Source organism: Sinohyriopsis cumingii, chromosome 15 (assembly GCF_028554795.1).
Source record: "Sinohyriopsis cumingii isolate HCF-2022 chromosome 15, ASM2855479v2, whole genome shotgun sequence".
Classification (NCBI taxonomy): Eukaryota; Metazoa; Mollusca; class Bivalvia; order Unionida; family Unionidae; genus Sinohyriopsis; species Sinohyriopsis cumingii.
This window is the reverse complement of record NC_142975.1, coordinates 34,988,050-35,046,715: the sequence shown is the minus strand read 5'-3', so window position 1 is coordinate 35,046,715 and position 58,666 is coordinate 34,988,050. Positions and strand designations below refer to the sequence as shown.

Genomic DNA, 58,666 nt, shown 5'->3' with positions numbered 1-58,666 from the left:
GCACTTTTTGCGAGGAACGACACAGATTAACACTGGAATAAAACAACAGATTTTTTTTTCATAACCTAATATATTGCACGTTCCTATCGCCAAAATTCTGAATTGAAAATAAATTAACGGAAAATAACATAAAATATATTAAAATAGATTCTAAATCCAAAAAATTGAAATAAGACAACTGGGGAAAAAAATCTTGATTTATACTTGCTGTCTCAAACATACAGAAAATATACCATACACACAATATAGCGCTAATACACATAGCAAGCACTGAGACTTAAGCGACCTCTAGCAAAGGTCACAAAATTTTCAAGGGAAGGGAACTGGAGCAAGGTGAATAAAACCAGGCTCGGACGAACGACCCTATAGATAACACTAGGGAAAAATAAATACCCCATCAAAAATTTTAATTTAAATTTTTGATACAAAATTCTGTTTAAATAGAACATACAACATATCTGAGGGGAAACACACACATAAAATACTTTTTAAATATTTTTGGGGAAATTGGGGGGGAGGGCATCTGTCTGGTCTCCCATCCCCCCCCCCAAAAAAAAGTGCTAGTGCTTCTATAAATATGAGCTTATTAGATTTATGAGGCGTTGTTTCTTTACGTTTGTTTGCAAAATTGTTGCTCATCTTTGGTTTGCTATTGAATATCATCGTCTTTATGTCTATCAGCACTCATTTATTTACGTAATTATTTTGTACCGTAGTATTTCAAGTATCGGGGCCCCGAGTGGCCGAGTGGTCTAAAGCGCTCTCCGTTACGGATCACTGCCATCTCACCTCTGTCTGCGTGGGTTCGAGTCTAGGATTCGGCCAATGTGGGTATGTGAGAAAGCTTGCCAGTAGCTTCTCGTGGGTCGGTGGTTCTTCCCGGGTTCTTCCTCCACCATTAATACTGGCCGCCATGCATAGCCTATCGTGTGCTGAAAAATGGCGTTAAACCCAACAACAACAACAACAACAAATTTCAAGTATCATTAGGTAATTGACGTTAACTGGGAACAATGAAATCAGAATAATCAACAGGTTGCCTTCTTTAAAATCCCCCTTTTGCGGATAAAACCACTGCTATTGTAAGCATAAGTAACACCGAGAGCTGAATTTAACGATGCATGGCAAATAGTGTTGATCATGTAAATGTAAACAACGTCTTGAACTTTCAAATTATTCGTTTACAGCATTCCCGGAAACGAATTTACCTGCTCCTTAATTAATTTTTCTATTTCGAGGTTGCCTGTCAGAAATAACAGTTGTAAAAATGAGTTCGCTTTGAATGCCCTGAACACATAATCATAAGCAAAAAAAAAAAACAATTACAGAAACCGTAAAGTGATACATTTTAGTTACGTTAATTAGATATCTTCTTTCACGCACTTAGCTTTATCTTGCTATTGTTGTGACTTTCTAATTTGGCTGTTTAAAATTATTGTGACCTTTTCCACGCTAAGTTCACGTTCAAATATATCTATATCTTTATTTTTTGTGAAGTTTCCATCTTTAGAAACTTACCAACTTAATAAATTATAGTCAGTCTTCTCTCATCAACATATCTCATAGACATTAAAATCATCTAGAACTGAATTTTTATTATTGACAGATTATTTCATAAAATGATAATTGTGACCTATTTCAAGTAGAAGGGTATATAATTTTGTTTATCTAAAGATTACTAATCCTTGCTTTTATATCTTGAAGCAGAATGAGTCTTATTGTTATGTCCCTTTCTTCTGTTGTATAGATTCATTTATTGAAATTATTATTAACTGGAATTACAAAGTGTTCAATAATATTCTTGAACAGAAACATTAATTTGGAATTATAGTACATTCAGACAAGGACTTTTTGGAACAAATTATTTTGATACATCTAAAGACTATTAGCACATCGTCACACTCCAGGTTACTGGCACACAGGCACATCAACACAACCAGTATTGGGGAAAAAAATCTGGAATACCACTGGAATTCAGTTGGAATTTCATAAATTTGGACTTGTGATAGAACCTTTAGTACTAACTGGGATTTTGCTCACAATGCTGCAAGTTCTTTTCTTTTAAAAAAATCATTTTTGTATACCAGGGAAATACATTTTTTTCTGCTTTTGTTAAATGCTGGTTTTTGCATCATTTTTTTGTTATAATTGGTATGAACATAAACTCTTTTCACAGTCATGTTGATAGATGTCAGTGGTATAGTTTTAGTAGTAACAAATTCATTGCAAACATGTATTGCAAAAAAATGAATAACAAGACATGTTCTTATGCGACGAAGTTAAAGAAATAATTCAACAAGAAATGAATATAGCACATCTAAGAATACTATATAAAGATGCAGGAGGAAACTAGAGAGCATGAAAATAAATACACAAAACAGTACAAGAAACCTCAGTGACACAAATTCTAATTAATTCGCAATATCAAAGAGAAGATGTACAGGCATTACGTCAAAACATAGAGTCAGAAACAACGTGGCAAATATTTGATGTCCAATCTCCTGAATGCTGTATATCACAACACCTGAAGGTGTTGATAAAATAATACAGATCATTTTTAGTTTGCCTCTTTTGGTTTTCTGATATAAAAAAACAAGATGAATAAAATGAATAGTTTGTTTCCGCTGTTCAATCACTAGAGACAAAAACTGGTAATCACAGCTTTAAAAAAAGATATATTGCCATACAAAAGACAAGTACAAGAGCCCAAGAAAATGTTGACACTTTTAAAACTGATAACAGCATCAATAAAGATTTTGAAACAACATTTATGTTGCATCATTTTTATTTTGTTTTAATAACCGATGTAGCTCTTTGTCGTACTGACTCTCTCGCAATAGCAAATTGTGTACAGCCAATAGAAGAAATCAATCAATAATAAAATATTCATTACACACTTATTTAGCATTATTTTAGCACACCGCTTTGCATCGTTTTCCGCCTTTGGTCATCTTCTGTATTAGTTATTTAAAATTAATATATTGTACTATTATTAAGCAAGCACTCAATGCTGAAACTCCATCCTTTTACGATAACAAAATCTTCTCTGAACAAAAATGTATATAGTTCATTCAAATTATGAACTGAAACAAATTTAATCATGGTAGTGGTAGATGTTGAGATTGTTCCAAACATCAATTGTTTGCTATATTTAAAAGCGGTATGAAACTTCACGCAACTATTTATTTCAGTTACCTAAATAAAAGCAATAGCTGCACTGCCTGGTATCATTGTCATTGTTATAAGCTGGTTTTTCAATGAGATTGAAATGAAATTTCTCTATTGACTGATAATGACATTTTTCTAATTCTTGCATTATTTATCTAGTTCTTTACAACCTTACTAAAAGATATATAGTTGGTAATCAAAGAAAAATGCAAGGTAAGTGTAAACTATTAAGTTTCCCGCAGACAAGACGCATACTTATTGGTATTTATGATTTTTAACACCTGATAGTTGACTGTATCTAATTTTTGTACTTTGTATTCCTGGCTTTCCTCTCCAAGAAATTACACTACGGCTATTCCAACATTACAGAACAAACTGCGTGATCAGCCACCAGTTATGCTGAATATAATTCTCAACAGACTAAAGCCTCAAGCAGAGAACATTATTGCCGAAGAGCAGGCAAGCTTCCGAGCAGGAAGGAGCACCACAGAACAAATTTTCAATCGCAGACTCCTTTACGAGAAATACCTTCAATTTAAGCAAAATCACTACCATGTCTTTATAGATTTCAAGAAAAACGTTGACAGGGTATGGCATACAAGATTATGGGCAAACTTGAGGGATTACAACTTCAGTTCAAACCTGGTGCGGGTTGTTGAGCAACTCTTTGACAATGCCGCCAGTGATGTTCTCATCAATGACATTAGAGGCGACTGGTTCCGAGCAACGGTTGAAGTCAGACAGGGATGTATACTGCCACCTACACTCTTCAACACTTTCCTGGAAAGGATATGGGAGGATGCCTTGGAATACCACGAGGGCACTGTCAGCATTGGTGGAAGAATAATCACCAACATTCCCTTCCATGATAATGTTGATGGCTTAACATGAGATGAAAAAGAACAGGCTGGTTTGGTTGAAGGTCTCGACACAGCCTCCGCAACATACGGTATGGAGATTAGTTCCGAACAATACAAACTGATGACAAGCACCACTAATGGCATCAGTGCAGAAATGAAGGGCAGTGGACAGAATCTGGAAAAAGTCACAAGCTTCAAGTATTTAGGATCAACTATCACATATGAAGGCTCTCTAAAAGAACTAATTTACAGGATTGCACAGGCAACAGCAGCAATAGCAAGGTTGAAACCAATATAGAATGACGCCAAAATTGCGCTTGGTTCAATAATAAACCTGATGAGCTCTATTATCGTGTCCATTTTTCTGTATCCTTGCGAAACGTGGATGCTCACACTAGATCTACAAAGCAGGATTCAAACCTTCGAAATGAGATGCTACCTCAGGATCTAGGGCATCTCATACATTGACCATGTAACCAACTAAGTGGTCCATAACAGGATAGAGCGAGCCATCGGACCCTATGATAACCTCTTGACTGCTGCTAAAAAACGCAAACTGAAGTGATATGGTCATATTTCAAGATCATCTGAAGAACAAAATGAATATTCCAAGGCACAGTGAGACATTACAGAAGAAGAGGCAGACAGAACAAGAGGCGAGAAGACAACATTAAAGAAAGGACATGTATGGGGTTTGGAGATTCCCAAACGGCAGTAGAGAGCAGAGATAGATCGAATGAATAGGTTTGCGAAGTCATCTGTGGTGCCACAAACGATATATAGGGTTACGGGATTGATGATGATGATGATGATGTAAATTGTAGCGATTGCCTTTAGTTAGATTCTGCATACGTGAGGGTCTGTTTTAGGTATATTAAGAGCATAAAATTACATAGGATCTATAAATAGGTGGTGATGTGTTGACAATTACTACTAATAATAATCTTAATTGCTTACTGACGACTTCCAGTTGATTTTTCATTGTTTGGTGGTTTGGGCAGTTCTAAAAGAATTAAGCAATTTCTCAGTTGGATGGGCTAAATTAAAGGAATAGGTATTTTTGAACTCTTTAATTCATAAATATTGTTAGGTGGGGTATGTTGTGATATATAGCCGTAATAGAAGGTGTATATAAGGAGAGAAATTAGCAATATTTCATTCCTAGTTTTGAGTCATTCTTACACGTGTTCTTGTTGTAGCATCAAGTCTGCAGGTGTGTATTTAGATATTATTTGAGAGGAAAAATGTTTTCTTAGACTGTTTGGTGGAGATAAGAAGTGCTAATATTATCATGAAACTATTGTGATTTATACAAAGGAGTTCTGGACAACGTTATTGTGACAACGTCACAATTCTTGGCGGATCAGCACATTTCCGATTCTGAAGTTTATATTTATACCGGACTTACCATTTTGTGGACTCTAATAGAACTCTTTCAGGATTATTTTTTTGGGAGATTCACTTCAGAATACTGTTTCTCTCACATTTAACTTATAATTTAGATAATTAAAGTATTTGTAAAGTTGCACAAAACTTGTTGGTTTGGCTTTGTTTTTTTTTCTTCAGTTACTTAGTTTATGACCATAAAAACATTAAAAACACTTATTTATATGGCTCATGATATTTATTTTAATAATTTAGGACTGCAACACTTTTGCCATTTTTATCCTTTCTGTCTACTTTGGGACCTAAGTTGGCAGATTGGTCTAAGAAGCTCTCCTTTACAGATGACTGACATATCGCCTATGTCAGCCTGGGTTCGAGTCTAGGGCTCAGCTAACGAGGCTTGCCAGTTTTTCTCCTGTGTATCGGTGGTTCTTCCAGGGGTTTTCTGGGGCTATTCTTTACATAAAATATATTGTCAGCCTATTATGTGCTGAAAAATGGCATAATACCCATATAAACCAACCACACAACTTGTCAACATAACAACTACTCATGATCTGATCTCTTTGTTTTATTTCCTTATCTTGGTATTTGTGTATATATATATATATATATATATATATATATATATATATATATATATATATATATATATATATATATATATATGTGTATATATATATATATATATATATATATATATATATATATATATATATATAATTTGGCAATTCTTCAATGTATATTCTGTACAATATTTAGTACGATACATCTGCTGCCAATACAAAAAAATTCTCCTGCTACAGAAAATATTCTCTGACACAATGTGTAGTGAAAATAACCTTATTTCTGTAGCACTGCAATATTTTCTGTAGTACAGTTATAATCAATGACTGAAAACTTTTATGAATTAATAATCAATGGGTGTGGTCCCTTTTTACTAGCATAAATAAAAGTCATTGGGTATAGGAGCTATGAATTAATAATCAATGGGTGTGGTCCCTTTTTGCTAGAAGAAATAAAAGTCATGGGGTATAGGTGCTATGAATTAATAATCAATGGGCGTGGTCCCTTTTTGCTAGAATAAATAAAAGTCATGAGGTATAGGGGGCTATGAATTAATAATCAATGGATGTGGTCCTTTTTTGCCAGCATAAATAAAAGTCATGAGGTATAGGGGGCTATGAATTAATAATCAATGGGTGTGGTCCTTTTTTGCTAGCATAAATAAAAGTCATGGGGTATAGGGGCCATGAACTAGAAAAGTAAGAAAAATATAAAACCACCTTAATAAAAGCACTCAAGGCAACAAAGCTAAACAACTGAGAAGCAAGTCCTTGAGTCTGTTGTGAACTTATCATTTTCAAATTGGCACTCAAGAGATTTCCTCATGGATGTGAAGAAGTTTCACTATTACTTGTAATGAAACCATGAAATCAATGTACTACTAACTGAACAATAAAAATATAAACTTTCGATGTCTAAGGTTATTTCACAAATTAAATGTCCAATATAAAAAAGGGAATATTGTTTTGCTGTGTGCAAACAAAGAGCAGTGATGTAATACACAATCTTTTCATGTACACTTGATGATCGTTGCTGAAACCTCCTGAAGTATGCTGAGAGGCTGGGTATCTTGAAAATAGACAATTTGTATAACAAAGTGAAAAACTTCATTAGAACAAGCTCTTTATTGGCAATTTTTCCCAACATGATTAAAAAACAGTCAGCCATGAAACAAAATGTTTGGAGGTCTCTCAGTAACTCACACTCTCACTTATAGTACAGTCTACGATTCTGTACCCAATTGTGAATAATTTATCATAGGAAAACTACTATATTTGCTTCCTTCATAATTTGGTAAGTACAAACTGGAATTCTAGGCAGAGACATTTTTGTGTCAAACAATTGTTCAAACTCTGGATTTTGTTACAAAAGTCTTATACCAAATCTGGTCTCAACTAACCAAGGCATTTAGTCATTAAATGGACACTAAATTCATAACGCAATGCCAAACTTCTAATTAAGACGAACTGGACAGGAATAGGTGAAAACCAAACACCAGGTTGATCTTCTAAATATAATTCTCTTTACTAAATTTGGGTTTTAGTCAATGTAGTAATTCAAAAAGTATGAAGCAGGAAAAGACATAAAGATGCAAGAAGCGACTTCATTTTTTTCGTCATTTTAACAATACTCATACACAAAATAGATTTTTAAATATAAGACCTAACATGAAATCTAATTTAAATTTGTGAAGCCATGCAAACGCTATTTAATGGAAAAGGAATTTAGGATGAAATGAAAAACTTCCCAGTCAAACTGAGCTGTTAGTCTGTCAAACGTTCATGGAAACTGGTAAAATTCCAACCGGACCTAGAGCCACCTTGTATAAAACTCAACATAAAAATGAGCAAACACAAATTTTGTGATGGATATGAAGTGACACAACAGACAAACTATATTCCTCCTCCAAAGAATGGGATTGGTTTTCATGACTGTATCCATGAACCTTGTCTCAACTGAGTCATTCAGTTATTCAGAGGAAACTAAATTGATAATGCAATAGCAAACTTCTAAGCAAACCTGGTATAACGATTTAACAGAAATAGGTGAAAGTTGATCTTCTAAATATAAAGCTATATATCACATTCCAGTTTTAGTTCATGTAGCCCTTCAAAAAGTAGAAACTGGAACTGGACTCAGAGATGCAAGCAGCTATTTCTAAGCAAAACAGGGGTGATAACATGATCATTTTAACAAAACTCAAACACAAAGATTTTTTCAAATATAAAAGCTAACAAAAAATCTGGTTTCAGCCCATGAAATTCTTCAAAACACATTGACTGAAAGGTGAATCTATGATGTAAGAGTAAACTTCAGTGAAACGGGGAATCTTACTCTAAACTTTTCATCGAAATTGGTAAAATTCCAACCTGACCCTGAGCTACTAACTATAAAACTGTAAAAGAAATTGTTTATTTCATGAAGACCTTTAAAAGCGATTGGGTTAATGTGAAGTTTGTAACGGATTCCAAATGAGATGACAGATGAACATAGGAAATAGTATATTCCAGCTCCAAAGAATGTCATGGGGATGGTTTGATGTTTTGTGGCACCGCAACACAAGTACATCACTTAGTTCTGAGGCAATCTGAGCAAACTGATATACACAAGGACGTGTCCTAGTTGAAAATCTAGACTGATCTAATGGTAGGATTCAAACTCACACCGTTTCTCACACAAGTCTCACATGCTAATCATTGAACATATGTGGCTTCTGAACAGAAAGGGAAAACAAAAAGCACACACTGCATTCTACGGACAAATGTACTCTATAAAAAATACTGCATATTTTGAAATTTATCTAAGAAATTTTGATAGTTATGCCAGTTATTGCCCATCTTGAGTGACATCTATGACATGAATCAGAAGTTATTTTAAATGAACTGAGAATTTACAAGGAATTCAATTACCAAACAAGAATTATGCAGAATGTTATGCTCCGCCATAGTATAATACAAGAACCCTGCAAAGTCATTGCAGAATGAAAAGATGATCACTGTGACCTTAAAAGTTGATCACTAATTGCATTCCTAATATCAATACACCCATTATATTTCATGACTGTATAGAAACCATACTGTCCAAAGAATTGAATTAAATAAAAAGAGCTTAACCTTACAGGAGCATGAAAAACACATCACTCTGACCTACTTTCTCCTTAATAGGCAGCACATTCAATATTTTACTTTTACTGGTTTTACTGGCACTTCTAACATATTATTGCTTTTATCATGTCAAAGACAGGAGAGTTATGTGCCTTTACCAAGGTGTCAGTGGCAGCTGGCCAGGGCTTGTAACTTCCTCCTACAAGATGAATTTGCCCATTGAGTTTCATGACTGCACATATAACAATGTCAAAACTAATCTACATGCTAAAACTGACTGTAAAAAATTGGATTTTAAAAGTAGGTCATCATAACCTATTTTTTCCCTAGTGGGCTGTAAGATCCAAGATGAATATACCTTAAAGTTTCCTGACTGTACATACAAGGATGTTATAGAAACTTGACTAAAAGCAAAACTTCAACACAATTACTGGAGCAAGAAATGTTGGTCAATATTTTCCTAATTTTGCTTATATGTAGCATAGTTCAAGATAAATACACCAGTCAAGTTTCATTATTGTACATAAAATGGTGTTAGAGAAATGGAGCTGAATACAAAAGCTTTATGTTGACAGATATAAGAGCTCCTTCAGTAAAGTGATTATCTATGCTTTTAATGTAAGAGACAACTAGTAAGGCTAGCAACTCTTCAAATTCAATCTAAAATGAGAACTGAGTAATATTTTTATCCGTTATATCAATTTGGCATGTCATGTAGTATTTTTTTATGAAAAAGTCACAATGAAACCCAACATCATCATCTCCATCTGCGTATTTAATCCTACAACAACAATGTGCCTTCAGTCTGTACATACAGATTTGCAGCACTCATAAACGTACAAGACTTCTTTTTATTGTAATATTAAAGAATGAAATAAAACTGTATACCTTCTGTCATTACATCACATACATAACTTTTCCTTTGCAGTTTTTTTTATTATTAAGTGTATAATAAACTTCCAGCCCTGTGAATTTTGCAATCCTTTATGAAATGTACACTGCTCTTTAGCTTAAATTGCTTTCACCTGTGTTTGTGGACTGGACATCAAGACAGCTTTATCTAGTGATAATAAAGTTCTGATCCTTAGAGTTGTTAGAATACTCTCCCTTTGAATCAGTAATACATGTGCTTTGCAGTGGATTACTTCCCCTTACTTCCTAGATAATGCGACTCTTAAAAAGTTCAATCTGCTAAACATATGCAGAAGAATTATTTTCAATTTAACCTTGCTTTCAAAGCAATTGATAAAAACAAGGAAAATATAAATGTAATGCTTCAGCTAACAGCTCACATGCTGCAACAGTAAATTTATCTATCATTTTGTCAAAAAAAATTTGCTGCAATAATAGAAATGATGATTCAACAGCAGCTAAGCATATGTTCAAACAGTTTGTACAGGTAGTGGCATTGTTTATGATACTAATAGGGGAGTGATTTGTCAGTCCTCTTCATCCTCCTCTTCATGTCTTGCTACAGCCTCTCCAGCACTGACAACTTGTGCCAAATCCTCACTACTTGCTTTCAACCTCTCTCCTGTAGATTTCAAAACAATACTCATAAGATATAAAATACCTAAGTGAAAATCAAACTGTCAAAGTAAATAAAAATAACCTAAAACATTTCTAGGCTACTGACTTCTTCAAGTCACCTTCCAACATAATGATTTGTAACCAACTTCAAGTTAGATGAATTTATGTCTTATTAAGGACAATTTACACAAAACGTTTCATTAAGTTTATCTATTTATATAACTACATCTTCTGTGCTTGTTGAAGAGGTTTTATGTTTTATTTCAGAGACAAAATCCTGTATAACATTTTGAAGAGGATGATTTGCAACATTACTAAGGCAACACAAAATAAAAGGGGCCCATATTCAGATAGCCCGACGCTTGCTGCATATAAAAATTTTAATTATGGGCTTGTCAATTATTATTTTATTTGCCTGAAAGAAACCTCTAATATCAACAAAATGCAGCATTTTCATTCAAGACAATGGTAAATTGTTAACACTGAACTGCAGCTCTATTATATGTCGCACAACTTCATGAAGATCATCTGCTTAATTGTATTGAAAGCTAAAAACTACAAGTACAATGTGAATTACATGACTGATGAACTGAGAAAAGTGTTAATTCTATTCTGCACATTTCTGAACCCAAAACCTCCCACATCCAAGGTGGAAGTTCTAACCACTCAGGCCACTGGAACAATGCAATGAATCTCTGGTTAAATATAAAGAGTAGTACCCTTTTGACTGCTCAACAATTACTCAGGCTAGGGAACCAGTGACTTATGAAAGCCATCAATAAAATGTTTTTCACTCAGAAAAGAGAGAACTGCATTGCATTTTAATCCATTTGGCCCAAAACATTGGTAGCTGCTGGTCCCATTGTTATAAGAAATAAACATCCTCTGCAACTGTGACATGTCAACAGTATTCTGACATGAACTAATTGCAATGTTTGAACCATGTGTTGATTCTGCTTGATATAAAAAAAAATGTCTTTCTAACTTATTTACATTCTCAACTTTCCTCAAGAAAACATGTAGAGATATTTTCATTATTCAAAACTTGAAACTACATTGGTTCACATCAAAACCATATTTTATTGAAATCAGATCAAATCAAAATTGTAGTATATTTTTGAAAGAACACAATTGAGAGATCAATACAAACAAAAAATAGTCAATTTAAAGCATTTTATAATATTTTTGATTTATACATATCAGTTTCAATATTGCGTCAAAGTAATAGCACAAAAATATGGTCCTTTTGGGCAAGTGGATTTTGATTCAGGGCAAGTGAGGGTTTTGTTTTAAGTTACTTGCCCATTGCCAGTGTCCAAAAAGAGTACTTACATCTAATAAAGTCATCTTGAAACGCAATTAATTTCAAAAGGTCAAGATAGACAACTTGGATTCTGGGAGTTCAGACCCCCAGTCCCCAACAATATGGGGTCTTAACAGTGAAACTGAGAGTGTGAGTGAAAAGGGGACTCAACTGGCAAATCAAAATTCATTACATGCAAGTAAAAGCAATACAATTTTATCACAGTAGGTCTTACGAACTAAAATTATTTTTTACCATCTGATTCAAATTTTCACTCACTTCAATGCTTTTTGAATATTATGATTCGTTATTTTGGTTCATATTATTATCTTTCATGCAAGGATGAAATAATTCATCCATATAGAGGTGTTTCAAAAACTTTGTCATATCGATACAAGCGGCAAAGAATCATACAAAACAATACTTTATCCTATACAAGACCGCTCCACTGGCCTAAGTGGTTACAGCCTCTGCCTCAGATGCAGGTGGTCACGGGTTTGAACCCAGCTGAATCACAGCAAAGACTCATAATAATGGTAGTAACAGTTGCCTTGCTTGGTGCTCAGCATTAAGATGTTAGTGTTAGGACTGGTTGTCCTGGTGTCAGAATAATGTGAATGGGTGGGACATTATTATGCCCCAATGCTAGATGTCACTATAAGCTGCCGCAATGCAGATACTGTAGCAATATGACTGAAAAATTGTTAAAACCACTTTAAAAATCCACATCACACATGCACTTATCCTATACAAGTTACTTTAATCTTCATCATTCATGCATGATTATTAGTTGTTTGCCTTTTAATTCTTCATACACTGCTCCCTCAATAACTCACATCCAGTTGACAAATGAACACACTTATAATGTGGGGACAGGCATGGATCCCATTTTTTTATAATGCCAAAAGAACGGACTCTTATTTATCAAATATGTATAAAAATTTATATCAAACTTGGTGAAGAAAACTTGGTACATTGCTTGTTTTGTCATCAAAAATGGTAATTAATGTCTGGAAACATGAATCAACATCATGAAATTCTCAATTATAATAAGAAATCCTACATATCGTTAAATTTTCTTTACAAAAAAAGTCCTCATATACTGTAAATAACAATCTTTGATACAATTTTGATGACTGAACATTTCACTAATGCCTGGTGTCAACACTAAGAGAAATAAAGAGCAATGAAATAAGTTATGTCAAGTGAAATTTATGTCTTAGTAGCATATTTTAATTTGGTTTCAGTGAAATCATCATAAAAGCGACATGCCCTCTTGTATTCAAATGTGGAAAACGTCAATCTATTGTCACATTTATGCTTGAGGCCATGTCTGTGATAACCTAATTAACTGCCAACTGTGTTTTGATCTCAGATTTTGGGGATGTATTGGTTGTATTACTACACTCAAGCAAAAGCAGACCTGCTTTCTATTCTCATGTTAATTATGTATTTTGTATCAAATCAAATAATGGAAATAGAATAAATAAACAAAGTTAAAAGGTGTGTAAATCCCACCTGCATAAGAGCCTGTAGTCAAGTTATGTGTCAAGTCAACTAATTTCAAGTGACCACTTGAATACTGTTACAAATATTATGAAAGTAACAAATAAACTACCTTAAATAATCCTAATGACTCAAAACTGTGATAAAAGATGGCAAGGCATCCATGTGAAAGGTTTACACAGTGAAATGAAAGCTTTTTTTGATAGATATGTTTCATTATGGAGAGGCGAGTTTGAAAGTTTGTAATGAAGTTAAAATTACTAAATTGGCACTCAGTGATTTGCTCAAAGTTTTCCAATTACTTGCAATTAAATCATGGCATCAATATTTCACTACTAAAGCAATTTTAAAACATTGAGGGGCTCCAGCAAATAAAGCAGTCTAGAGTGCTCGCTTTTACTGATCCTTCCATCTCACCTCTGTCCACATGGGTTTGAGTCTCTGGCCTGCACAATGCAGTTATGTCAGAATGCTGGCAGTAGCCTCCGGTGGGTTGGTGGTTCTTATTGGGGGTTTTCCCAGGTTTTTCCTCCACCAGTTATACTGGTCATTATGTATAGCCTCTCTTGTGATGAGAAATGGCATGAAACTAATGTCACTGCTATTCCACACCTGTTCCTTTATCATCACAATCATCATTGTCAAGCTGGGATAGCAACCCCTTCTTCATTTTCCAGAGGGTAACATGCATCCTTGCTTACAGTACGGTCAACTATTTGGACCCCAATGTGCGTGAGTTATTTAGGGAAAGGAGTACTGAGAATTTATCAAAGACTGCTGTCAAAATGACAGGCACTTGTTTCTCTAAGCAAAAAAGAAAAACTACTGACCATACCCAAAGCTTTGCTACAAATTAATACAAGGTGACAAACTCACATGGCTTGAAAATGTGCATTCCCATCTTGCCAAATCTGTGCTGAACTTTTCATTCTGCATGCATAATTTAAATACTTTACAAATCATTTAAAAGCCACTTTTGCACAAAGTATCTGTTGCTTTATTTTTTGTTTATTTGGATTAAAAAAATTGGAGGCCCATGGTTCCAGTGAAATACGCTACAATCAATTCTGATTTGTGGTTATTACTTGTTCCAACTGAGGGCAAATTACAACCACCAATAAAAACTGAATGTAGTTTATTCATTGCATGACACACCAGAAGTTGAGGCATCCAAACCAGATTGATGTACCACATTTCTTGTCAACGTTTTGTACAAGAATAAAGTAGTATTTGTTTTCAAACTATGAAATTAATTCAAATTTATTATCATTTTGAAGAAGTAATATGTGAAAGGACATGACAGTAAGGACTCAAAACAATAATCATCAGTATTTAAGTTATGTACATTGCAAATGATTATACTAAAATTTGCAACACAGTAGAACCTGTCTTGAAAGACCACCCCTTCTGCCAAAAAAGTATTGTCTCTCAAGACAGGCCATAATACTATATAATCAATAAATCTATGCATTAAGAATAAGGTCTCTCAAGACAGGTGGTTTCACATAACATTGGTCTTTCAAGACAGGTTTTACCGTAATACAATATATTGCTTACATAAATGAGTAATCAAAGAGACAAGTCAAAAATGGGTAAATATAACACATAGATTTTCCATCATCAGTTTTATTCTTTTGATCTTAATAAAATATGCCCTATTATAAGAAAGAGAGAGAGTGTGCACGAGAGAGAGAGAGAGATTCTATATCTATATAAACTCCATTTAGTTTAACCCAGAACAATATGGCCAATGATTTAGGAAAATAAGGCAACCAGATTTTAAGACAACCATCATGGCAACAATATTGGATGTATGACTGACACTATTTTCATTTAGGACCAACAAGGTATCATAAATCTACTGGTGAAAGGGGGCCATATATGGCCAAATAGTCACAGCTGCTCGCCTTACAGATTTGCATGTGTAGGCTCTGGGAATGTGGGTATGTGAGAAAGCTTGCCAGTAGCTCCCCATCATTAGGTGGGTCTCCCAGGTTTTCCGGGGTTCTTCAACCACATAACATACTGGCTGCCATGTATAGCATATCGTATGTTAAAAAACTGCATTAACCCTGTAATAATAATAACTACTGGTGAAAACCTGATGTTGAAATAACCATCCATTGGAAGCGATAACAGTTTCAAGATGGCAACCATGGTGGCCATACTAGTCATTATCAGAAGTCTACTAGTGAGAACAGCGACAAGATTTTCAAGATGACTGCCATCATGGTGGCCCTATGGAAATTTCTATCAGTCCCACTTTATTCAGGAATAACTAGGCATTCAATTAAATTACCATGCTGTTTATGACCAGCTACCCCATGGGGCAAATGTCTGTGTAAGTCAATGACTCTGTTTTGTCGTGATCAGAGAAAACATTAGATGTGGTCAAATGATGATGTAAATCCTCAATAGGCTGAAACATGCATTGAGTTAATGCAACTGAGTTAATTTAAGTTGTTTGTCATAATTAAACTAATCTCTTTGGATCTGTGGCTGGAAGAAGGAACTATGAAGCAAAAAGCAGGCTCTTCTCATGCTGTAACTGTAGCTGAAACTTAAGGAGCAAAATTATCAGGACACTTCAAAGAAAGGATGGACAATTGCAGCCTTTTGTTGCCAGAGAATCAGGAAGGGAAGTACGCTGTCCAAGTTGAAGCAATGCGCAACCAAATTCACCAAATTAACAGCAGGTGGTATGAATGGAAAGTATGCTGAAAATTACTTGTCTTTTGGATTTACAATCATTGAAATAAAGATGTTCCTGATGTGCAGCAAGTGGTGTGCACCAAAATGCTATCCATCAGTTCTCTGGTCACTGCTAAACTTGAAAAGATTTTGGTCCATCAGCTCTTTGGGCCCAGATAACTTCAAAGGCACTGGATGCTGCACAAGGTAAGATGGTTGAGCTTTCCCAAAACATTCCTAATATTAAGTGGATTTGAGTGCAAAAGAAGCAAAACAATCTTCTCATTTAAAAAAATGTCAATATGTGTATTTCCCATAAAAAATTGACCAATGCTTTTGGTTTCTTACTTTTATTTTCAGTAGTTTTCTGAAATAAAAACAAATTTATAAAATTAAAAATCAAAACATACTTCCATATCTAGTTTTGTGTTTAGTTTTCAAAGATTTAGGGAAGTACATTTCTTTTTTTAAACCAAATTGTCCTCTCCACTTCTGTAAACAGGAGAGACACTAACCAACCTCCTTTCAACTATTACACTGATGTTTTCTGATGGTTTTGTACTTTTAAATTAAAAATCAAACGTATTTTTCAGAATTGTGGTCAGCAAACAAAATTTGGGAATAAAAATAAGCATAATTTCCTCAGTTTTGTGCCAAAATTTCCCTGACCTCCCTTTATCCATGACCTATTCCAGACCCAATGTACCAGCATTTATCATTTATGGATTCCGTCAATCTATTTCAAGCCCAAAAGTCTTCTGTGGCCAAATTAGTTTGGGAAATGCTATGCTGGCAGAAGAATTGGCAAAAATCCATCCATAATCTTTTCTGGCCCATTACCAGTAGAATAAAAATTAATCATGACTTTAATGGATCAGTTGTGCATGATGAATTAAAGGGTACATAAAATTGGGTCTAAGAAATTACCCTCCGGTATATTACCCTCCGCAACTATCCCCCCACCCAGTATATTACCCCCCTGCCATTACCCCCCCACCCATATAATTGTTATATCCCAAGAGTAAATAATAAATTAAAATAAATTTCAAAAGAATTTATTTTAAATTTTTATTTTAGTAAATGAATCTCAGCCTTGAAAACATATACTTGTCCTGGAATATTCAATAGTAATATCATCATATCATGTTATACTACCATAAAATATGTTATATTTATAAGATTACAGCTGAATGTTATGTGCAATCCCTCGCAAGTATTCTAAGTGCTCTCTATTAGCAAAGTCATTAACAATGTTCATAATCCAAGCATTGCAGTCACGATATTTCTTTCAAGTTGGTTCCGCTGGATGTCCTCCAAGTTGCTGAGAAATTATCATGTTCAGGAATGATTGCTCTCTTTGAAGGATTGTCAAAAAGCACCAAATGTTTGGATGGTCAGCAGCAACGGCAGCTTGCATTTTTCGATGCCAACCTTCAACGCTGTTGTGCTAATAATGATGACATTTTATCAGTCTCAAAGATTAAAATTCTGTTTATATCTCCTACACCGCTATCAAATAAAAAGAAATTCTCACCATTTGGAAGTTTCTTGTATACCTCAGGCAGTTCAGTGGTTGCTCGATCAGTTGGAAGAGGCTGTGGAGCATGAATAACTTGTCGCTTTTGTCAAACCTGACGACGAAGATGTTGTATAGTAACCATTTGTACTGATGCTCCTTCACTTAGATTCTGCATTTCCCGGCCAAGAATCTGTTGAGGTGTTTCTTCTGTTTCCACTGTTCTTTTTGTAATGTTTTGTCTAACTTGCAGAACTTCACATCATGCTGAATCTGGTGCATGTGTATGTTTATGCAGAGATCCTACTACAACATCATTTATAACTTTGATCTTTGCTTTACATTCAGATACTCCTAATAAATTTCCTCGTCGCTTTTCACATTCGTAACTGATTACACCTGCCGCTAAATCTTTCTGCTTTACATAGACATATCCATTGTGCATAATTTTTTGCTTTCCACATATACTCTGAACTTTATCCATGGTAAAAATATTTCTGGTGATATATATTTTTAAGAATGTATATATATATATATATATATATATATATATATATATATATATATATATATATATATATATATATATATAGTTTTTCTGGAACATGCGCATAGAAATAATTTTTGCTTGAAATATATTCAATGAGGTGAAGCCAATACCCTTATCAGATTGTATTTGTGTACACTTAATTAGAAACCATTTCTGCTCGAAGTATATTCAGTGAGGTGAAGCCAACACAATTGTATAGATGGACCACAGATTAAACTGCTAAAATCATTTTTATTGTTGTGAAGCCAATACTCTAATCAGATTGTGTTTGTGTACACTTAATTAGAAACCATTTCTGCTCGAATTTTATTCAGCTGAAGACAAAACAATAGTACAGCTTGAGCACGGATTATCAGATTGTGTTTGTGTACACATTAATTAAATTCGTCGTATTTGCTTTAGTATCTGTATGTCTAAATGATGCTAATGGCAGGGGGTAATATGCAGGGGGGGGGGGTAACTGATAGGGGGGTAATGGCAGGGGGGGTAGTTGCAGGGGGGTAATTGACAGGGGGTAATGTCCTGCTCCCACAATATGAAAGATACAACAACAAAAAAAAACGGTGAAACTCTGCACCAAAGTGAAATGATCAGTAAAGTACTTAAATCTAATATTGGGAGCAAGTTCGGAAAGTCTCCTTTCTAATGACACATGCTGTCAGCAACTGAACATGCAAACAGAATAAAACAATGAGGACAGAATCAGCAAGGCGGCAGATAACAAACAAGTTAGTCACCTTGTCATAATTTACAGAAAGGGAAAGGATATCTTGTCAATAGCTTACCTTTATCACTAATAAAACCTAGAGCATGTGGACACAACAGCTGTTTTGCATCTGCTGAGGTACAGTGTGAACGACTTGGTTGTTACAATCAACCCTGCACCTACACCCAGACCTACTCAAGATATTTTCCTTGTAGCAGGAAACTGCACTATTTCTTCTGTCTTGAAGATAAAACCATAATGCCTTCCAAATTTAAGCAAAGACATGAAACTGGTAATAAGACATGTTTTTAAAGCATGCATGCAATGCAAACAAAGGGCATGGTGAACAAGATGAAACCTGCATCCAATCAAATGGTACAAAATGAAATGGCGAAAGAGGCTGAATTAGTTTCACTGGTGACTATTGGTAGTCAGTATAGAAGTAATTGTGTTGTCAAGGATAAAAGGGATATTTTAACTAAAGACAAATATGGGCCTCCCTCTAATCTGCATACTGAAAATATGGCCATCATGTTAATGCGTATGAAGCCCTTCCAGTAACGATTCTTCTGACAAGAAATTCAAGTTTATACATGTATCAATAATGTATTGTACCATACTATGTACTGACATATGTTACATGTGTATCATTTTATCCATACTTTTTCCAAACAAGGGTTTTCTTTATAAGCTCTCAAGGAAAATGTACATCCACATAATTCACAATTTCTGAAAACTGAAGGTCCAGGGTTAATAGTTATTAAGGGTCCACAGGATGTAATTTTAGAACAAGGAGAGTCCTAGAATAGCATTTGTTTATGTGCAGAAATATTTTTTTTCTTCTTTTGACCAATAACCTTCTTCCTTATTCCATGTGCAAACTGGAATAGTTTTGTCAAGAAGAAGTAACATTATTGTTCAGAAACAATTTTTAAATTTGTTTAATTAGTGATATTGACGTTTACCTCCTGACTCCAAAATAAACAGGTTCTTTCTTACACTATTTGCTCCATAGAGTCTGTTAACCACATAGGATGGAGAACACAAGTTATTATGCATAAACCATTTTTCTTCTTTTAGTCGAGATAATCTTAAACTTTGGTATTTTAAACCTGAAGTACATAAGGTTTGTTATTACACCAATTTAAGTCATCCACGAAGTACAGAAACTATAGATAATCAAAACTAACACTAACAGACACCTATTTGGTAACTGATGGACAGAAGGAAGCACAGAAGAACATCATAACATATTACACTCCACGCTATATTGGGTGTAGTAAAAGAAAACAGTAAATCAAATTTAAAAAAGGAAAAGCATTTTTCCTGTAAATCTATTGTCTTTAAGTGATATTTTAATCTAGCCGTTCTACATACGTATAAGTTCTGCAATAGCTCTTTGTGTTCTCCTCTCCAACTTTTCCAGCTTTTTTGCTACATCTCTCTTCAGATCCCAATCAGGCTTTCTGGGAGCTAAATTTACCAAATCCTGAAATATAACATTATTTTCTCCTGAAATAAATGCATTCACCAAACACGGACATCTCCTAATATAGGTGTTTAAATTTACATGTATTAGTAAATGAATATTGGGACCAGGTCATAAACAAAACATGAAGTATTTAAAAACTGAAACGTGGCCAGACCTAGTCTTGAAGTGAATAAGTATATGAAACAGACTTATCTCATCATCACATTCAAAATCATAAGTATATTTGCATCACATGAGCCTTAGTGAATACCACTTTACTTTATACAGTATTAAAGTATAAAATGAATATTCTGACAGAGAAAGAAACAATCACAATGTCAAGAATATTTTGGGAGCTGGAAGGTGTGTGCTGTGGGGGGTGGTGAATTTTTAATGTAGTTGTAAAAATTTTCAGTCATATCGCTACAATGTCTGCAGTGCGGCAGTTTATAGTGATGTCTAGCACTGGAACATCATGCCTCATATGTAGCACGATATGCCACCCAGTCACATTATCCTGACACCAGGCTGACCAGTCCTAACACTACCCTCTTAATGCTGAGCAACTAGTGAGGCAGTTGTTAGTACTATTTTTATAAGTTTTTGGTATGACTCGACCAGGGTTCAAACCCACAACCTCCTACATCCAAGTCAGACACTCTAACCAATAAACCACTGGAATGGTCAGATCTGAAGGTGATCTAATCTAATGAGCAATATTTCTTACCACTTCATCCAAAATCTGCTCTGATTTACTGGCTTCTAAGTGGGACTGAATCTTGTCTGAAACTGTAAAGAGATCATAGATTCAATACATTATAAAAAGATGGAATGTTAATAAATATTTTTTTATTATACATTATCTATTTGGGTCCTTCTGAGCTAAAGGGTAATTTGTAACCTTACATAATCTTAAGATGTTTTATAATAAAATGCTTTAATTTTATTCAGTTACTATGAGTCAAACTAGAAAGTTTATACCATAAATTTACATGAAAACATTATTACTGGGAAATATTATACTGTTGTTCAATTATTATATGTAATCACTCTACGTTTTTTGTACCATTTTGGGAGATGAGAAAGACCTCAATTATGTAGAATGATTTCAAAATAAGACATTTGGATGTCATGGTGTCTGTTAAAAAATTAGGTTAATTGTTAAGTCATGAATTTATTTAATTTTTGCACTTTCTGGCACAAAAAAACGTTTTCCTGATCACTCCATATTTGGGTTATCTTCAATATATTGGGCTTGAAATGTGTCATAAATACAGTAGGTTAAAAGGTTTGGTATTTCATTGGATTAATAATCTGTCAGTCAAACTCAAAATTCGATCATACATGACACGAGCATGCAATTTATAAATAATATCATTTCAGTGGACTCAGTGGGCAATACTGGCTAACCAAGAGCCAAGTTGTAGTTGTTGTAGTGTTTAACGCCATTTTTCAGCACATGATAGGCTATACATGGTGGCCAGTATTAATGGTGGAGGAAGAACCCGGGAAAACCCCGGGAAGAACCACCGATCCGCAAAAAGCTACCGCTAAGCTTTCTCACATACCCATATTGGCCAAATTTTAGACTCAAACTCACGCAGACAGAGGTGAGATGACATTGATGCCTAACGGAGAGCACTTAAGACCACCTGGGGCCCCCAAAGAGCCAAGTAACTGTCAGTAAAGAGAAAATTCCTTGTAACACTGCCTCTACACAAAGGATTGGCAGTATAGGTAGATGATATATACAAACTAGTTTGAAATATTTATTTCTAATCAGCAATGATTAAAAAAGTGTATTTGCTTCTTTTAAAGGCATGTAAAGCTCACAAACTGCTATATTTCAATGAATACATTAAGGATGTCAATTTCTGAGCTTTTTTCCATGTCAGATAGTATTAACTGATGTGACAGCTATAATAAATTCCAAGTAAAAAATCAGTTTCATTTATGGAGAAAAAAGAATGTTCAATACAAAATTAATACCTTTCATATGACAAAACTTAGTTTTAATTCTATGCAAACATTCAAATTTATGATATTTTTAAATTTCGAAGAAAAGTTTTATGTGTTGTGATAGATGTTTTTTGTGGAACCCTAAAGCAGTGTTTGGCACATTTCATTCAGTCCAACTGGTATAATGAAATCCAGACTTGTCTTAAATTAATTCATTTTTACATCCTTTTCTAAACAAGGTCTTCTTTGCCAGTATCCATTTTGTTAATGAAAACAATCCACTTGACAGAAGGAATATAAATATATAATGTAGAAAATTGCAATGTCAAACTGTACACCAAATCCCTAAGTATCTGGGTGTTGTATTTATCCTCTCCATCTAAATCTGCACATTCTTCTTTGACTACTACCATGTAATAACGAACTGCTTTATTTAATGCAAAGTTTTATTCTGAAGCAGTAAAAAAGAAAATTTAAAACAAGTTTGATTGTCAAAAAATATTTATATTCTTTGGTGCCAAGAGATTATCATCAAATTAAGTTGACCACACCTTTATTTTTTTTTGTTATTTATATTAATTATTATGATTGAAATTTGTCATAAAGTCTGCATAGTTATGTATGTCAATACATCACACATCTGTACATATATGTATCAATGTTTTTGAGGGTTTCATCATCTTTTCAAAATTATATAATACCAGAAATATGTTTTGTGAGGGATACACTGCACAATCTATGATTTGAAAGGTGTGTTTAACTTGATATGTATTTATTTGGATAAAAAGCAAAGTTTATCTTTCATAACATCTTAAGCAGATGTTGTGATATTAATTTTTCATTTTGGGGGTTCCTAATAGCTTTAACACAATCTTAAAATTCAGAATAAGTTGCTTTAACATTTCCATCTAATCATAATAACACTCAATTGATGTCCTATTAGCATTTCTATTACAATTGTGGTTGCCATTTATTTATCATAATAACACTTAATTGATGCCTTATTAGAATTTCTATTACAGTTGTGATTGTCATTTATTTATCATAACACTCAACTGATGCCTTATTAGCATTTCTATTACAGTTGTAATTGCCATTTATTTATCATAATAACACTCAATTGATGCCTTATTAGCATTTCTATTACAGTTGTGATTGCCATTTATTTATCATAATAACACTCAATTGATGTCTTATTAGCATTTCTATTACAGTTGTGATTGCCATTTATTTATCATAATAACACTCAATTGATGCCTTATTAGCATTTATATTACAGTTGTGATTGCCATTTATCTGTTTACTGCTCATTCTTAATTCTGTATGTGTCTCCTACAATAGCTGCATGAGGGTACTGGGAAGAAGGTTTCATACATGATCATAGGGATGCCTGTTTGATTACTATAGAAATTTATGGACAAGCTCAACAACTTAATTAATTAATTAAAACAAAATATTTGAGATATCCTTTTGCTCTTTCTACACTAATTCAGGTGCCATGCCTAGACTGTAAACATCGCATGCAAGCGCTAACATTCCATTTCTGAGTATGACCTTTGACATGGGAACATGTGTTACAGTGAACTTAGATCTAACTAATGAAACAATCCCAATTTGGTGCATCCAATCAAATAAATGACTTAATGATTTATATCTCACTGTCTTTGAATTTAAGATAAGAAACAATAAAAATGAAGTAACTGTATACTTCATGGATTTTAAATAATATATATAATGAAAAATTCAACAAAAAGAGTTTTCATTTGTTAGCTGGTCCACTTTTGTCAGATTCATATTGAGGATGGTTTACACCAAAGAAATGGGTTTCAATCAAATAAAAACTTCACCAGAACCCAAATAAAAAAGGGCTAATCAAAGAGCCATTTATTACCAGCGAGTGTGGAAAAACAAATTTTGTCTAGTAAAATATGTTTCTTTCATTATGCTTACCCAATCAAAACACATTAGAAGAACTACTACAGATGTCCAAATACAGCATTCCCCGATTAATAATTTTTAGCTTAAAGCTAAAAGTTATCTGCCCACCTAGGTGGAAGCTAGAGCAAGTAATCTCCCCTTGATATTAGGATTAGTATCAAATACCATGAATTCATCAGTTACTACTGAAGTGGAAGGCATGTCTCTCTTTATGGATGTAACCACAGGGAGGATGGGAGTGTGTATTTGTATTTTGATTGGGTAAATATTACTGAAGAAACATATTGTACTAGAAAATATTGGTTAATTCTTCAAACATGTTACCTAATCATAATACCATAGGGGATTAGGTAAGAAGTGGAGGGAGGTACATCTCCTTAACCCTGAGAAATCATCTCCTGTTCCCTAAGGTATGTGAAACATCTAATAGATAACCCGACTGGAAAACTGACTCCATACGTTGGGAAATGGCTTTGAAAGGAACAAATTTTCCCTTCCAAAAATCCAGTGGAGTCATGAAGCCACCATGGGTAAGGGTCCCACCAGATTTACGCGAGCCTTTTAGGATGAAACATCTCTAAAACCTGGAGAAGTGTACTCAGACCTCTATCCCATGGCATGGATAACAGTTTTATTCATATGCAATGTTTCTGGCAACTGTCCTAACTTCATGAGCCTGGATGTGAATTATATTCATTAATGTTGGGTTATTTCCAATATGCAGAACAGATAGCCCACTTTGTCCAGGATAACAGCATCTGTTGATATATTGTCCTTTTCCTCATTTGAGGGAAAAAAGAGGTATGATCTTCTTTAATGCAAGAGTTCAGTCTTCTTCAATTACCACTTCAGAACTCACACTGGGTAATGTCAATGACCTTGAGATGAACTGTCCCAGGTAGAAAGGAATTATTACCAAATTCTGATTAACTATAAATGGAAGCCTGTTATTGGCAATGAAAGAAAGGGGCATCATGAGTGATACTGACCCATCTTATCGGAACTACAAGTAGATGGTTCAACCAATAGGATATGTACTCACTGAATCTGCCTGCCATTCGCCAATGTGGTGAGAAGGCAGGTCACATATAGGAGGTGAATCAATAAAACTCCTGACAGCAGTTCTAATGGTGTATTGTTCAGCTAGGTCAGTAAGAAGGTAGATTCTACTTGTGCAAAGATCCAGTGTCTTTGGATAGGTGAAATCCATGAACTGAAGATCAGACTGGTTTGTCTGATATCCTCTTTTCCATGATAATGCAGTCAGCCAGTAGTTATGGAATGGTAAGTTAAAATTCTGATTGGTGCTAACTGTTTCTCATCAAAAAGCCGTATAACATTTGCAACTGAGGTATGGATGCCTGTAGTCGTATAAAGTGTCCTTGTGAGCTCCATTAAGAATACATTCCACTGCCTTCATATGCCTTTAAGGTGAATGGACCATCTCACATATTTGGGAAAGCCTGCCAGTAGCTTCTCATGGGTTGGTGGTTCTTCCCTGGGTTTTCCAGGGTTCTTCCTCCACCAGTTATACTGGCCGCCATGTATAGCCTATCTTGTGCTAAAAAATGTCGTTAAACCCTAGAAAAACAACAACAACCATCTCACATAAGGGATTCTCCACCACTTAATGTGAGAACTGCTTGTTTTTAAGAGCGTATTTTAATAAAATCCAGACATGCAGGTTCAGTAAGTCTAGCCTGGGATGAAACACCTACCATCATGGCTATTTAGAAAAAGTATGCCAAAAAAGTATGGTCTTTCATAACAGGTAACAATACTATATAACCAATAAATTTGTGCATTGAGAATGTGGTCTCAAAAAAGGTGGTCTCACATAGCACTGGTCTTTCAAGACAGGTTTTTACCGTATTTTGATTCCTGGAGAGCATGTTGTGAGATTAATGAAGTTGATTCAAGATCTCCCATTTGACTTGAATGGTCAAAATGAGACAGACTTTTGCTTCCTGCATCACCTACGGAACAGGGGTTGTTGGGAGGAGTGTATACATATGGCTGTTCCATTCTACAGAAAGAGCATCAATTATCCAGGCCTTTTGAATCCAGGACTGGTGAGAAAAAGGATGGGATTTGGGCATTGCACCTTGTTGCCAATAGGTCATTAGTTGATCCCATCAGGCACCTAATGAGTGACACCAAGGCATGAAGAGATCATTCCATTTGTATTAATTCTTTTTTGTGGGACAACAAGTCTGTCACAGATATGTCTAACTTGAATGTGGATTTATCACTGAGAACATCATGATAGAAAATACCAAACAATAATACAAAGGTCTGGGTACTTGGTTCCACTTTATTAAAAGATAAGTCATCAAAGTGGAGTTTTCTGACAGGATGAAACTCTATTTCTATTCATGTTCTCCAGCACTGCAATGCAAAGTTTTAAAAACAGTTTTCATCTTAAGAATACTGATGTGTAAACATTTGTCCTCACAGGGTCACACTCCTCAGTCATTCCAAAATGATAGGAGATTTGATCCTCCAAGTCCTCTGCATTTGCACCCATACCAATTATGCTTGCCAGAGATTGTACTTACAAAGGTATTCCCGACATGAGTCCAGATAGGTTTCCCTGCTGTTGATGTGCAACCTCATTGTGCAAATTGTGACAGCTGTTCCTTTGGTCAAATGCTTGGCCTCCATTTGAACCACAGAAATAATAAAATGGGAGCCCAAGACAACCTAGGATTAACATGTCTCCTGCTGCATTAGGCAAAACCCAGAAGGTGAAGAAATTCTCAGGCATATAAACAAGGAATCTACCATTGTACTAAATCAATTCTTGTTCCTGAGGAAGACATATTCTATTTACTTGAAAGTTGAATTCCAGATCAAAATGACTAAAATCTTAAAAGGGTATGAGGTCAGAGATGTCCATGTCAACAAGGACACAGAAAATGAGGAGGATGATATCATATCTTGCTCTAAAATATAACCTGCACTTTTGCAACCTGTTGCAATTATAGGCAAATCACAGGACTTCTGGAAGCTGTCAGTGGGGTCATGAAGGAACATTACTTGCAAGTCTAGACCGATTAGGAAGTGTGCTAAACATTATACCAAGTCCCCCAGATACCACCTGTCAGGTTCATATGTTGTCATGGCAAATCTTCCCCATCCAGCAATGAAAAATTGGAGCCTTCCCCCTACCATTTTCTGTGGTATGGGTGAGGGCATGAAAGTGTGTCATTTGAGATAGTGAGTTCCCATGGAAATGATGACAAAAATAATAATCCTTCCTTTGCTTCCTTGCCACTGGAAGAACTGTGGTTCTCAACAGGTGTAAATTCAGTAGGACTGCTTCCCAGTGGCTTGCGCTCATTGGTTGCCTTGCAAATGCCTCTGCTTTAGCTGAGACTGTGAGGCTGGAAAGATTTCTGTCAACCTGGTCATTAAAGAGATATGATTAAGGTTTGCAAGCATAGCGTGGCCTATGATGGTCTTTAAGGAAGGTGGAGGCAGAGAGAGCTGCATCTTGTTCCATCTGTTGTTAAGTCCATCACTGCTATTATGGAAATGGCCATAGTATGCTGGGCCTCTGTGTTATGAAATGGACCATTCTATAAACATGCTCCCATGCATTTCTTGTCAGATTCAGGATGGGAGAGGATAAGCTCAGTTCCACCTATTGAAGATCATAATAGATATTAGATGTAATGTTGATTGCACAATACTACGAATCAACTCATGGGTATCCAAATAGAAAACTGATGTATGAGGCTTGTAGAACCACCAACAACAATTCAAGAGAAGGCATATGCAAGAAATAACATCAACAGACACTTGGGATATATAACTGAAAATGAAAGCAGCCCAAATGTCAGTAACTTGTCAGGCTGTGGAAGTAATTGAAAGTAGATTCTTCTTTAGTCAACGATCACCTGATGTCAGAACTTTAGATCAGGAAGGTGATGTAGAAATGAGGACATAACTTAGATGGGAGTGGGTTGAAAACTTCAGCTCAAACCCCAAAGGATGACTTTCACTCATCATAGTAAAATCTCATAATGATGAGGGAACTTGAGAGCCAGTTTTCATAATTTTTGGATTATGGTAGTGAAAGCCAATGTCTTTTGTGCTACCTGCAAAGAAGTTGGAGAAAATGTTGAGGATGGTAGCTCATTACACTTACAGTATGTTATGAGATATAACAGTTCCAACTGAACAACCCCAGGTGGGTGGAGGGAGGTGTAGGGAAAATTGTATTCAGAACAAACAAAACCAGCTGTGATTGATGCGTTATGTAAAAGGTGTACTTTCTGTTAGGCTTAAAAGAAAACTGCACCTCTTGGCAACATGTGAGATTATGTTAATTCATATCTAGATCATATTTTGTATCTTTTATGATTTTTTCAAAATGTGGTACACATGGCTGAAACTGTGTCTGTTGGGACTAGATAACTCTTACCCCTGTCAAGTTCCAGCAGAGTTATCTCTTAAATGCAATGGAATACTTGGTTTTGTCATTGTCAAACTGACAATCTAACATTGTTCTTTATGACAGTGTGTGACATGTATGCTGAGGTAGGATAGAAAGTATATTTATTTTACAAAACATTAGCATTGAGGTATATAGAAAAACAATTGGTACCATGATACCTACAGGGAATAAAAGCAACACAGTGTATCCATAGAAATGCACACACGTGGTCGGCGTAGTTTGCCGTAGGAAAACAAATGGATGCGGAACATTTCTGGTCAAATACTGACAGTCTTTTAACACATTAACCCATAGGGACGACTTTACGGGGCAGGAGGTAGTAGCCTACTGCCGAGCTCTGTAGCATCATGGTCATGCATGATACACTAAAGTGGGTAGTATTATAGAAAGGTAGACAGATGTAGCTCTATAATGATACCAAATGATATGGAATATCTAGTTGCACTACAAAATATAGATAAAAAACCCTCATATTTTGGACCCGACTTTTTACTACCCAAACTTTGCCCGTGGTCGGAATCCAATTTTGTGTCCGGATTTTAGACTTTTTGGTCTCAGATCTAAGGCAAACCGGTATGAACTGCAAACAGACAGATAAGCCTTTGCAAAAAGTAGGATAAGATGGGCATTTGGAATAAAGAGTGGTCTCCATACAAAAATAATGGCTCTGTTTAGCAACAAAAAAAAAATATATAAAAAATCCAACTTTTACCCTTCTGCTCATGCGTGAGTCAAATAGCCAATGAAAAACGATGTTTCTAACACAACTAGGCAGTATGTTATTGAACGAGGACTGGGGGTTTGATGTTTTGGAGTCTATTCAGAAACAGCTTTCAAAATGTGTTTCCTACGAAAATGTCGAAAAGCTCCAGCAGTTAATGTGTTAAGAACAAAATGTATGAATGATAACTATAGCTATGACAAACATAGACTTATATTGCCTAATGGCATTATGTCATTGTAGTCAGCTCCAAGATTGGAATGCATGCAACATTTATGTAAACATAATGTAGTGGATTGTGGCTAAATATTGACTATTTTACCCGCAAAAAAGAAAAATCATGTAATAAAAAAAACTATCTTGTTCTTGTAAGGCATGTCAGAAACCAGGATAAAGAACACTCTAGGTACACTTGTAGATAGATCACTTGTGTCATGTAGGACATTCTGGTATTAGTAATTATAGGTAATTTATTATTCCTTCCCACTTTGATTTTAATTGTCCTGCTCTAATTGTCCATTTGTGTACACTTTCCTGCCTTGAAATTGTTCATGCAATTTATTTAGATAAGTTCTCTTGCATTCCCTTTTGTTGAAGTAGCATGGAATACAAACAAACAAGAGCAGTTTCTTTAAGTTAACATTACCCATTGACACTTGTATAAGCCCAATTATAGCCTACTATTGACTTTCAATTAATTCTATTTATTTCTGTCCAGCTGTTCTTGTGGAATTTCCATATTATGTCAAACATTACTGAGTGATAACCATTTTAGTCACATATTGCCCATTCCTTCCTTCAAGTCCACATTGTTCTTCAAAATTTGCATCCCTTCACAAGAATACAAATTGGCATGGGATCGTATATGCATGTTAATAGCAGGCTACACTCTGCATACCAGCATTGTACAGACATCAAAATGACATCACTCTTGAGGTCTCCAATACATATAGAAGCCTGAATTTTAGGTTCTCACTTTAACAATAATGTATTTTTGCACTTAAGTTAATACATGTGTTCATGAACTCATCTAAATTACATGGATAATATATAGGAGGAAATAAAAATACCACACCTTATGTATATCATTCAGTTATCTCAATTACACCAGACATAGCATTTGAAGAAATAAAAACTCACATTCTCAGTGATTGGTTATGAAAATAAAGAGAAGATTTGTGAAGTATCACATCTAACAGGGGCTTTTCCTAGAAGGTGACGCTACAAAAACCAGCTCAAAATGGCTGATGTTTACAGAATGAATCAAAAGGCACTTCCATAAGAATGGCGTAGAGGCATCAAAAGGCACTTTATGCAAATTTGGAAGAGGCATCCAAAGACGCTTCCATGAGAATGGAGTAGAGGTGTTCAAAGGTGCTTGTATGCGAATTTGGCAGAGGCATCCAAAGGTGCTTCCATGCAAATGGAGTAGAAGTGTCCTAAGGCGCTTGCATGAAGTAAAGGGTTATTTATGCCAACAAGGCTGTTGCTTACATGTTCAAACATGAGTCAAACAAAATTCAGAAACTGTTTTAATGGCCAGAAAATATAAGATCATTTGCACATGCATACTAATGTGTCAGCAAAGATATTTTGCCTATGCTTAGTGGTCTGTAGTGAAATCTTGCTCACAAGATTCCCAGATGGACATATGGAGGAATCAGCATGACCAAATCATTCATATTGTACAACTCTGAGAGTTGTATGACTTTGGGATCCAAAGAAATTGTCTATAATCAAATAAACAACAAATTCCACAGAACACTATTACCCCATTGCTCTGTTGTACTATAATCCAAACAAAAACCTGGATAAAAAAATTGCTAGTGCATGAAAATTCAGCCAATATGAAGTACTTTGCCTATGGTGATTACACCAATCAAATTTCCCAGTTGTACCTACAAAAGTCAAAACAGAAAAGCTAAATCTGAATACAAACATAAATACCAGAACATATAAAATAGGGCACTGTCACCTACTTTGCCAGTGATATGGAGTACCTCCTAGATGCATGCAACCATCAAGTTTCAACTTTGTAAAAGTGAGCCAGAGTAATAGAACTGGATGCAAAAACTTAGCAACGGGAACATAAAAAGGTCATTGTAACCTACTTTGCCTGTGGCAATTACTATCTTCCAAGATGAATACACTCACCTACTTTCATGACTGTATGTAAAACTGTGTCAGAAAAACACAAAAACTTAATGTGGACACTAAATCCATCACAAGACTGTTACTTATGTCTTTGCTGGCAAGACAAAAAAAATGATTTTTTTTTAAAAAACTGTTTACCAAACTTTAAACATGTCGTGATAGCAGAAGGACATGCAATAAATGTAACAGCGTAATGGTAATGACCCTTTAGTTTAATTAATTATCACTTTAAAGTAAGACATGAATGGTACCATCTGCTGGTTTTGCTTCTGGCAGAACTCCCTCTTTAAGGCTTTCATCCTGCGGTCTGTAGCTCCTAAATACAGGTCTGAAATCACAAAATAGACAGAAATTATACCAAATGACTAAAATATGGCTAAACTCTATCAAGGCAACAGTTTTTATGACGCTATAAAAATGAAATATGAATTACCCGTTACCATAGCCAATGAATATTTTAATTTAATACTGTATCCCAGTATTATAACATTGACTAACCATTCCAATGGATGTAAATGAATATTAAGACTTGAGAATCCTGAATATATCAATTCACTAATTCCCTCCTTTATATATTATGTAATTATGAAGAACTGAAATAATCTCAAGTATTCTTCAGACAGTAAAACACAAAAAATCTGGTAACAAAAATGTTTTCTTTTATGTGTCAAGTTCAATAAAAAATCATTGTCCTGGCCTATGACCTTGAACCTGATATCTTGGATAAAATAGTCAATGAACTTATCTTGAACATACTTATTAGTTACCCATATACAATGTATTAAATTTAATTTCTAAGAATAATAAACAGTTATTTAACTGGTATCATTCAAGATATTCTTCAGAAATATCCACAAACTGGGCTTGATAAAAAAATCCATCTACACTTGTTTGTTATCACACAAGTAATACACCATATAACAATCCAAGTCAAAACCTCTGACCTTGAAATCTGTATCATAGCAGACATGTTAGTGGACATATCTGCACCAGTTTCATTCTGGACCAATTAAATATTACAATATTTGTTTTTGTGATCAATCCCTTAACAAAGCCATAATTCTTTCCAGAGGACAGGCATTTTTAGATCTTTACAGTAGTCACCATGCTGGTGGTCAGATCACCCCCGTTTTCACTAAGGATTTTAGATGGTTACTGTAGTTGCCATGTTGGAGGTCAGATCAGCCACATTTTCATCCAGGAGTCATGAAATAAATATTAAACTGACCAGTTTGATAAGCAAAATAATGTAATGGCTGTACTAAGATGAACAGACGAAGAGATTTCTTACCAGGCATGTCTCACCACATGTATGGATTTCAATAGCAATAACACCGATTAAGCAATAATTAATACAAACTTTTACAATAAATATACAATCAACTGATCCAGAAAAATCAAATAACTTTATTACAGAACAAGAAAATGATCTTACTCATCTCAGTCATTATGTATTATAACTCCACAGATAAATGATTTAAGGTAATGCCACCATGTGAGACGAGGGAGAAGATCTCTCATTATGACATTATCAACACTTTGCTGGTTTTAAAAACATATAAACAATACCAGTCTCTAAACTGAACCATTCGTGTCCATGACTGCTCATCCTTTAAAGCTAAATTGTTTTAATTATGATGTTGGATTGTGACAAGCAGATGAATTTGTTTTATAGTCTTCAGAACATGAATGCACTTTATAAATCGAAAACAAGAGTCCCTTGAATGGACTGATGCTCTAGTGGCCAAAAAGAATTTGAAGGAATTCAAGATCAAACCTTTTGAAGCCACCTCTGATATTCTTATGCAATAACAAGATTCTCAAATTAGCTGCTCTGTAGACATAATGGATGTCAGATTGGCACCATTTTCATTCAGGACCAACACAACCTCATTTATGACGAACAAAGCATCATAAGAAATCTTCTGGCAGATATCAGATTTGCACACTTTCCATTACGGTAATAAGCAACCAAACATCATCAGAAGTCATTTGGTGAAAAGCAAAAATTTTTTTTATTCATAAGATCACCCATTAAGGACCAGAGGCATTAGCAAGATTTTCAAAATGGCCACTGTAGCAGCCATACTGGATGTCAGATCAGCATCATTTCATCTACAATCAATGGAATATCATAAGATTTATTTTAGTGAAGAGCCCATATTGACATGAACATCCAGTCTGAAGAAGTAGCCAAATTTTGATTTTAAAGCTGGTCACTTTTGTAGCCATATTGGTTGCACAAGTGGCACCATTTTCATTTCAAACCAACTAAACATAAGAATTCTTGTCAAAACCTTATGGCAACAATACTTTTCTTTCAGGAGAAGCAGCATTAAGATTTTCAGGATGGCCACTGCAGTGGTCATATATGACAACAAACCGGCACCAGTTTCGTTTTGACAAATTAGATATCGCAAGAAATCCTATAGTGAAAACTTCGTGTCAATATGACTCTCCATTCAGAAGCAGCAATAACAAGATTTTTCAAGATGGCTGCTGTAGTGGCCATATTGGATTCAGATCAGTACAATTTTCATTCAGGATAAGAATTCTTCTAAAGAAAACTTAATGTCATTAAGACTTTCCATTGTTGAGCTGCAATAAGACAAGTCTTTTAGTTAAACCCTTGTGTCAATACGATTTTCTAGTCAGGCTTGGTCACAATAACAAGGCTTTTAAGATGGCTGTTGAAGTGGTCATACTGGACACCAGATAAGCACCATTTTCATCCAGGACCAACTAGACAACATAAGGTCCTTTAGCGAAAACCCCATGTTGATATGAGCATCCTTTCTGGTGGATTAGTGATAACAAGACTTTCAAGACAGCCACCAAAGCATCCATACGGGATGCCATATTGGCAGCATTTAGGACCAACCTGATATAAACATAAGTCTTTTATTGAAAACCCCATGCCGATATGACACTCCATTCAAGAAAAGTGGCAATAGCAAGAGTTTCAACATGTATGAATGTGAGCATGTGTAAACTTTCATATCAATCCTACAAGAAGTTTTATAAGTAGCAATAATTGCTAATAATTCATCAATTAACAAATGGATGGATGATGGATGAAAAACCATCCCATAAGCTCTTCTAATCTACAACCAGCTGATCAAAAAATGACAACCATAGAAAGTTTGAAACCAAATTTTGAGAAATTTCTAATTACAACATCTAAATAATGAACAATAATGCAAACAAACAGGGCCTTCTCAATTTTCTTCCATTGTATCATCACCTAAGTTCTCCTGATAGCTGTCCTGCTTGATTTATTTTGTAGTATTCGTTTGATGGAAGTAACTTTAATCATTTTCAGATGTCTGTGTTGATGTTTTAAAGTTGTTATGAATAATTCATTTAATTTTATTGTTAGATTTTGATATTTTTTTTTTGTTATATCCTATGGGTAATGAAACACTGTATCTAGTTGCTGACCTTGTTTCAAAATCAGTGACAGTTATGGTAAACAATTTTTTTTAAAAAAAATCTTTCTCAGAGTTAGAATTATCAAGATGAGTGAAGGTCATACGTGGACTACCTGATGCTTATGACGTGTTATATGGTAACAAACTCATATTTACTTCTAGAAGAATGAACCCTGACCCTCATCTGAGGATCTGTTTTGCATCTTAATTCGTCGTATAACTGATGTTTTAATAAAGGTTTGTTAGTTGGGCTTTAAAACACTTGACACATTAAATTGTATTATGCTGTGACCAGTTTGGGCTGAATTTTCTTTTCTTCAAATTACTGAATTCAGGTGATTATTTTCTCTGTAAGTATAAAAATTCTCTGATATAATTCTTGGACAAAGAGATTCACTGGAAATTATACTGAATTAAAAACTGAATAATATTTTCTGTGATTCAACAAGAGACTGTTGACACATCTGCACCTTGAAGGTTATTACAGATGTCACTACCTTCCATCTTGAATTTCATCGGGATTCAAACTGAGATTTACTTAGAACTTTTCATCGATAGGACTTGTGATTATAAATATTGGATTTTTTAAAAATTTAATTTGCAATACCATTGTTCTTTTATCTTATTTTTCACTTAATATTTTAGGGAAATAAATTATTTAAATTTTACGAAGCTTGTTGTCTTCACTCTTTTCTGTTACATATTTTAAGAGCATAGACTCGTAACAAAGTGTTTGTCATTTGTCATTCATTTTATTTCCTATTAAACCTAGTTTATCTGCATGTGCATTGTGTGTATGCATATGTGTGTGCCAAGGCTCTAGAAATGACTGTATACACTGGACATGTCCAATATTCAAATTGACTGCAAAATGCCCCTATCAGACATTCATACATGCAATGGTAGTTACAAATGTAAATCGTATTCTTTTTTTTAATTTTATCTTCACAAATGTAAAATACATCAACAAAGCAGGCTAAGGGGCTCAATCTATACTGGTATGTATACTGGTCCGCACTGAACAGAATCTCTACTTCAAATATTATCGATCATCATCACCTCATTCACATCTCTGATTCATCTGACATCTGTCTCATAACTTAACGAGCATGCTTTGAGATCAACTGCATAACTTGCATTCGCTGACAGTGACAGTAGGTGCTGATTAAGAATTTTTCGATGAAATAAGATTTAAATATGTAAGACAATTCTAAGCAAATAAAACACAATGAAAATGTCATATCTAACTAATGCGACATTTGCCATAAGTTTGCAGCCCTGGAGTGTTGCTGTACAAGTCTGGACTGCTGTTTTGGTGTTGGTTTTCTTTACCTTTTATTAGCTGAAACCTTATGACAGAAATTTCTGAGATAGGAAAGCAGGGATCGTCCTGGGCTTCGCCAATGTCGCAAATTGCAATTTTTTTTCCTTATTGGCGACAAAAATATCCCATCTGGCGATTTTTTTGGTGACATACTTTTTGGTTATTTAATTTGTATATACAATCATGGATTTGGACTGGATAAATTAAAAGGCAGAACGAAAGGAAGCCATAAACTTGACTAAGCAATGTATTGGAATCAATCTGTTACACAAACGATCCTTTGTTCTTATTGACAACCCCATCTTTACAGTGCATTGTTACATCATAATCTGCTTATGCTGACATCTGGGCTGAGGACTGTATGCTGCGATACAGTCAATCATGCTACCGCACTATACCTACAACTGACCGACTTCTGAGGACGCGAATAGAACAGATACAATTAATTGTATTGCTAATCCTTCTGTTTTTTTTTATACATATACCAATACAATAGTTTTGCTGAACCTTCATAGAAAACTGATATCCTTTGAAGTACCGACTACTGTGTATAAATACAAAGCAAATGGAAAAAATCTCAATCACAATTACATCTGTCGCCAGTGCAGCATTTTACTCATTGATCTTTTCCTTTTGCCATCAGTCCCGTGTTACGGCTGCAGAGACTTAAACTCTGCAACAAGAAATAGCAAAAAAAAAAAAAAAAACAGTTTTGCATAATTAATAATAATTATTTATTTCTCAAAATACAGGAGTGAAAGAATCCCTAAATTGGGTGTGAATTTATGCTTATATATACGGTCCAGTATTGCCAGGTGTTGACTCGTGTACGTTTCATTCGTGGGAATGGAGATCCTATTTTTCTTGTCAAGAAAATTTATACAGCATTCAGTGATCATTCTTGGGAGTTAGGAAGCAACTCACTACAAGCTTTGTGAAGCTAGCCATGGGGGGGGGGGGTGCTGCTGAGAGACTACTAGTGTCACCTGTCAGCACTGTAGACTGTGAAAGTGGATTCCGTATGATGAACCTCATAAAAACTGACATCAGAAATAAGCTCTGCATCTCATCTCTCGAGAATTTAATGAGAATCAGCATGTTCAGATGTGAAAAATTAGACTTTGAAACTGCATTCAACAAGTGGGCAGCCCTAAAATCACGACGGATCTTCATGTAACACTTTGTAACATTTTGTTAATGCTTGTTGTAATTAAAGTATTAACTAACCCATCTTTTGTAATTTTCATTGCCTGTTACATTAATAGACTAAATTAACACTTGGAAAAATGTACACTACTTGTTTTGGCGACACTTTTTGAAAATTGGCGACAAAATATTGAGGTTGGCGATTTTTTTTGCGACAGCTTTTTAAACGCCAGGACCATCCCTGGGAAAGGCAATGTAAAAGCTTGGTTACTATAACATGCACTTACCATATCATTTTAGAAAAAAATACATCCAATGGAGAAAAAAAAAAAGACTAAAAAGTACAAAAATTTTCACTGAAATATTTTAATACATGAGGAAAAAATGTATGAAACCGCATGAAAAAAACTTTTAAAAATTCACATCTTTAAATATTATGGAAACAGAAATGACACAAATGGTAGCTACAATGTTGTAACATCAACATGTTTGAGGCTTACAAATAATCCTACACCTTGCAATGGAGCAAATAACACTAATGTCAAAAAAAAAATCACGACAAGAGTAAAACTCAACGCAAGCAGAGTCATGCTTTTCTAGGAAGTTTAGCTAATGATAAAATTAATAAGTCTCTAGTATGTTTACAGTAGCCAAAGGGTACTCTATTGGTCGAGTTGTCAATGGCTCTTGTCTTACAGATCACTGACATCTCAACTCTGCCAGCATCAGTTTGAGATGGGTATGCGAGAAGCTTGCCAGTAGCTTCCTTTAACCTGATGGTCCTTCCTCCACCAGTTATAATGGCCACCATGTACAGCACATCCTGTGCTGAAACACTGCACTAAACCCACAAAACTGTACAACCACAGTAACTGTACTTTAACCACCATGATATATAATGAGATTATTGCAGTAACTCACTTTCTAAATAAGACTTTGTATACCACATCTGAATACCTGATTATACGCTATTCAATGCATGCCATATCTGCTATGATCCATTTACATTTCCTTATATGGCAAACTTTAAACCAAGGCTAAAAATGGAAGCAGTCTGTAGATGAAATAATGTGGTCAATGATCCAAAAGAAAAAGTTGTATGAAGAAGATACACACTATTTAACTCGCACTTCTACAGTGGAATTCAGCAATACTGTTATTAAATATGACTATTAGATTCGTTAAAGGATACAAATGTGATATCTTCAAACTTTCTGACAATATGCTGAAAATGCTCCATGTGTGAATCACTGATCCATTGATACATATAGGAACTTTAAGTACCCAATCCACGAATATAGCTTATATTAGCAAAAGGAAAAATGACAGCTTGCAAATAATTAAGCTCATAAATATTTTCAATGATGAATAAATTAGGTAGACAGAGTTGAACACTCTCTATGGTGACATTAATACTGTAGCTGTTTTCAATATAATACAAGCTTTAAAATTAACATTTAGACCAAAGAATATAATATATTCCAGACTCTTGATATTAGGGAACATCATAATGTTTGGGGCTAATATTATTAACATATCATTATAATTATTACCAAAATACACAGAGAACTGTATCATCCTGTTCATCATAGAATGCTGCTTATGGCCAACACAGGCCTTCATACCATTTTTAGAAACTACTATCAAGGTTGTTCAGGACTGACCAACGTATTTGCACACCCTCATGATTGTTTGAACCTTCCTACTAATTTTAAAAACAAAAAGCATCAATGAAATAAAAAATACACAAAACTTAGTCACTTCATTCAATGATTTATAATTTCTAACCTGAGTGACATTAAGGGGTCCCTAACAGTTAAATTAATGGTATTTAAAATTGGAAGCTACTGATGTAAACAAGCAAACAGACTGCTCGCAATCCATTTTCTGGTTTCTAGAATAGTCTATTTTTATAGTAAAAACTGTGTTGTCTGCATCCAATATTTGCAATGTCTAGTTTAAATATTTCTAAAACAAACTGAGCACTGTAGAACTCTTCTATACATGTGTTTAATGAGATGTAAATCCAAAATTTATTTTACTAAGATTTGTAAAGCCAGTGAACTACTTCACATATGTTGCTTGAAAACAGACTGGCCCAAGCAAATATGGCAACCATGCTGCAAAAGAAACCACCATCAACTCAAAATGCAAACAAGTTGAGAGAGTTTGGGAATCCCTCATGACAATCAGGTTAGTACTTACAAATGAATGAATGAAATTACTAAGTTTTGTAAAACTTTTTAGATTCTTGATGCCTTGTTTTACAAATTGGCAAAGGGATGATGTGAGAATGTTGTTTTAAAAATTGGCATGGGGATGATGTGAGAATGCTGTAGAACCTATTTTACGTGCAGAAAAAGGAGTTCATGTTAAAGTTCTCCAAGTTTAATTCAAAATCCACTTCTCCTTGCCACTAAATGAATTATTCATAAATGTCAGTGGCATTTCACTTTCACTACATACAGATTAAATACTGCTGAATACAGCATCAAAGTCAGTGTACAGAAAGTTATGGAACTGTTTTTATCATATGTTATTCTTTCACACACTAACTGTAGTCCAACAATGTAAGATGTTTCACATTATATTTTTGCTTTGGTGCTATGTCTTACTGCCTAAATAATAGCCTTAAGAGCTCTTGGAAACACTTAATCACATATATTTGGACACAAATTTGTATCTGGGATGCCAAAAATCACTTAGGCAAGAGACCTCCATATATGTACACAATATCTGGGTGGCAAATTCAAAGTCTTGCCAATCCTGCTTCAACCACTTGCTGAGTGGGAAAATGTGTTGATATTGATCACTTTAGCTGTGCTGATATTTTCAATGATAATTCAGTGGTTGTAAGGCCCCCATCTTCTCTATAACTCTACATATATCAGAACCTTGGCTAGCGAAGACATAAGATTCCCAGATGTCATGTCGTCATTATAAGAACATGATCCCATAGCTTGGCAGCAAGTTCAAAGACACAGACTAGATGCTGAGTGGTGGGAAAATGTGCTGATATTGACAATGACTGAATTCTGAGGCAGGAAGATCCCGAGATGTACATGTGGTCATATTTTATGAGTAAAGTAAACAACTTTAGCTTTCATTATCTCGCTCATTTTCTTGTGTAGCCGAAAATAACAGACCTGTCAACATTTAAAAAAAATCAAAATCAAGAAAATCACCATTAAAAATCAGGAGGTACAAGAGTAAGGTGTATATATCATGATAAAGATGTCTACTTTTCTTATTTCAGTCCATTGTATGCTGCAGATTTGCATTTCTGCAAAGACTTTCCCGGTGGCCTAGTGGTTAGAGCATCCGCCTTGAAGCAGGAGGTCGTGGGTTCGAACCCCGGCCGAATCATACCAATGACTTTCAAAAATGTTACTAACGGCCGAGTTATACCAAAGACTTAAAAAAATGGTACTAACAACTGCCTCGCTAGACGCTCAGCATTAAGAGGTTAATGTTAGGACTGGTGGGCCTGGTGTCAAGATAATGTGACTGGGTGGGACATCATGCTACATGTCCGTGGCAGAATACCCCAGTGCTAGACATCACTATAAACTGCTACACTGCAGACATCTTAGCCATATGACTGAAAAAGTGTTAAAGCTACGTTAAAAATCCAAATTACACACACACACTATAAAAACTTAGTGGATGTTTAGGTACTTCGGAAGTTTTTCTTTCTTTGATTCCTTGTCACCTTCTTCAGGATTATCAGGCCCTTTCACATTTTGTTGATTTTTTAAATTCTTTAGTCTTTCCTTACGCTTCAACGCTGCATCTTGAAGAGTGCCTACTTCGGCCATGGTACATAGCAGTGCTTACTGGGACAAATGCAAAGCATATCCGAATTGTGAGGGAACAACTAATAGTGATTTGAAATGTTAAATCCGATGACGACAGATGTTTGTAATGTTTACTCGTGGCACAAACTCGTTTTCCGTTGACATCAGTGTTAAAACATGAGTAATTCAAAAAGTAAACGCTAACTTTGCGAAGAATCGAAATTGTGTGCTTTTCTGCATTTTGTAAATATGTCCACAAAGGAGAGAACTGATAAAAGCTACTTCATTCATAGCATTCGTACCGGGTAGGTCCTATCTAATTTTGGCCTTTGGAGGAAAAAAATCGAAACGGCCTATATGCACAGACAGAATCTATGGAAAAGTTGAAAACACAAAAAATAAAAATCTCTGAAAATTAAAAAAGGAAACCTCTAACCTCATATTACAGCCAATGGCATGAACTCCAGTTATTAAGTACGTTATCCAATGGACATCATCAGCATATACAATAAAAAATAATTCAAAATCTGTCATTCTCCTTGATCAAAGGCCTGATCAGAGTCATTAAGTAAATCAATTGCATATTTTGAAAGAAATGTGGGTCTTTAAACATGACCTTATTCAACTCAATCTTTGATTCAAAACTTGTTCCTTATTCCAGTAAATATGTTGCACAGAACACAACACCTTTTCATACATACTATTAACTGTATCAATTTTCTTCACTCTTTTGTTAAATATTCAAAATACGCAAAAGTGCATATGTAATGTTATTTTTAATTGAAGAATAACTGCAGAAGGCGTTCTATACTATTTATTAAATACATGACATCAATACAGCTAGGAAGGTGAGTAAAGGTTGCCCTGAGAGTATATTTCAATAGTGAATGGGGTCACTTTAGCGACAATGGGAATTAGCATTGAAAACCACCCTGGGTCACTTTGGCGACAATGGAAATTTAACATTAACCACCCTGGGTCACTTTGGCGACAATGGAAATTTAACATGGGCAAAAAACCCTGGGTAAGATTAGCAACAATGGGAATTTAACATGGGGAATAGAGTTTGGGTCTGTCTAGGGACAAGGGGAATTGAACATGGGGAATAGAGTTTGGGTCTGTCTAGGGACAAGGGGAACTGAACATGGGAATAGAGTTTGGGCTTGTCTAGGGATAATGGGAATTGAACATGGGAATAGAGTTTGGGTTTGTCTAGGGACAAGGGGAATTGAACATGTTAGAAAAAAAAAACTACTTTAGGGACAAGGGGAATTGAACATGGGATTTTTTTTTTAAAAATATTTAAAAAAAAGGGTAGGCAATGGAAAGTCAGTCTCTTTTCGAGAAATGTGGGTGGCCCAGAAAAGGGCCTTTGGTTTTATGTTAATATTAACATAGACGGCATCTGTCACATCTTCTTCTTCTTAAACTCCTTCTAACTGCAGGTCCATACACAAGTACCCTCTTGAGGCATCCTTGTCTTTCTATGTAAACTCTTCTCATCCATAGACTAGTATCTGTCCTATCGACAACAGTCCACTTGGACCGGACATACATGGTATGTCCGTCCTGAACATCATTGTTGACACAAGGGTGGAAGATTGAACGTCGGTCCACATCTTGAGGCTCCGAAAACAGCTGAGTGATTGCGCTGAACTGCGCTTATTTATAGGGAGAGGAAGGATTGAAACGGATTGAGTTCATTGACCAATCCAAACACGCGTGACAAAATTCAGTCAGCCCGCATCCAATCCGAAGAGAGCAGTCTGTGACGTCATGTGGTCTATATAGATTCGCTAGCGCCTGTGTGCAGTCAGTCTATGCGACAGTGATTCAACATGACGGAAACTCAGAAAACGATTCACTGGGGTGCACTAGCAGTGGAGACCGCCCAAGGGAACGCGGACTTACTTTCAGAAGAGGTACATTGAGATTTTGTGGATTTTCTTACCTCGCAAGAATTTGTTCCGGAACCTTCGTTTCATTCTTCGTTACCGCAAGTGGAGAATTTTAGACAGAGACAGAAAGAAGAATTGGAGAAATTTATGCAACGACAAAAGGAAGCGGAACAAGCTTTTCTCCTACAGCAACAGCAACAGCAAGAAGAAGAGGTAAGAAAAAACAACAATAACAAGAAGTAGCAGCAAAGAAACAAGAGGGTGAAAATGAAACGGTCACGGTACTGTTGGACATTTTAGCGGAGTTAAGAAGTCTGAAACAAATGTATCAGACTTCTTTATCACGACCGAAGAGAATACGACCTTCCCGAGCTAAACACGCTATCCCTGTGACTAAGCCTACCGTACCACCATTAGTGATTTCAACCCAATCATCATCATCAGAAGTAGGCCTTGGCCGTGGCAAAGGCTTAAGGCAGTTAAAGTTGATTGCTTAAACTCACCCCTACACCAAAAAGGCCCTTTTCCGGGCCACCCACGTCTCTCGAAAAGAGATAGCCTTTCAATTTGCCAATAGCTCAAAAATCAACAAAAAAAAACATTTTACCCTTATAGTACGTGTCTGTGTATGAGTGCGTGAGTGTAGCTTCTTATTTAAAATCAAAACTCAAAGACACTTACCTTATATAATTAATATATTCTTTTCTCCATAGTTACAATCCAATTCACAATTTACAACAGAACACTTTATAAAGTTCATACACTGCTTCTGTTTCTTTTTTTACTCTCTCTGTTTTTTCAATTTCTTCACCGTCACAGTCTTTTCCTCCTCTTCCTCCTCACTTTCTTCCCTTCTTCTTTTCTTCTCCTGTTTCTTTTTCTTCACCTGACTGCTTTCTTCCTCTGAAGAATCTCTCTCTTCTTCTGAAGAATCCCTCTTTTCTTCTGACTCCTCTTGTTTCTTTTTTGGGCAATCTGGAGACCAATGTCCTTTTTCTTGACAATAATAACAGGTATCTTGACTTTTGTCTTTTCTAGTCCCTGTTTTTTTTTTTTTTTTGACGGTCTGGACACTCTGAAGACCAATGCCCTTTCTTCTGACAGATATAGCAAGTATCTTGACATTTATCTCGAAAGGAAGGAGAGTAGTCCGTCGGCTGGTCTGAAGAGAATTTTCTAATGACCCCTCGCAAAGCTCTGATGAAACGTTCGATTTGGTTAGTCTCTTCCATCGTTGTGCTCGGTTTGAGAGTGAAATGAATAGTGAAAGGACAAAACACACACCCTTTTATATACGCTGGTTTGCCATGACTATAAATTAGTCTATGGTGTTTAAACTTGAGTCATTTGACGTTTTGCACTCAAGATGAAACGCTCCAATTCATTCGAGAAGAAAGAAGAAGAAAGTAAGAGGCAGAAACGTGATCTATCGCCTCGTACCAGAGCTGAAGTCTTGGCACAAATTCATGCCAGTGATTTTGAAGAGGACATGAGTGAACCAGAATCTGAACCCTCTAAACAAAGTTCAACACCCTTAGTCAACCCTGAAAAGTACTATTCCATTCGAGAGACGGAAAAGCGCTCCTCTAGAAAATTTAGAACCACGGCTTACACCTACACAGTGAAGTTTAAAGATTTCAAGTCCGACGTACCATTGGAGAAAGCAGAAGGGTTTATCACCGAGATGTGGGATTCTTTGCTCACCGCACTCAAGCGACAATGTCAACCCAAAGAAGACGATCGCTTGACACTATCCATAGATCACGACAGCTTGAAATCCCCTGTTTGGATCGAGTTTAGCAGACCCTCAGAACTAACCCCTTCCAAAGTCATGGACAAGATTCAACACGTACAACAATCTAATGACCAGTTTGACATCACCGATGGTAAAGCCACACTGAAAATGGCCCACGTCTCTCATCCTCAAGGGACAGGACGCAGAAAGGTCTTATTGGTGAACGACCTTCGCAGCACCAAAAAGAGTCTCGTCCAAATTAACAACCCTCAAGACCAGATGTGTTTAGCCCGAGCCATCGTGGTGGGACGAACCTATGCCAACAAGAACGACACGACAGAATGGAAAAGAGCCTGGAAAGCTATTCAACGATCCGACCAAGCCAAACAACGAAACGAAGCAGAACTCCTGTTGCAACAAGCTGGCCTGTCCAAAGACACACCCTGTGGCATTCCTGAAATGCAAAAATTGCAAGATGTCCTAGCTCCACGCTACACCTTGAAAGTGTACCCTCAAGAAGTGCGTGGGCCTCTGTTGTTTCGAGGGAAAAACTTTAAGGATGGAAAATACATTCATGTCTATTATCACGATGACCATTTCGATACCATTACCACTATCACTGGGATATGTTTATTATTGTGAGAAATGTGACTATGGCTATAAAAATCGAGAACAACACAAACATTGTGGATGGAAATGCTCAGGATGTTTGGCCTCTCCACCCTGTCTGAGCGAAGGACAAGAAAGAGTACATTGTCCTGCTTGTCTGAGTACGTTTGTCAGCCCTGCCTGTTACCAACAACATCTGAAGACGCAAGGTTCACAGCAGAAATGTGCTTGTCAACTCCTGAGATTGTGCCCTACGTGTGGACAAGGCCTACGTACCAACAGTACCAAGACACACGTATGTTCAGGAAAAAAAATGTCACATTCGTCATCACATCGTGGACTTGGAACACCAGTGCTACGTGCAAAAATACCAACCCCCACCAGAGAAAGAGGATGGACACAAGAAGAAAGGCAATTTCATCTTTTTCGATTTCGAATGCATGCAAGAGACTGGCATTCACGTTCCTATTTTCTGCGTGGCTCATCGAGCGTGCGAGAAGTGCATTCAAGAACCTATCTTCAGTCATTGCCCTCACTGCAGCAAGATTCCCGGAGGGCGTGAAATAATCTTTCGGGGACCGAACACGTTAGCCGATTTTGCCCAATGGGTCTTAGACCCCATCGACAAGACGTGGAGCCAAGAGGACATCAAACGTTACGGAGATTGTCATCGTCATGCCACAGTGATGGCTCACAATTTCTCCGGATACGATGGACAGTTTCTTTTGAGGTATTATACGGAACAAGGCATCGAACGTCCTAAAGTCACTTTGAACGGAGCCAAAATCATTTTCATGCAAGTGGGACAAGTGCAGTTTAAAGATTCGATGAGCTACTTGGCCATGCCTTTGAGTCGAATGCCTAAAACGTTTGGAATGACAGAAAAGGCTAGAGGGTACTTTCCACACTTTTTCAATACGGAAGCCAATCAACACACCGTTCTACCCCATTTGCCTGAGGCTCACTATTACGACCCCGACAACATGCGTACCGAACGAGAAGCTTTCTACGCTTGGTACCAGGCTCACGCCTCCGACCCTTTCGACTTTCAGGAAGAAATGTTAAAGTATTGTCGTTCCGACGTGGACATTTTACGACGTTGCTGTGGAAAATTTCGAGAACTGTTCATGGAACACGGAGGGGTCGATCCTTTGAAAGAAGCTTGCACCATTGCCAAAGCATGTTCCTTAGTGTATCGATAACGATTCGAGCCTGAAAATACCGTGGCTGTCATCAGCCCTCAAACGACCCACTATGTCAAACGTCAGTACTCGGTCAAAGCCCTACGTTGGTTACATTACTTGTGCGACAAGGAAGACAAATGGATTCAGCATTCCCGCAACGGAGGGTGTGAAAAGACCATCGGAACGTATTCGGTCGATGGCTGGGACTTAGAAAACCCCAAGATCGTGTACGAGTTTAACGGTTGCTTATTTCACGGATGTCCCGTCTGTTATCCTGACTGTGGCACTAAAAATCAGTTTTTACAACGAACCATGGAAGACTTGTACCAGGACACTTGTCAGCGACGCCTAAAGTTAGAACAGCAAGGATATCAAGTGGTGGAAATGTGGGAACACGAGTACGATCACCGTATGAAAACCGATCCCGAGTTTAAACGTGTCGTGGAAAGTTACAAGCTGATGGACCCCCTGAATCCAAGGGATAGTTTGTACGGAGGAAGGACCAATGCCACCTGTTTGCTGTACCAAGCCGACGAAGAGAAAGGAGAAGAAATCAAATACTTGGACGTGTGTTCGCTGTATCCTTACGTGTGCAAATATTGTCGCTTTCCTGCAGGGCACCCACAATTGTTCACGGAACACATCGACCTGAAAAACATTCGACAATACGAAGGCTTGATCAAGTGTAAAGTTTTGCCTCCCACGAACCTATACCATCCCGTCTTACCTCACCATTGCCAAGGCAAACTGATGTTTCCTTTGTGCCGTACTTGTGCCGAAACGTGCAACCAAGACCAGCCTTGTCAGCACACCCAGGAAGAACGGGCCTTGACGGGAACCTGGGTCAGCGTAGAATTGTTCAAAGCTCTGGACATGGGATACCAACTGTTAGAAGTGTACGAAATTTGCCACTTTCCCAAGACAGAAGAATACCACAAGGGTGACCCCAGTCAGAAAGGCATTTTCGCCGACTACGTGGATGCCTTTTTGAAACTGAAGCAAGAAGCCAGCGGCTATCCGTCCTGGTGTCACACTCCCGAAGACCAAATACAATTCAAAGAGAAATACTATGAACAAGAAGGCATCACTTTAGACCACATCGAGAAAAACGAAGGCAGGCGATCGTTTGCCAAAGTGATGTTAAATTGCTTGTGGGGTAAAATGGCACAACGACCGTGTTTACCCTAGACGGAATATTTGACAGAACCTTCCCGCTACTTCCAGATGATTCACGACAAAACCAAATACATGAAACACGTGGACGTCGTTCGCGAGGATTTGATCTTGGTCAATTACGAAGAAGATCTGGACTTTGTACAAGACGACCCTTTTGGAAATGTCATCATTGCGGCTTACGTGACAGCTCATGCTCGCTTAAAATTGTACGAAGCTTTAGAACTGTTAGGGGAACGCGTCCTGTACTTTGACACGGACAGTTGCATTTACATCCATCACCCGAGTCAACAGCACCCTGACATCGAAGGAGACCGTTTAGGAGCCTGGACAGACGAACATCCCGACGACAAGATTCTAAGTTTCGTCAGTGGCGGTCCCAAAAATTACAGCTACGAATACCGGGACCCACAAGGAGAAGTGCACACGACATGCAAACTGAAAGGATTGACTCTGAATTATCGTACCAGTCGTGTGGTCAACTTTGGGGTATTGAAAGAAACCTTGCAATCGGGAGAGGATGAACACTTTAAAGTGACCACCTATCAACCAAACAAGATTGTACATTTACCCACGCACCACATCGTCAGTCGACCCTTGGAAAGAGTCTATCAAATCGTGTACCAGAAGCGAGTGCGACTTTCCAATCATTTCACCTTACCGTATGGACACGTCGTTATTGGTCTGTATATAAAAAGGAACCCTAGGCAAGATCGATAGTTCATTGTGACTACCAAGCGAACAAGATGAATACTTTCAGAGAAACACGAAACAAGTTTAGACAGGCACAATTCAAGTGTGGGGCTTCTGAAGTGGAATGCGATTGTGAGCCTTGCGACTTTTTCAACCGTGTTAGTGACAGTACCAGAAGAACCCGTCACCCAGGACAGGACTGTCGTGGACAGGCCTGAAAGACCCTTTCGGGAGGACACTTGTGTGACCTTACCCCCTATAGAACTGGTCAGAACATTACCCAAAACATGTTGTACAGACACTTGTTTTTATTCCACGTTAATGGTTATCATGTGCCTTTTATCCTTGTACTTAAGCCTTTGGCTTTTATGTATTTTTGCCTTTCGTATTCATGTTTCAAACATTCAATAAACGTGTTCTGAAAAAAGTATATAAACTCTCGTCTTGTTTGTTTTTGTGTCAGAAGTGACATTCCTCACACTATGGCTACCTCTGCTGTCTCTGCTCCCTCTTCCTCTACTGTCAAAGTCATCGACGAACACTTAGATCGTGCCAGTTGGGAGGCTTTGTATCTTCGCCATCCCTTTAACATGCTCATTGCAGGACGTAGCGGTTCAGGCAAAACCGAATTCGTCAAACGTTTGATCGAACATAAACATCATTTGATCGATCGGCCACCTCAGCGGATCGTGTGGTATTACAAAGAATGGCAATCGGCGTACAGCCTCTTGCGAGAAAGTCAAGGCGATTAAATCGTGTTTGTGGAAGGCATTCCTAAAGAAGACGACGGCATCGTCTCTGACTCCCGTCAAACCAATTTGGTCATTTTCGACGACATGTTAGGAGAAGACGAAGAAGAAATTAAACTGTGGTTCACGCGCAAAGGGCATCACCGTAATGCCAGTGTCGTTTACATCACCCAAAATTTGTTTCAACAAAGTAAAGCCCATCGTACCATCAGTCTCAATGCGCATTACGTGGTCTTGTTTAAAAGCCCTCGAGATAAATCGCAAGTGCAAGTCTTAGCCAAACAGTTAGGGACACCTTGGCTGACTCTATTTACTCGTCGATTTGAAACCTACGACCCCCGAGGATTTGCGATTTCGTACCCACTTGTTTCACCACTGGGGTCAAGACGGAGGGCCTGTCCTGTACACGTCTCCGTCCTCGACTTAATTTCACTCCACAAAAAAATCTATAAAAATCTCAGACCCTTTTCGTCTGTCTCACACACATTTTGAACATGACGTCCCTTCAGTCGCATCTTCCCGTCAAATTGATTCGTGCCTTGTATGGCATCAGTGGAGAAAAAAATCCACAAACACGAGCTCGTGTCTAAGAAGCTAGTCTCAAAGAAGTCTTACGATGGTTCACGGTGACGGCACGTCAATTACTCCAAGGAATCATTCAGATTCCTCATCAAACCAAACGCTTTTTTGATCGAAACAAAGTGTCTTTGACCCAACTGGCCGATCCCCGCACCGACACTCAAACCAAAAAACAAATCATTTTGAAACCTGGAGGGAGCGGTACTCTAGGAGGGGTCATCATTCGCTCTCTCTCTTAAGATGGGATCCTAATGCCCCCAAACTTCTCCCCAAGAAAAAAGTCAAACGAAGCTCCAAGAAGAAGAAAAAGACCAGGTCCCAAGGAGAACTTCTCCAGTGGTGGGACCCTCCTCTTACCAGACACCACCCCGGAAAAAGAAATGAAGCCCCCAGAAAAAGAAAAGTCCACAGAAGAAAACTAGTCGCAAGAGAGGCACTTCGGCCAGGACGCAAATTTACACTCGCAAACCACGACCTGCCACGGCGGTGACCGTGTCTCCGGCAGCCTCAAGTTCATCCACTTCTCCGTTGATGACACCAAGAACTGAAGAGTACTTGGAGACGTTGATCACACCAAGAACTTCTCCGTTGATGACCCCAAGAAGAACTTCCCCAGTGGCAGGACCCTCCAATTTAGTGGCAGTGGCTGTTGCTCACAAAGTACCTTCTCTCAAAATCAAAGTCCAAGAAAGATCGGGCATGTTACAAAGTTTACTGGATCTGTCCAAGCAAGAACTGGCTCGATTTAGTCCGTTGCGTACCCCTGCACGACGTGTCATGCCTGTCATGAAACTGATACGACGTAAAGACAATCAGTGGCGACGTGTTCCAGTATAAAAAAGGTGTGTGACCAAGTCGGGGTATCAGTGTTTTTGGTGCTGAAGACTCAAAGATGTCACCCTTCAGAAAACATCCCTCTTCTAAACAGCCCCAAGGAAAGAAAAGAAAAGGACTTCCTCCACGTTTAGTCAAACATGGGGACATGTTATCTGTCCTGTCCAAAGCTTCTCTACCCCTACGAAAAAAACTGATTCAATCAGCCTCCAAAGAGGTCATCGATACCGTGTGCGAATGCTGTTTGAACGTCTTGAAAGGCACGATCCCTTTGTCCAAACACCAGAAACAATGCTTAGGCAAACATCGTCACGTTCTTCGCCAAATGGTTCAAAAGAAAATTCCCATTCGTCAAAAGAAGAAGATGTTGGTCCAACGTGGAGGCATTTTACCCCTCTTGTTAGGTCCCTTACTGAAAGGAGTCTTGGGAACCATGTTGGGAGGACTGGTGGGAGCAAGATAAAAAGGCCTCGGAAGTCCCAAGATCTCAGAATCGACCCCTGACAACCCCATGGAAGGACGAAAACTAGCTTTAGTGCCTTACAAACGATGGATGGAATACCATCGTTGGCAAGAACAACGCACTCCGCATTTACATCCCAATCCCAATCTGAGCGACATGTCCCAGTTACAACACGAATTGCAGTCCTTGATGGATCGCCAAGATTGGTCCGAAACGGAGAAATCGCAAAAGTACGGTCAACTCTTGCAACGACTGCAACTCTTTCACCAGAAAGCTTTAGACGAAACAGCTCTACCCACTCTGAAAGATTTTAAGACCTTAATGAAAAGTCCAGCACCATCATCACTACCACCACCACCACCACCACTACTACCATCCTCAGGGGTCACCAGAGATGCTTCCCCACGAAGACCTGAGGAAGAAGAGATGCGAGAAGTGTTTCAAACACCGTCAGCAGCACCCATTTCAAGTAAGATTGCAACATCCTTGTTGACCCCGTCCCCCACACCCCAACGAGAAGAAATGAAAGCTTGGGTTAAAAAGATGATGTCCACTTCTCCTTCGACAGAAGTGAAAAAGAAAGAAGGGAAACCAGAAGTGAAAAAAGAAAAGAAGACCAAAGCCATTCCATTGCCACCTCCACCACCACTACCTTCGACTTCTACTCCCGTAGCCCATCGGACATGTAAATCCGTTTCCAAACCACCCTTTCGCCCCACCCAAAGTAGCATCACCGAAGAGTGAGTGACTTATTAACACACCAAAAAAATGGAGAAGGTGTTAGCCAGCATTTACTACGATCCCTCCCATCCTGCAGGTTACGCAGGAGTTCAAAAATTGTATCGTGCCGCCAAAACTCGACTAAAAAGTCTCCGTTTACCTCAAGTGCAACGATGGTTACAAGAACAAGCTACCTACACTTTACACAAACCCATTCGACGCAAGTTTGCCAGGTGTCGCACCCGAGTGGAAGGCATCGATCATCAATGGCAAGCCGATTTAGCCGATGTCTTTCATTTGGCCAGCTACAATCGTGGCTACAAATATTTGTTTTGTGTCATCGACGTCTTTTCCAAATTTGCCTGGGTCGTGCCCTTGACTTCCAAATCGAGCAGCGTGTTAGTGCGAGCCCTGCAACGGGTATTGAAACAAAGTGGTCGTCACCCTCTTGGATGGCAAACGGACAAAGGTACCGAATTTCTGAACCAACCTTTCCAAAAAGAATTAAAGAAACGTGACATTCATTTTTTTACCACCGAGAATCCCGAAACCAAAGCCAGCATCGTGGAACGTTTTCAACGCACTTTGAAAGAACGCATGTGGAAATATTTTACGCATCACCACACTGTGAAGTACATCGACATCTTACCGCACCTGGTGCAAGCGTACAACCAATCTTACCATCGAAGCATTGGACGTGCCCCGCAAGAAGTGACTCCCGACAACGAAGTGCTGTTGTTTGAGCGCCTGTTTGGTACGTCACCGACAAGGGCTGTCCCCAAGAAAAGTGGAGAGTTGGCCGTACTAGATTTGGTGCGCATTGGCAAAACCAAACGCACTTTCGACAAAGGTTACTTACCTAACTGGACGACCGAATTGTTTCGTGTCACTGGACGAGTGCATGGTCGTCATCCTGCCGTCTATAAATTGGAAGACATGAACGGAGAAGTGCTCAAAGGAACGTTTTATTTGCCCGAGTTACAACGTGTCACCAAAAAAGAAGACGACGTGTACGACATCGAAAGCATTCTCGAACGCAGAACCCGTAAAGCGGGCAAACGACGTGTCAAAGAAGTCAAAGTACGTTGGAAAGGATATCCACCCAGTTTTGATCCTTGGATCGACGCTTCGCAAGTCATCGACTATAAAAAGAAGTGACCATCATGCCCTTTCACACAGACGCAGCTACGTAGACCACTCCTTCACCCAGTTCTTCTGTGCATGATTTACAAAAACAACCCTTGTGGGTGTGGTGTGGAGAACGTGTGCCTAAAACGCAAATCGTCTTTTTCTGCCAAATCTTCGTGGTGTATTGTGTCATCGGGGCAGCCATCGCCAATTTGAGTTTGCAACAAGGAGACAAACAATTGTGGACCATTTTATTGAGCAGTTGCATCTGTTACCTGCTTCCCAATCCCTCCCTGAAATTCACCTTGAACGGGAACCACGGGAACCTTGTGTCCAGTGCCAGTGCCAGTCACCACTCCAACCACAACAATAACAACCCCATTTTAGGCGGAGACACACCTCTGACATCCAGTAACCCCTCGGACAGCCAAAGAACTCTGGAATTATGAGTCACCAAAACCAATTTTACTTAACCTTACCCAGTGACAGTTTCATGGAGGCGTTTCCCCACAACACGTTGTGCTGTTACACGGCCAAATTACTTCAGGCCATCCCATTAGAGCACGAAGCCCATTGGGAAGTGGCTTTGGTAGAAATGATTTACCCAACACAAATCAAAAACATCACTGAAACTCAAAACACTTTTGACGTCGAAATTCTGGACCCAACGGTGCAGCAAACCATGACGAACACTCCTCAACATAGATCATTTCTTGCGAAGGACTCAATACCTCGCTGCAGCAGTGACACTTCTCCACCTTTTTACGCTTATCACTTTAAAATTAACTCAGGCCATTATTTTAGTGGTCAACATCTGGTGGAGGCCATCGCTGACAAATTCTATGCAACATTTGACAAAGTTCTGACCGGACTAAAAAAAACGTGTCACCATTGAGTACCACAAACTGTCTCATCGTCTACTCATCAAATTTGAAAGTGAGGAAAAAAGTATACGTATTAAATTTTGCCCTGAATTGTATGACATTTTGGGTGGAGACCTCAATTTGGTCACGGATAAAAAGACCAAAAAGATAGAGAAAGCAGAAATTGACAACAACGGGCATTCTGCAAGGTATTTTCGTTTCCCGGTAGAACTGAACCAGGGACTGAATTTGATGTTTGTGTATTCCGATGTGGTGGAGTACAACGTGGTGGGACACACCTCCGTGCCATTACTGCGTGTCATTCCTTTCAAAGTGGATTCTGCCACGGTCACTGACGAGGAAGGTGGAAACACTTATCACGTCCACCGCGAATTTGTACATCCTCACTATTTGCCTGTCAGCAAGTCGTATTTGGACACGGTCAACATCGCTATAAAAGGAGATTTGGGACAAAATATTCCATTCACCAAAGGAAAAGTCACGGTGAAACTCCATTTTCGAAAACGGTTCTCTCACGACTCGTAAGTCACGTATCCAGTGTACCGAGGGGTTGCTCGACAGCGAGGACACGGTTTAGGAGATATGTTGAAATCGGCCTTTCGTTCGGTGGTTCCGGTGTTGAAACCGATGGTGACACGCGGATTGTACGCCTTGAAAGATGCGGCACTGACGCAAGGCAAAGAATTTCTCCAAAATGTCATCATCGACAAACAAAACCCTAAAGAAGCCTTCATGAGGGCAGGCAAAAAAGTCTTGCTACAAACGGGTAAAGACCTTTTGGGCCGACGAGACACACCTATAAATGGATCTGTTTGCCATGCCCCCCACCATGATGACGATGCAAGAATCCCAATAGGTGGAATTTCACCCCGTCTCCTCATTGACCGATTCCGCTCCCATCGAGTTTGAAATCAAAGGACAGCCCGAAGATTACATCGATCTGAATAGCAGTTACTTGTACTTGAAAGTCAAAGTTCTATATAAGACTGGAAGTGGTATAGACGGTGACGAGAAAGTAGCTCCCCTCAACAATTTCATGCATTCCTTGTTCAGCTCAGTGGACTTGTACTTGAATAACAAACTGGTCAGCAGCAGCATGGATACTTACCCTTACCGTGCCTACCTGGAAAATCTCTTGACGTACGGAATAGATGCCAAGAATACTCATCTCAATGCTTGTGTGCTATGGGAACCTGACGAAGCGAACAAGTTTGACATAATAAATAAAGACAATGACGGCTTTGAGGAAAGACGAAACAAAATCAAAGATGGAAAGAGTTTAGAACTGATGGATCGTTTGCATTTGGACATGTGGTTGCAAGAGAAATATTTGCTGAACGGGGTCAATGTCCGCTTTGAGACTGAATCGCAGCAGTGTCGCTTTCCATTTGTTGGCTGATGCTGATGCTACTACTGGTGGCAATCCTAAAAGCAAAATCGAGGAGGCCAAACTCTACGTACGACGCGTGGAAGTGTTACCCAAAGTGGGAAACGACATTAGTCAGACATTGAGCAGAACGACCGCCAAATATCACATACGACGCGTGGAAGTGAAAACCTTCACCATTCCCGCTAACCAACAATCCATGATCGAAGATCATCTGTTTCAAGGACAGTTACCCAAACGTTTATTTCTTGGTATGGTCAAGAATTCAGCCTTCATCGGAGACTTCACTAAAAATCCTTTTAAGTTTAAACACTTTAAGGTGAAGAAAATCGAAGTCAGTCGCGATGGCAAGACCTTGTGTACCCGACCTTTCGAAACTGACTTTGATCCCACGAAGTTGAATTACTTGAGATCGTACTTGTCCCTGTACGAAGCCACCGGACAATTAGGGACCAACACCAGTCACGACATTACGTACGATGATTACGCAGGAGGCTACGCTTTGTGGGCTTTTGATTTCACTCCAGACCAAGGCAGTGACGAAGGACATTTCCATCCTATAAAATCCGGCCAGATTCGTGTGGAACTTCAGTTTGCAGAAGGAGTGAAAGAGACAGTGAACGTCATCTTGTATGCAGAATTCGATAATACCATAGAAATCAACAGTTTGAGAGAAGTCATTCTAGACTATTAGAATCTATGGAAGACTGTTATCCCTCTTTACCTAGTGGAGAAACTTTAGACATGGAATGTGAGGAGACCGGGGAAGAAGAATCTCAAGACAAAGACGAAGAAGTTATCATGATGAAGTCAAGATGGCCAGAACAAGAAGCCCATTTAGTCTCCTGTTTTGCCAAACACTTGGTGGAAAAAATGACGGAATTGATCAAAAAAGAGTGCTATGGATGTCAAAACGATCATCCCAGTCAAATTCAACTCGATAAGTGCCTGATGCTGAGTCAAGAAGAAAAATTGAACGAGTATCTGGACAAAGCTTGGAGTCTCATCTCGGACGAAGTCGTGTGGCACCAGTGGTATAAAGACTTGCATGAACATTCTTGTCCACCATTAACCACTCAAGAGATCGATCGTATCGAAGCTCTCCTGAATCAAAGTGAGGAGACGAAACGAAGAAACGGTTATTTGTCAGACATTTTCAAGCAAAAAGTCAGGATCGAATTGATGACTTATTATTACCTGTGAAGAAGAAAGAAAAAAACAAAACACACAAATGGATACCTGGGAACTTTATTACCTTTTGAACCACAGTTCGTACACGGCTTCTTGGAATCCTGTCGTCTGTGCTAAAGATGAACTCCCTCATCGCAAACCTCAAGACCATCAAGCTTATGTCATCAACACGGACGACAGTCATCTCCCAGGAACCCACTGAAGGATGTGTGGAATATTTCGATTCGTACGGATTTCCCCCTTTGGAAGACGATATCATTGACTTTATGAGAAGAAATGCTCAGACCACCCGATTCAATAATGTGAAATTACAAGGCACAGATTCCATCGTGTGTGGACAGTACTGTGTGTATTTTCTGCATCATCGCAGCCTGGGCTATTCCTTAGAACATTTAGTGACTCATTTTGATCCTCGTTCTTCTTCTAGAAACGATGTGAAATTAGATCAATGGTTTTGTGACCATTATGCTTATCTTTTGTCTCAAGCTGGGAAACGTAGTGTCCATCAATGGCCTAATGACTTCCAACAGTGGAAATCACAATTTCATTCACAAAGTTGCCAACCCTGTCCAAAATAATGTGTAAATTGAAAAAATGTTTGATGTTATATGGTTGGATTATTGTTAAAAATGTTAGAGTTGTTTGTTAGTGTTAAGTGATTTTGAATAAAAAATGTTGTGTTTTGAAAAAAATGCCTTTGTCTTTTGTTTGGCAATAAGAATGTTGATTCCTGCTCTTTGACTTCTTACTATCCCTCCCATGACACTCATTGAACGGTTCGGCTCGAAAACCGTGGAGGGATGTTTTCCTTCACGTCCGCGCTTTGACTTTAAGAACCGGGGTAGTTTCCAGTCTAACCATCCATTGTCGACTCATCCTCCTACGAAGATGTGCTCCAAATTAGCTAAGCTAAACGAAGCCTACGTGAATTTGCATAGGGTCAGACACAGCCTGATACCAAAGCCAGAAGAGATAGAGAATGTGAGAATGTTAAAAGACACTGAAGACCTGATAGAAGAGCTCTTCAGAGAAGAAGTGAACAGGGAGAAAGAAGAATGGACAGAGAAGTACAGACTTCAGAGACAGCAGCAACAGCAACAACAACAACAGCAGCAGCAACCTGAACCTGACAGAGGCTTTGTCGATTGTCGTATCGACACCAAAGAGTTCTTCTTCTCTTTCCGAAGAAGCAGACCTATCGTCAGAAAGTCTGTCCTCAGAGGACGTCGCATTCTTAGAAACTAAAAGATTGCCATAACAAACAAAAAAAAAAAACAAAAAAAAAAACCCCAGCCCTTTTCACGGCTACCCCAATACTCTAGAAAAGAAATAACAATCGATTTGCCAATGTGTGTAGGTAGAGTAGTGTGAATATAAACACTGACTCTTTTTTTATAGTGAGAGGGTATGTGTTTGTGTATAGGATTGTGTGTTTGTAAGTGCTCACGTACGTTGGTGTGGATAGTAGATTAAGATCATGTTTTTGGCTGTTTGAGGTGTGGGGAGAGTAGATTTGGGGGTTTGATTGGATTGCTTTGCGTATGTGTATAGTATATTGAAGTGATTAATGAAATTTTTTTTAGAATAGTAATGGGTAGTATAAAAAAAGTGAGTGAGTGTTTCTTTTAGGTCCGCGCGTTGTTTTGGTCATGATCTAGGTAAGATCAATTTTATGTTTTAGGGGGATGTTTTCCTTCACGTCCGCGCTTTCACTATAAATTGAAACTCGCTGGGCAGTCTAGCTACCCTTGTTGATTGATGAAGAGAATGAATACCAGAATTGTAAAGCTTCTAGAACTCCAGATGCACCTGGAATATGCCAGGCGCCTGCTGAATGAACTGGCCGCGGAGGCCATTGTCGAAGAGGGAAGGATGAGAGAGGAGGAGGAAAGAAGAAAAAAAGAAGAGGACGAAAAGGAGAGAAGAAATTTCAGAATCCCAGAGACAGAAAATTGGGATTCTGAAGCCACATATCAAGCCTCTGCTCTCCCCCAAAAAGGAGTGAAAAGAGACTGGGGAAGAAGATGTGTGTGTGGCGCCAGGCCAGGAAGGTGCCAGCATTAGATAGGTGCATCTGTAGTTAAAAACCAACAGCCCTTTTCAGGGCTACCCAATACTCTAGAAAAGAAATAACAATCGATTTGCCAAT

General features: G+C 37.5%; 1 protein-coding gene across 1 annotated transcript; it reads right to left on the bottom strand.

Moving 5' to 3' along the window:
* Positions 1-7,090: 7,090 nt before the first annotated feature.
* LOC149781588 (coiled-coil domain-containing protein 12-like) lies at positions 7,091-41,348 on the bottom strand. The gene is made up of 5 exons (XM_089935639.1): positions 41,172-41,348; positions 31,844-31,920; positions 21,086-21,147; positions 20,265-20,376; positions 7,091-10,619 (listed from the first exon to the last, which is right to left on the bottom strand). Exons 1-5 carry the CDS (start codon positions 41,309-41,311, stop codon positions 10,525-10,527), a joined length of 486 nt encoding a protein of 161 aa, XP_089791765.1. The 5' UTR covers positions 41,312-41,348; the 3' UTR covers positions 7,091-10,524.
* Between the last annotated feature and the right edge of the window lie 17,318 nt (positions 41,349-58,666).

Coding starts and splice junctions, on each gene's coding strand:
- LOC149781588 (XM_089935639.1), bottom strand. CDS start 41,311: ATGGCCGAAGTAGGCACTCTTCAAGATGCAGCGTTGAAGCGTAAGGAA. Junction 21,148..31,843: donor AGAAGCAAAACCAGCAGATG/GTACCATTCATG, acceptor ATCTCTTTACAG/TTTCAGACAAGATTCAGTCC. Junction 10,620..20,264: donor AGCTATTGCAGAACTTATAC/GTATGTAGAACG, acceptor TGAAATCTACAG/GAGAGAGGTTGAAAGCAAGT.